The sequence below is a fragment of the Coregonus clupeaformis genome, chromosome 21 (genome assembly GCF_020615455.1).
Source record: "Coregonus clupeaformis isolate EN_2021a chromosome 21, ASM2061545v1, whole genome shotgun sequence".
NCBI classification, from domain to species: Eukaryota; Metazoa; Chordata; class Actinopteri; order Salmoniformes; family Salmonidae; genus Coregonus; species Coregonus clupeaformis.
Genome location: NC_059212.1, coordinates 11,126,146 through 11,187,093, shown reverse-complemented (window position 1 = coordinate 11,187,093; position 60,948 = coordinate 11,126,146). Strand labels below are relative to the sequence as shown.

The window sequence follows — 60,948 nt, the reverse complement described above, 5'->3', positions numbered from 1 at the left end:
GCACTATGCATTGGGGCAGGTAGCATTCTCCTGGCATCCACCAAACCCAGATTTGTCCGCCAGACTGCCAGATAGTGAAGCGGGATTCATCACTACAGAGAATGCGTTTCCATTACTCCAGAGTCCAATGGCAGCGAGCTTTACACCATTCCAGCCGACGCTTGGCATTGCGCATGGTGATCTTAGACTTGTGTGTGGCTGCTCGGCCATGGAAACCTATTTCATGAAGCTCCCGATGAACAGTTATTGTGCTGACGTTGTTTCCAGAGGCAGTTTGGAACTCAATAGTGAGTGTTGCAACCGAGGACAGATTATTTTTACGCGCTACGCACTACAGCACTCGGCGGTCCCGTTCTGTCAGCTTGTGTGACCACTTCATAGCTGAGCCGTTGTTGCTCCTAGACGTTTCCACTTTACAATAACAGCACTTACAGTTGACCGGGTCAGCTTTAGCAGGGCAGACATTTGACGAACTGACTTGTTGGAAAGGTGGCATCCTATAACGGTGCCAAGTTGAAAGTCACTGAGCTCTTCAGTAAGGCCATTCTACTGCCAATGTTTGAATATGGAGATTGCATGTCTGTGTGCTCGATTTTATACACCTTTCAGCAACGGGTGTTGCTGAAATAGCCGAATCCACTAATTTGAAGGGGTGACCACATACTTTTGTATATATAGTGTATTTTTTATTCCGGACTCTGACATTGCGCATTCTAATATTTCTTTATTTCTTAATTCCTTTTTTTTGGATTTGCGTGTATTGTTTTTGTATTGATAGGCATTACTGCACTGTTGAAGCTAGGAAGCATTTTGCTACACTCGCGATAACATTAGCAAAATATGTGTACGCGACCAATAAAATTAGTTTTGAACCGTTGTGAAGTGACAATGACAAGATTGCATTGACAACATGATACTAGACATGTCATCAACTGGGGACGTGACTGGTTGCAAATAGGCTGGCACCATTTTGATGAATGCAAGAGCAAGTTGCCAGAAACTCTTCCGTTTTAGACTTTGACCAGGGTTTTTCTTCCACCCCAAACCACGCCCCCTTTCCCAATCCCACCAACAACCGCCCTATTCCAAGCAGCCAAAATGGCATACACTCGCGCACACAAACACAAACTCAAGTCTTTTGTTGTCATAAGGGGACCTCCAGGAGCTTTTTGTGGAGGTACTGCTTCACCTCCTCTATACCATTCAGCTTCTCCAGCTCATGATAGGGCAGCTGTGGAAGACAGGAACAACAGAGGGAGAGAGGAAAAAGAGGAGCAGAGAATAGAGAAAACACAAGGAGGGATTACACTTAGTTTTTCTTTATTTGGGCAAAGTGGACCATTAGTAGACCAGTTGCCAATTCAAAAGCTTCATAGGATGATTGTAATGAAGGTAAGGGAATACTGAAATTTGGTTGAAATGTGGTTGTAAGATGGTTAAAATATGGTTTGTAAGAGGTTTACAATGTGGTTTGTAAAATGGTTAAAAATTTGGTTTTTAAGATGGTTGAAATGGTATGGGCTCACCTGCAGGATGACATATCCCAGGAGTAGCAGGTGACGGTCTCTCATGGCCCGGGAGCCCACTAGCACCTCAGAGTTGTGACAGTAGTGCCACTTGTCATTCACCGACATGATCACTCTGAAAGAAGAAAGGAAGTGGTATACAGCGATTAACAAATTATTTCTCATTTAGAAAGACGGTAGAAAGATGGCAGACCTCCAAAAAACAAAACTATCTTTCTGAAAGTTATTCTCTAGCTTGCATTGCTCCACTGATGCATTATCAAGCACTTAGTTGAGGATACAAATCTGAATGGACAGATTTGGGGATCCATCAGCACTGACCTCTTCAGCTGCCGCTGGTCCACCGCCACCCTCTTTGCGTTGGCTCGATTGGCCGGGTGAAGTTGAAGTGGCAAGGTGGGCTTCACGTCCCCGTCCGCCCCTTCAGGGTGCGCCACCCCCTCATAGAATGCAGGAAGCTCGCAGTTGAGCCCCTGACTCCCCGGCCCCACCTCCGCCCCTCCCTCCTCCTCTAGGATTTTTCCAATGGAGAATTGGAAGAGGGAATCTGGGGCAGATGTGGCAGATGCCCCTGCCCCGGAGGCCTCTGGCTGTGCCAGGCTGTCTGAGGGAGGACTGCTGAGCGTGGAGCTGTCCTGGCTCTCCAAAGAGTGCTCCTTGGCCAGGCTGGAGTAGTAATCGGCCGGCGTGTAGTAAGGGTTGTAGTCCAGAGGGCCCCCGCCATTAGGACCCGCCCTCTGGGCCGAGGCAGGGTTTGCCCCTCGCTGCATGTGGTGGGGCAGAAAGTTCACTGCATCGTCCCCCTCGACGGGTCGCTGGTCCCCCCCTACCACTAGTGGGGCGAAGGGGGAGAACTTTTGAAAGTCTGAATTGAGGGCTGTCACGGCTGCGGATCCCTCTGGGGCTTTGGGGGCCACACCTAGGGAGGTCCCTGACCCCGTCCGGATAGGGAGAACTCGGCCAAAGCCATCAATCCACAGCAGGAAGTCTACAAAGCAATGTGGATATAGAGGATTAGGGTTGCAACATTTAGGGTTGAAACTTTCCCTAATATTTCTCAAACTTGGAATTTAGGAAAACATAGGAATTTTGCAAAGGTTTCCAGAATTCTAACCCCAAAGAGAATACAGTACTACAGAATGATATACCATTGTGTTCAGTAACTGTGTGGTATCTTACAGTAGAGCCTGCATCGGGTTGGATATCTGCAAAAAAATAAGGTGGCGGGTGGGAATGAAAACATTCTTTCAACCCGCGTATCGGCTCGCAGTTCAGAACAATTATATTGCGGGTCAGAAACTTTTGAAATTAAGATATTGTTTTTACAAACCCAGGAGCTTGTTGTGTTGCATGTTGCTGCGAATTCCATTCTGAGTGGTGAGGCAGACATATACTGTAGGCTACAAGCCATGCACGCAGTGGGTCAGGGAACTGTCCATTATTCCTGTGGTGCTGAAAACATATGTTTCATCCCCCCACGTGAGAATACGTTGCCAAGTTTAGCCTACTTTTCCTGGCTAGCCTAGTTCACGTGAAAATGGCTAACGTAACCGGAGAAATAGAAAGGTTATGAAATACAACGTGGGTAAGATACCACACAGTGAGTGAAATCCCCGGTTTGGTTTGGAAGGATTTTGGAGTCATTGTGGATAAGGACAACAACCCGGTAGATGGATACACAGCCTGCAAAAATGCAAGCACTTATTTGTTTACGATAGGCTAATTCAGTTTATTATCAGTTAATTATGAAGTTAATTCAGGCTTTCGTTCATTTAGACCATATCAAGTTTATTTGCCAGCAGCATAGCACCCTGCATCCCAACTGCTGGCTTGCCTCTGAAGCTAAGCAGGGTTGGCCCTGGTCAGTCCCTGGATGGGAGACCAGATGCTGCTGGAAGTGGTACTGGAGGGCCAGTAGGTCGAAATAAATATCCCAATGCCCCAGGGCAGTGATTGGGGACGTTGCCTTGTTTAGGGTGCCATCTTTCAGATGGGAAGTTAAACGGATGTCCTGACTCTCTGTGCTCACTAAAGAGCCCATGGCACTTATCGTAAGGGTGTTAACCTCTTAAGGATCAGATCCTTCTTTTCAATTTCTGCCTAAAATGACATACCCAAATCTACCTGCCTGTAGCTCAGGACCTGAAGCAAGGATATGCATATTCTTGGTACTATTTGAAAAGGAAACACTTTGAAGTTTGTGGAAATGTGAAATTAATGTAGGAGAACAAACAATAGATCTGGTAAAAGATTAAACAAACAAAAAAACATATTATCTATTTTTATTTTATCATCTTTGACATGAAAAAGAAAAGCCATACATTCAGATAGGAAGCTGGAGGTCATTTAGATGTTGTCCACAAGAGGGCAACAGTGTATGTGCAAAGTTTCAGACTGACACCATCAAGAATGAGGGAGCTACATAACATTTAGAATGAAGTTACCCAGGTGTCCCTCACGAGTTCGCCCAAATGTACCCAAGTGGCCGAATTGGTAAATTGATACATTTTCAAGTACATAACTATAGAGAACATACAAAAATACTATGGTAATAAAAAATACAAGTTTACACATTCCCAGGAATGTCATACATGATGGATCATTAGATTCCCTACATAAAAGGTACTAACAGGAGATGCGATGAGAATGCTGATCCAACGCCTCCCAACACAGAAGTGAACTATTTAAGGTAAGGGCCAAGTTAGCAGCCAACACTGATCTAATGTCATATGTGAACACACCACAAACCACACACAAAGTGAAACAATTATAATATACATTTACACACTATTTACAATTACAGTATTTAGAACACCCTCAATCCTCTACACAAGATTGTACTGCTGATGCCAAGTCCCATAGCAGTCTCTTTCTGATGTAAAGCAGAGGGTAACAGAAAAAGTAGTGCAGGTGATAGGAGATTTCTTGTGAAGACACCTGGGTGACTTCATACTAAATGTTATGTAGCTCCCTCATTCATACACCTTATAGAACAGCAGGGACTGTGAAGCAACACAAACACAGGCACAGACACATGCATACACACACACACACACACACACACACACACACACACACAGGATAACATACGCACTATACACACACGTACACACTGTAGATATGTGGTAGTTGTGGAGTAGGGGCCTGAGGGCACACAGTGTGTTGTGAAATCAGTGAATGTATTGTAATGTTTTTAAAATTGTATAAACTGCCTTAATTTCGCTGGACCGCAGGAAGAATAGCTGCTGCCTTGGCAGCAGCTAATGGGGACCCATAATAAATACAAATACAACGGCGCCTCCCTGCTGTGCTCTTTTGGCACATTCCTGTCAGCAGTTATGTATTTTGGCAGGTGAACACCACTGGTGGCAGGAGTAGAGGGGTAGAGATGAAGGGGGCTGTACTTTCCAGTCATGGCCAGCTGAGGTCCTGTTGGTGGAAGTGGCTCCACATCATCTTCTAGCACAGAGTGCCGCTTCTGGGCTGGCCTCTTCACACCTCTAGATGGCCGGGCGGGGCTAGGTGTGGAGCCAGAGACAGCAGCAGGGGTCGGACTGAATAAATAACAAAATCAGTAAGAATACTTTTACGGATAAGCCCTGCATCAATACATCAAATAAACAACACATTTCTATAAACATAAATATTATATAGAGTAGGAGGAACACAATCACTGTGGTGAAATGTGTGTACCAAAGGTAAATAAGGCTGGTGAGGGGAGGACGGCTTGTAGTGGTGGCCGGGGAGGGAAGAGTGGAATGGTATCAAGCATTTGGGTTTGTCTGTTTTGTGTTGTTCCATTCACTCCATTCCGGCCATTGTTGTGGGCCGTCCTCCCGTCACCAGCCCCTACTGGCTTTTATTGATATATATAGACCCACAATGTATAGCCAATGTGTATTTTATGTTGAATTTGACATGCTGTGGCTGTGGTTTTCGAGTGCCTTGTTTGCTATTCATACACATGTCATTAGTACATACAGTGAGGGTAAAAAGTATTTGATCCCCTGCTGATTTTGTACGTTTGCCCACTGACAAAGAAATGATAAAGTCTATAATTGTAATGGTAGGTTTATTTGAACAGTGAGAGACAGAATAAAAAATAAAAAAATCCAGAAAAACGCATGTCAAAAATGTTATAAATTGATTTGCATTTAAATGAGGGAAATAAGTATTTGACCCCTCTGCAAAACATGACTTAGTACTTGGTGGCAAAACCCTTGTTGGCAATCACAGAGGTCAGACGTTTCTTGTAGTTGGCCACCAGGTTTGCACACATCTCAGGAGGGATTTTGTCCCACTCCTCTTTGCAGATTTTCTCCAAGTCATTAAGGTTTCGAGGCTGAAGTTTGGCAACTCGAACCTTCAGCTCCCTCCACAGATTTTCTATGGGATTAAGGTCTTGAGACTGGCTAGGCCACTCCAGGACCTTAATGTGCTTCTTCTTGAGCCACTCCTTTGTTGCCTTGGCCGTGTGTTTTTGGGTCATTGTCATGCTGGAATACCCATCTACGACCCATTTTCAATGCCCTGGCTGAGGGAAGGAGGTTCTCACCCAAGATTTGACGGTACATGGCCCCATCCATCGTCCCTTTGATGCGGTGAAGTTGTCCTGTCCCCTTAGCAGAAAAACACCCCCAAAGCATAATGTTTCCACCTCCATGTTTGATGGTGGGGATGGTGTTCTTGGGGTCATAGGCAGCATTCCTCCTCCTCCAAACACGGCAAGTTGAGTTGATACCAAAGAGCTCGATTTTGGTCTCATTTGACCACAACACTTTCACCCAGTTCTCCTCTGAATCATTCAGATGTTCATTGGCAAACTTCAGACGGGCCTGTATATGTGATTTCTTGAGCAGGGGGACCTTGCGGGCGCTGCAGGATTTCAGTCCTTCACGGCGTAGTGTGTTACCAGTTGTTTTCTTGGTGACTATGGTCCCAGCTGCCTTGAGATCATTGACAAGATCCTCCCGTGTAGTTCTGGGCTGATTCCTCACTGTTCTCATGATCATTGCAACTCCACCAGGTGAGATCTTGCATGGAGCCCCAGGCAGAGGGAGATTGACAGTTATTTTGTGTTTCTTCCATTTGCGAATAATCGCACCAACTGTTGTCACCTTCTCACCAAGCTGCTTGGCGATGGTCTTGTAGCCCATTCCAGCCTTGTGTAGGTCTACAATATTGTCCCTGACATCCTTGGAGAGCTCTTTGGTCTTGGCCATGGTGGAGAGTTTGGAATCTGATTGATTGATTGCTTCTGTGGACAGGTGTCTTTTATACAGAGCACTCCCTTTAAGAGTGTGTTCCTAATCTCCGCTCGTTACCTGTATAAAAGACACCTGGGAGCCAGAAATCTTTCTGATTGAGAGGGGGTCAAATACTTATTTCCCTCATTAAAATGCAAATCAATTTATAACATTTTTGACATGCGTTTTTCTGGATTTTTTTGTTGTTATTCTGTCTCTCACTGTTCAAATAAACCTACCATTAAAAGTATAGACTGATCATTTCTTTGTCAGTGGGCAAACTCATAAAACCAGCAGGATGAAATACTTTTTCCCCCTCACTGTATGTATGTATGCATGTGTATGTGTGTGTGTGTGTATATATATATATATATATATTATTAAAACTTGTTTTTCAACCACTCCACAAATTTCTTGTTAACAAACTATAGTTTTGGCAAGTCAGTTAGGACATCTACTTTGTGCATGACACAAGTCATTTTTCCAACAATTGTTTAAAGACAGATTATTTCACTTATAATTCACTGTATCACAATTCCAGTGGGTCAGAAATTTACATACACTAAGTTGACTGTGCCTTTAAACAGCTTGGAAAATTCTAGAAAATGATGACATGGCTTAAGAAGCTTCTGATAGGCTAAATACATTTACATTTTAGTAATTTAGTCATCTTATCCAGAGCGACTTACAGTTAGTGAGTGCATACATTTTCCATAATTACATTTGCCTTTTAAAATGATAAACTTGGATTAGCAAAAACAACGTGCCATTGGAACACAGGACTGATGGTTGCTGATGAGACTGTACGCCTATGTAGATATTCCATTAAAAATCAGCCGTTTCCAGCTACAATAGCCATTTACAACATTAACAATGTCTACACTGTATTTCTGATCGATTTGATGTTATTTTAAAAATGGACAAAACTTTCGAAAACAAGGACATTTCTAAGTGACCCCAAACTTTTGAACGGTAGTGTATTTATAGCAATCAAAGAAAAAATCTCTCAAATGAATAATATGCTACGATTCAAACAATGCATTAGCATGAGTAGAAAGAACGTATTTCACTTACCAGTCTAAAGTGGCGTCCTCTCCTTCCAAAAACATATATTCAGCTGTTGAGTCTAAACTATATTCACTAAGTCCTCATCTACTGCTTCTGTGACACTTTCCCGGTCGATTTCTGTTATAATCTCGTCCAAATCTGTATACCTGGACTTTGATTTAGCTTTTCAAGTATTAGTAGCCATATTGTACTTTCAAAATTTGCAGAAAACTTTGTATACTAAATCGAGCTGTGCGTAACGTGATGCGCCACTTCCTTGTTTAGATTTCCAATGAACACTAAACCGCATTGCGCGTGTGCTGAACCCACAGGCAAAGACCAACTCATACTCCTGTAAAGCCCAGCTCATTGGCTATCTAGCTAGCTATGTTTCAAAATGACAGGTGGTCATTGGATCAAGATACAGTCAATCAAGTGAACACCGTCCACCTCATTGGTGCGTAATCATGTCAGTTCTTGTTGGGCTCAAATAGCTTTTGTGTAGCCTATACCTCATGCAGAATGACAGAAACAAGTTTGGTTGCCTTCTTGAGTATCTGAGGATCGCAGAAAAACCGAACTTGACTGAGTGAAACAAGGAGTAGCATTTATATTATGTTGAAATATTTTGTTGCAAGTTGAAGGAGTCGGAATTCAGGCGAAATGCTTTATACAACATGGATCGTGTTAGGATATAAAAGTGGATTTTACAAACAAAACAACTCTACATTTTATCTCTGGACCCCTCAGGATGACAAATCAGAGCACGATTACTAAATGTAAGTACATTATTTACCTTCAGAGGTGAATGTATCAAACCAGTTGCCGTGATAAAAGTGTTTTGTTGTTGTGCACTATCTTCAAACAATAGCATGGTATTTTTTCGCTGTAATACCTACTGTAAATTGGACACTGCAGTTAGATTAACAATAATTTAAGCTTTCTGCCCATATAAGACATGTATATGTCCATGAAAATGTGCTTTTCTTTACAAAGTCATTGTAGTCACATTATCCGTATTGAGCAACAACTGTCCCGATTTCGGGACACACATCCAGTAGAGGTTAACCCCGGTGTCTTGGCTAATTTCCCAATCTGGCCCTCATACCATCATGGCCACCTAATCATCCCCATCTTCCAATTGGCTCATTCATCCCGCCTCCTCTCCCTTGTAACTATTCCCCAGGTCGTTGCTGCAAATGAGAATGTGTTCTCAGTCAACTTACCTGGTAAAATAAGAGTAAAATAAGTTTAAACTGGTGTGGCTCGTAAAAGTTTGAGTAAGGCTACAGCCTACTAAATAAATGTACTTTTGCAGCCTATATTCGATTCTGGGAATTATTTACTTAAGTTTAAATTAAATTATTAAATTATAATATTAAATGTAAAGGTCTTGTTTTGTTGTTGACTATAGCATTTCATTAGGTAAGAAAGCTAATTAGGACACCCTTTTTTTCAGAGCGATTCGAGTTGTCAATGTGCCGCATCTCATTGTGAAAATAAAATATATTGTTCTTAATTCATGGCATGGTTTTCTATTATCCAAATGTTGATTATACATGCAGACAAATTAATTAATGCAGGGAGGGGAATATTAACCTACTAGCCTACTCTAAAACAATTAAATAAATTGGTGTTGTTTGGCGGGTCACGGATCGGCTCTCGGAACAAATCTATTCGGGTGGGTTGGGTTGCGGAGAAAAATCTGTCCTGGTATCGGGTGGTGCTCAGAATTGATAAAGGCTCGGAATTGATAAAGGAGGCTAAAAAAAACTGACCGGTGCAGGTCTCTATTTTACAGTGGCCTTTGGGTTTAACACGCAATCTGGTGTTTGTTCAATGTACCTGTGTAATACCCAGGGGCTAGGACTTCATCTTGCTTGTAACCATGTTCTCCAACCAATTGTCTGAGGGCTTCAGCAACAAGACCCTTGTAGCTGAAAAACACACATATACACACACAAAACACTAATGTCAACCAGATACTTTTCATGCTTCACTGGAATTTGCAATGAAAAAGCAGACATAATTCAATAAAGAAAATAGATGACCATGTACCAACTAACAGTTGGTTAACCAATCACTCTAGTACTGCACAGTACCTGTATTTGCGGTTGACCTCGTCAGCGGTCAGCGCACGGTCAAACATGAGCACCTTGTGCGTGTCCTGGAGCCGTGGACCGGTGTAGTCCCGGTACTCCAGCTCAACCGCTGCGTCCAACAGAGACAAGTAGCGACGCACGATCAGAGCATAAGGACTGTCTAAAATGGCAGAACGTGAAAATGAAGCACATACAACTGACTGGGATTGAGTTGGGGTATGTGAGTGTACTATTCCGCTTCAGTGCATGTATGTGTGTGTTTATTAGTTGTTTATAAGGGGTCAGCTTGAGGTTTGTGTCTACTGAAAGTCTGTAAGTCAAAAGAAATGAAACACAGCTGTTCTTTCATGTTGCTTGTTATACGCGCGTGCGTGCCACTCACTGGTGACGTTGCTGATAAAGGTGGTGGAGAAGACCCTGTGCAGCACCAGGCTGGGAAAGTGGCCTAGCTGGAATAGGGACATAAGGATATTGACGGTGGCCAGCGGGGAGCTCAGGGCCTTGAGCTCCAGCACCACCTCCAGCTTGGAGAAGAACTGGACCTCGTTGGACGGCAGGTAGTTCATTCGGCTGAAGGGGAACACCAGCTTCTGGATCACCTGTGGGGAAAAGAGAAAAGCCATTATCGTCAAGTATCAGATGTTGCTGCGAAGAGACAGAATCATTAGATCACTTGTTATGGTAATGTCCATATGTAGCTTGTTTTTGGACACAGGTTCAGGAATGGCTGAAAAATTGCAACATTTACCTGGAGCTAACTCTGCAAATAGCACTGCTGGGTGATTTAAAAAGTCTTAGTCAATCGATCAATAATATAATAATACTTATCTTTAATTTACAATCTGAATGCAAGCAATATAAGTTGGGTCAGTCTGAACATCTCAACGTTAGTTTGTTGTTGATTGCTTAAATGGTGTAAGAGTAGTAGCGAATCCAAATACTTCCCATTCAAGCCTATGGAGCTTTAACATTTTCAATGGTTATAGTTAAAAAAGTATAAATGTTACAAAAATTCTGAATAGAAGCAATCGAAGCTGGGTCAGTTTGAACATCTCAATGTTAGTTTGGCGTTCATATCTTAAATGGTGTAGGAGGACATAGTGTATTCGGAAAGTATTCAGACCCCTTCCCCTTTTCCACTTTGTTACTTTACAGCCTTCTTCTAAAATGGATTAAATGCATTTTTTTCCTCATTCATCTACAGTGCCTTGCAAAAGTATTCATCCCCATTGGCGTTTTTCCTATTTTGTTGCATTACAACCTGTAATTTAAATGGATTTTTATTTGGATTTCATGTAATGGACATACACAAAATAGTCAAAATTGGTTAAGTGAAATGAAAAAAATAACTTGTTTCAAAAAATTCAACAAATTAAATAATGGAAAAGTGGTGCGTGCAACCAATTACCTTCAGAAGTTAAATAAAGTCCACCTGTGTGCAATCTAAGTGTCACATGATCTGTCACATGATCTCAGTATTTATACATATGTTCTGAAAGGCCCCAGAGTCTGTAACACCACTAAGCAAGGGGCACCACCAAGCAAGCGGCACCATGAAGACCAAGGAGCTCTCCAAACAGGTCAGGGACAAAGTTATGGAGAAGTACAGATCAGGGTTGGGTTATAAAAAAATATCAGAAACTTTGAACATCCACGGAGCACCATTAAATCCATTATTAAAAAATTGAAAGAATATGGCACCACAACAAACCTGCCAAGACAGGGCCGCCCACCAAAACTCACGTACCTGGCAAGGAGGGCATTAATCAGAGAGGCAACAAAGACGCCAAAGATAACCCTGAAGGAGCTAAAAAGCTCCACAGTGGAGATTGGAGTATCTGTCCATAGGACCACTTTAAACCGTACACTCCACAGAGCTGGGCTTTACGGAAGAGTGGCCAGAAAAAAGCCATTGCTTAAAGAAAAACATAAGCAAACATGTTTGGTGTTCGCCAAAAGACATGTGGGAGACTCTCCAAACATATGGAAGAAGGTACTCTGGTCAGATGAGACTAAAATTGAGCTTTTTGGTCATCAAGAAAAACGCTATGTCTGGTGCAAACCCAACCCCTCTCACCACCCCGAGAACACCATCCCCACAGTGAAGCATGGTGGTGGCAGCATCATGCTGTGGGGGATGTTTTTCCATCGGCAGGGACTGGGAAACTAGTCAGAATTGAAGGAATGATGGATGGCGCTAAATACAGGGAAATTCTTGAGGGAAACCTGTTTCAGTCTTGAGACTGGGACGGAGGTTCACCTTCCAGCAGGACTATGACCCTAAGCATACTGCTAAAGCAACACTTGGTTTAAGGGGAAACATTTAAATGTCTTGGAATGGCCTAGTCAAAGCCCAGACCTCAATCCAATTGAGAATATGTGGTATGACTTAAAGATTGCTGTACACCAGCGGAACCCATCCAACTTGAAGGAGCTGGAGCAGTTTTGCCTTGAAGAATGGGCAAAAATCCCAGTGGCTAGATGTGCCAAGCTTATAGAGACATACCCCAAGAGACTTGCAGCTGTAATTCCTGCAAAAGGTGGCTCTACAAAGTAGGGGGGGGGGGGAATAGATATGCACGCTCAAGTTCTGTTTTTTTGTCTTATATCTAGTTTTTTTTCACACACACAAATAGTTTGCATCTTCAAAGTGTAGGCATGTTGTGTAAATCAAATGATACAACCCCCCCCCAAAAACCTATTTTAATTCCAGGTTGCAAGGCAACAAAATAGGAAAAATGCCAAGGGGGTTGAATACTTTTGCAAGCCACTGTACACAATACCCCATAATGACAAAGCGAAAACAGGTTCTTAGAGATGTTAGCACATTTATTAAAAATAAAAAAAATGAAATACCTTATTTACAAAACTATTCAGATCATTTGCTTTGAGACTCAAAATTGTCCTCAGGTGCATTCTGTTCCATTGATCATCCTTGAGATGTTTGTACAACTTGATTGGAGTCCACCTGTGGTAAATTCAATTGATCGGACATGATTTGGAAAGGCACACACCTGTCTATATAAGGTCCCACAGTTGACAGTGCATGGTAGAGCAAAAACCAAGCCATGAGGTCGAAGGAATTGTCCGTAGAGCTCCGAGACAGGATTGTGTCGAGGCACAGATCTGGGAAAGGGTACCAAAACATTTCTGCAGCATTGAAGGTCCACAAGAACACAGTGGCCTCCATCCATCTTAAATGGAAGAAGTTTGGAACCACCAAGACTCTTTCTTGAGCTGGCCGCCCGGACCAGACTGAGCAATCGGGGGAGAAGGGCCTTGATCAGGGAGGTGAACAAGAACCCAATGGTCATTCTGACAGAGCTCCAGAGTTCCTCTGTGGAGAATCGAGAATTTTCCAGAAGGACAACCATCTCTGCAGCAATCCACCAATCAGGCCTTTATGGTAGAGTGACCAAGACGGAAGCCCCTCAGTAAAAGGCACATGACAGCCCACTTGGAGTTTGCCAAAAGGCATCTAAAGGAACCTCAGACCATGACAAACAAGATTGAACACTTTGGCCTGAATGCCAAGCGTCACATGTGAAGCATGGTGGTGGCAGCATCATGCTGTGGGGATGTTTTTCAGCTGCAGGGACTAGTCAGGATCGAGGGAAAGATGAACGGAGCAAAGTACAGAGAGATCCTTGATGAAAACCTGCTCCAGAGTGCTCAGGACCTCAGACTGGGGCGAAAGTTCACCTTCCAACAGGACAACGACCCTAAGCACACAGCCAAGACAACGCAGGAGTGGCTTCGGGACAAGTCTCAATGTCCTTGAGTGGCCCAGCCAGAGCCCGGACTTGAACCCAATCGAACATCTCTGTAGAGACCTGAAAATAGCTGTGCAGCGACGCTCCCCATCCAACCTGATAGAGCTTGAGAGGATCTGCAGAGAAGAATGGGAGAAACTCCCCAAATACAGGTGTGCCAAGTTTGTAGCGTCATACAAAAGAAGACTGACAAAGGTGCTTCAACAAAGTACTGAATAAAGGGTGTAATCCATTTTAGAACGTGGAAAAAGTCAAGGGGTCTAAATACTTTCTGAATGCACTGTACATGCCCAAATATATTAAAAAATCCCATATACAGGTCCTTCAGACAGTATTCATACCCCTTGACTTACTCCACATTTTGTTACTTTATTCTAAAATGGATTAAACCGTTTTTTTCCTCACCCATCTACACACAATACCGCATAAATGACAACGTTTTTGGAAATGTTTGCACATTTATTGAAAATTAAACACAGAAATCTCATTTACTTAAGTATTCAAACCCCCTGAGTCAATACTTTGTAGAAGCACCTTTACAGCTGTTAGTCTTTCTGGGTAAATCTCTAAGAGCTTTCCACACATGGATTGTGCAATATTTGCCCATTATTTTAAAAACTCTTCAAGCTCTGTCAAATTGGTTGTTGATCATTGCTAGACAACCATTTTTCAGGTTTTGCCATAGATTTTCAAGTAGATTTAAGTCAAAACTGTAACTCAGCAAAATTCAGTCTTCTTGATAAGCAACTCCAGTGTAGATTTGGACTTGTGTTTTAGGTTATTGTCCTGTATCTGGTGGAAAGCAGACTGAGCCAGGTTTTCCTCTAGGATTTTGCCTGTGCTTAGCTCCATTCCATTTCTTTTTTATCCTGAAAAACTCCCCAGTCCTTAACGATTACAAGCATACCTACAACATGATGCAGCCACTACTATGCTTGAAAATATGGAGAGTGGTACTCAGTAATGTGTTGTATTGGATTTGCCCCAAACATAACACTTTGTATTCAGGACAAAAAGTTAATTGCTTTGTCACATATGTTGCAGTATTACTTTAGTGCCTTGTTGCAAAGAGTATGCATGTTTTGGAATATTTTTTATTCTGTACAGGCTTCCTTCTTTTCCGTCAGTCAATTAGGTTAGTATTGTGGAGTAACTACAATGTTGTTGATCCATTATCAGTTTTCTCCCATCACAGCCATTAAACTCTGTAATTGTTTTTAAAAAAGTCACTATTAGCCTCATGGTGAAATCCCTGAGTGGTTTCCTTCCTCTCCGTCAACTGCATTAGGAAGGACGCCTGTATATTTGTAGCGACTGGGTGCATTGATACACCAATCCAAAGTGTAATTAATAACTTCCTCATGCTGAAAGGGATATTCAATATGTTTTTTTTTATTATTACCCATCTACCAATAGGTGCCCTTTGTGAGGCATTAGAAAATGTGGTCTTTATGTTGAATCTGTTTTAGAAATTCACTGCTCGACTGGGGGAATTTCAGATAATTGTATGTGTAGGGTACAGAGATGAGGTAGTCATTCAAAAATTCTAACTTATTGCACACAGAGTGAGTCCATGCAACTTATGATACTTTTTAAGCACATTTTTACTTATGAACTTATTAAGGCTTGCCATAACTCAAGACATTTCAGCTTTTAAATGTTTAATTAATTTGTTAAAAAAATGAAAAACACAATTCCACTTTGACATTATAGGGTATTATGTGTATTGCCAGTGCATTATGTATTATCATTATGTTATATTTTATATATATATATATATATATATATATATAATGTTCTATTATGTTGTATTAAATTATGAATTACGTATTATGTGACAGTGAAAAACTCAATTTATTCCATTTTAAATTCAGGCTGTAACACAAAATGTGGAAAAAGTCGAGGAGTGTTAATACTTTCTGAAGGCACTGTATCTTTCCGTCTGTCTAGTAGGAGTATTTCTCATCCATTTTGACCTAATGCTACTCACACATTATGTTGTTTGAAAATGTACTTTCATATCATCAAGAGTGTTCAGTAGTTGTGTGGTTGTAGTCAGTAGTTGTGGTTAGGGCTGTTGCGGTGACCGTATTACCGCCACACCGGCGGTCACGAGTCATCAAGGCAGTCAAATTCCACATAACCGTTTAGTCACGGTAATTAGGCTTCTCCAAGCTCTGATGCTGCTGATGGTCATTAGTAGCCTACCAAACTTGCTACCTGCCTGGTACTCAGCACTCTATTGTCCCTCTAATCACTCTGACATCAATGCAAATGTGTTCGAAAATCTAATCAAACAATTAATGAGAGCCAATGAGCTCATGTTGCTCATTTCAATAGGCTATGCAATTGCGCGAGAAAACAGAGTGATGGCCTCTACTGAAAAGAGGAGGATCAGCTTTCTATATGCTAGGCCTAGTATATTTATCAACTTTCCTAATATTAAGCACATTGATTATCTTTACAACAGGAGTATAGCCCACAAATCAAATTGTATTTGTCACATACACGTGTTTAGCAGATGTTATAGCGGGTGTGGCGAAATGCTTGTGCTTCTAGCTCCGACAGTGCAGTAATATCTAACAAGTAATATCTAACAATTTCACAACATATACCAAATACACACAAAACTAGTAAGGAATGGGATTTAAGAATGTATACATATATGGACAAGCAATGACAGAGCGGCATGGACTAAGATACAGTAGAATATTATAGAATAGAATGCAGTATATACATATGAGATGAGTAGTGCAAGATATGTAAACATTATTAAAGTGACTAGTGTTCCATTTCTTAAAGTGGCCAGTGATTTCAATAGGCAGCAGCAGCCTCTAATGTGCTAGTGATGGCTATTTAACAGTCTGATGGCCTTGAGATAGAAGCAGTTTTTCCATTCTCTCGGTCCCAGCTTTGATGCACCTGTACTGACCTCGCCTTCTGGATGATAGCGGAGTGAACAGGCAGTGGCTCGGGTGGTTGATGTCCTTGATGATATTTTTGGCCAGCCTGTGACATCGGGTGCTGTATGTGTCTTGGAGGGCGGGTAGTTTGACCCCGGTAATGCGTTCGGCAGAACGCAACACCCTCTGGAGAGCCCTGCGGTTGTGGGCGGTGCAGTTGCCGTACCAGGCGGTGATACAGCCCGTCAGGATGCATCTGTAAAAGGTTTGTGAGGGTTTTAGGAAGCCGAATTTCTTCAGCCTCCTGAGATTGAAGAGGCTCTGTTGCGCCTTCTTCACCACACTGTCTGCGTGGGTGGACCATTTCAGTTTGTCGGTGATGTGTACGCCAAGGAACTTGAAGCTTTCCACCTTCTCCACTGCGGTCCCGTCGATGTGGATAGGTGGGTGCACCCTCTGCTGTTTCCTGAAGTCCACGATCATCTCCTTTGTTTTGTTGACGTTGAGTGAGGTTATTTTCCTGGCACCACACTCCCAGAGCCCTCACCTCCTCCCTGTAGGCGGTCTCGTCATTGTTGGTAATCAAGCCTTTTTTTGGCGGGCGCCCTTGGTTTGTGCTGTGGTGGAGACCTCTGTGGGCTATACTCGGCCTTGTCTCAGGATTGTAAGTTGGTGGTTGGGGATATCCCTCTAGTGGTGCGGGGGCTGTGCTTTGGCGGAGTGGGTGGGGTTATATCCTTCCTGTTTGGCCCTGTCCGGGGTTTCTTCGGATGGGGCCACAGTGTCTCCGGACCGCTCCTGTCTCAGCCTCCAGTATTTATGCTGCAGTAGTTTATGTGTCGGGGGCTGGGGTTAGTTGGTTATACCTGGAGTACTTCTCCTGTCTTATCCAGTGTCCTGTGTGAATTTAAGTATGCTCTCTCTAATTCTCTCGTTCTCTCTTTCTCTCTGAGAACCTGAGCCCCTAGGACCATACGTCAGACTACCGGGCATGATGACACCTTGCTGTCCCCAGTCCGCCTGGCCTTGCTGCTATTCCAGTTTCAACTGTTCTGCCTGCGGCTACGAAACCCCCTACCTGTCCCAGACCTGCTGTTTTCAACTCTAAATGATCGGCTATGAAAAGCCAACTGAGAGACCTGAGCCCTAGGACCATACGTCGGGACTACCGGCCGTGGTGACTCCTTGCTGTCCCCAGTCCGCCTGGCCTTGCTGCTATTCCAGTTTAAACTGTTCTGCCTGCGGTTATGGAACCCCTACCTGTCCCAGACCTGCTGTTTTAAACTCTAATGATCGGCTATGAAAAGCCAACTGAGATTTATTCCTGATTATTATTTGACCATGCTTGTCACTTATGAACATTTTTGAACATCTTGGCATGGTTCTGTTATAATCTCCACCCGGCACAGCCAGAAGAGGACTGGCCACCCCTCATAGCCTGGTTCCTCTCTAGGTTTCTTCCTAGGTTTTGCCTTTCTAGGGAGTTTTTCCTAGCCACCGTGCTTCTACACCTGCATTATTAGCTGTTTGGGGTTTTAGGCTGGGTTTCTGTACAGCACTTCGAGATATTAGCTGATGTAAGAAGGGCTATATAAAATAAAATTGATTGATTGATTGATACTACTGTTGTGTCGTCTGCAATCTTGATGATTGAGTTGGAGGCGTGCTTGGCCACGCAGTCGTGGGTGAACAGGGAGTACAGGAGGGGGCTGAGCATGCACCCTTGTGGGGCCCCAGTGTTGAGGATCAGCAAAGTGGAGATGTTGTTTCCTACCTTCACCACCTGGGAGCAGCCCCAGGAAGTCCAGGACCCAGTTGCACAGGGCGGGGTTCAGACCCAGGGCCTTGAGCTTAAAGGGTACTATGGTGTTGAATGCTGACCTATAGTCAATGAACAGCATTCTTACATAGGTATTCCTCTTGTCCAAATGAGATAGGGCAGTGTGCAGTGTGATGGCGATTGCATCGTCTGTGGATCTATTGGGGCGGTAAGCAAATTGAAGTGGGTCTAGGGTGACAGGTAAGGTAGAGGTGATATGATCCTTGACTAGTCTCTCAAAGCACTTCATGATGACAGAGGTGAGTGCTACAGGGCGATAGTCATTTAGTTCAGTTACCATTCGCTATTTAAGTGCATAGATTACATTAATTTTTTCCCGCTGCCCCTGTTTCGATACAGGTGCATGATAATGGTCCATTCTAAATCAAAACAAGTTTCACACATATATTATTTAGTATATGTAAAGACAAGATTAAATCAAGAATATTCTGATGGGTGACAATATTAGCCTATCACTTGTGAATTATATATTATCACTTGTGAATGATGCCCAGCATAAGAAACTATGCCTTTTTTTTTGCGACTTTTCGAATCATAGTCAAACACCTCATGTAGCCTAGCCCATAGGCCTATATGTCTTAATAAGGTTTGTATCACAATTAAAGTGGCCAAATAACTTCTTAAAATTAAGCACATTAATCCGCTTTACAACAGGTGTAGAGCCTAACTGGCATACATAAGCAGCGCGTGAGTTTGAAGTTTGGGGAAGATCATTTTCACCATAAAAATACACCTTTATAATAAAAGCATGACATGCATAATTGCATTTGTGGTCACTTTTGATGGTGTTTTCCCGCTAATGGAACATTTGCACTTAAGACCTACTGCCGTGTACGCATTGCTGTGCTTATAATGTGAAGAAATAGCCTAATAGTTTATCACATTTTAAGCTAAACGTTCTGATCTGTTGCGTCAGCCTCATTGCTTAAAAAAGTTTTTGATGCTAGTGGATGTATTAATTTGGGATCTATCGCATCCCACAACTGTCCCAGACTATGTTTGGAATATTTATTTCTCGCACAGAATAGGTCAACTTTTGTACTATGGGGGATAGTAGATTATTATTATTAGTCCATCTGTAATGTGTGGATATAAATAAATTGTTTCCATTTCATACATTGTACAGTCATGGTCAAATGTTTTGAGAATGACAAGTATTGGTCTTCACAAAGTTTGCTGCCTCAGTGTTATGAGATATTTTTGTCAGATGTTACTATGGTATACACTGAAGTATAATTACAAGCATTCCATAAGTGTCAAAGGCTTTTATTGACAATTACATTAAGTTTATGCAAAGAGTCAATATCTGCAGTGTTGACCCTTCTTTTTCAAGACCTCTGCAATCCGCCTTGGCATGCTGTCAATTAACTTCTGGGCCACATCCTGACTGATGGCAGCCCATTCTTGCACAATCGTTGCTTGGAGTTTGTCAGCATTTGTGGGTTTTTGTTTGTCCACCCGCCTCTTGAGGATTGACCACAAGTTCTCAATGGGATTAAGGTCTGGGGAGTTTCCTGGCCATGGACCCAAAATGTTGATGTTTTGTTCCCCGAGCCACTTAGTTGTGTGGTTGTGGTCAGTAGTTGTGTGGTTGAGTAGTATGTGGTCAGTAGTTGTGGTCAGTAGTCGTGGTCATTAGCGGTCAGTAGTTGTAGTCAGTTGTTGTAGTTGTGGTCAGTAGTTGTGTGGTTGTGGTCGGTAGTTGTGTGGTTGTGGTCAGTGTCTAAACTACAGTTGTGTGTGAAAACTGAAAGTGCGATGAGAAGCAGAACGGGTAAAAGTTCTTCCAATATCTTCAATATGCACTGCGTAATTGGATAAGGATGCGCGCAGTTGCGTCCCCGATCGCGAGATCTTGGCCAACAACCTCCTTCCCTCAGTAAGAGCATTGAAGATGGGTCGTGGCTGGGTCTTCCAGCATGACAACGACCCGAAACACACAGCCAGGGCAACTAAGGAGTGGCTCCGTAAGAAGCATCTCAAGGTCCTGGAGTGGCCTAGCCAGTCTCCAGACCTGAACCCAATAGAAAATATTTGGAGGGAGCTGAAAGTCCGTATTGCCCAGCGACAGCCCCGAAACCTAAAGGATCTGGAGAAGGTCTGTATGGAGGAGTGGGCCAAAATCCCTGCTGCAGTGTGTGCAAACCTGGTCAAGACCTACAGGAAACGTATGATCTCTGTAATTGCAAACAAAGGTTTCTGTACCAAATATTAAGTTCTGCTTTTCTGATGTATCAAATACTTATGTCATGCAATAAAAAGCAAATTAATTACTTAAAAATCATACAATGTGATTTTCTGGATTTTGTTTTAGATTCCGTCTCTCACAGTTGAAGTGTACCTATGATAGAAATTACAGACCTCTACATGCTTTGTAAGTAGGAAAACCTGCAAAATCGGCAGTGTATCAAATACTTATTCTCCCCACTGTATATATATGCGAGAAAAAAAAACATGGGAGATTGGAAGTGATGCAGACAATTACATTGATGGAAGTTACAATCTGCAATATTAAAACTGATCTACCTACTAAAAAAAATAAAAAAATATACTGGCCAGTAGTTATGGTCAGTAGTTGTGTGGTCAGTAGTTGTTTGGTTGTGGTCAATAATTGTGGTCAGTAGTCAGTTGTGTGGTTTTGTTCAGTAGTTGTGGTCAGTGATTGTGGTTCAGTATTTGTGGTCAGTAGTTGTGTGGTAGTGGTCAGCAGTTGTGGTCAGTAGTTGTGTGGTTGTTGTCAGTAGTTGTGGTCTGTAGTAGTGTGGTTGTGGTCAGTAGTGGTCAGTAATTTAGTAGTTGTGGTCAGTAGTTGTGTGGTTGTGGTCCGTAGTTGTGTGGTTGTGGTCCGTAGTTGTGTGGTTGTGGTCCGTAGTTGTGTGGTTGTGGTCCGTAGTTGTGTGGCTATGGTCAGTAGTTGTATGGTTGTGCTCAGCAGTTGTGGTCAGTAGTTGTGTGGTTCAGTAGTTGTGTGGTTCAGTAGTTGTGTGGTTCAGTAGTTGTGGTAGTGGTCAGTAGTTGTGGTCAGTAGTAGTGTGGTTGTGGTCAGTAGTGGTCAGTAATTTAGTAGTTGTGGTCAGTAATTGTGTGGTTGTGGTCAGTAGTTCTGTGGTTGTGGTCTGTAGTTGTAGTCAGTAGTCATGGTCAGTAGTTATGTGGTTGTGGTCCGTAGTTGTGCAGTTGTGGTATGTAGTTGTGCGGTTGTGGTCTGTAGTTGTGGTCAGTAGTTATGGTCTGTAGTTGTGTTGTTGTGGTCAGTAGTTGTGGGGCTATGGTCAGTAGTTGTATGGTTGTGCTCAGCAGTTGTGGTCAGTAGTTGTGGTCTGTAGTTGTGTGGTTGTGGTCAGTAGTTGTGGGGCTATGGTCAGTAGTTGTATGGTTGTGCTCAGCAGTTGTGGTCAGTAGTTGTGTGGTTCAGTAGTTGTATGGTAGTGGTCAGTAGTTGTGGTCAGTAGTAGTGTAGTTGTGGTCAGTAGTGGTAAGTCATTTAGTAGTTGTGGTCAGTAATTGTGTGGTTGTGGTCAGTAGTTGTGTGGTTGAGTAGTATGTGGTCAGTAGTTGTGGTCAGTAGTCGTGGTCATTAGCGGTCAGTAGTTGTAGTCAGTAGTTGTAGTTGTGGTCAGTAGTTGTGTGGTTGTGGTCGGTAGTTGTGTGGTTGTGGTCAGTGTCTAAACTACAGTTGTGTGTGAAAACTGAAAGTGCGATGAGAAGCAGAACGGGTAAAATATGAAGCGAGTGAACGGAGACAGCTTCGCTCTATCCATTCAGAGCAGCAGGATCAACGTCCTGCCCACCCTTTTCTTTACAGACAGGCAAAATAGCCAGTTATTTAGGGCATGGGGCATGTTCTTGAGAAGGAGGACGAAGCTAGTGAAATCTTAGTACTAGCTGTTCGATTTTTGAAACAGATTCCCAAATCATGGGAATTTGTCAAGCTATGAAGAGTTTTCTCCCTCAGAGTTATGTGTTTCTAGGCAAACAGTTGCCTTGACAGGCCTGCTCACTCCATGGCTAAAACCAGTGTGAGGAACATGCTAACAAACGTTTGTGCGATGAAGCTAAATACTGCACTCTGACCCACAAAACTTATTTGCTAAATTTATGATAGTGTTGTTGGGCAAAGCAAGGAAAGTGAACTTCAAACTTGATGTGGTTCTCTTGAAATGAATCTGCTAGCTTCTGATATGACTTACTGCATCTATAAAGAAAGCAGTTGATGGGTTACTAAAGCAGCTCTATCTATATATAGTAGCTATTCCTAATCCGTTTTCAGATTTGAAAAGCAGAGAAGTAGGGGAAGATTTTTATATGCTCTACATTTTGTCTGACTTGTTGGGGGAGTGGTCAAAAACAGAGGTTGTTTGGAAAAAGTTGGTAAAATATGTGTTAATGCAGTTACTAAAACTGCTATATCGTTAGAACCGTATCAGATATTTTTGTTCCACAAACAGATTTGAAAAGCAGAGAAGTAGTCTAAGAAGCAGAGAAGTAGTCTAAGAAGTTGTCTAAGTTGTTGGCGAAGTGGTCGAAGTAGCAGATTTGTGTCAAGTTGCATAGTTGCATTTACAGTGAATGGAATGTTGGAAGTTATGTCAAAAAGGGGAGATTTAGAATGTTGAAAAAAGTCCCATGAAGGTGAATGAAGGACAAAAACTTGAGTACTTTAAAAAGTATAAAAGATATCAAAAAGTTGAATACAAGCAACTCAATCCAGACCAGTCTACATGTTTAAAGTTGGAACGGCATTTCTAGCTCAAACGGTGTAAGAGGAGTTGAATGCTGAAGAATAAGAAGTATGTAGAAGATTTAAGCGGGGACTCTTGTTTCGCGAGCCCCACAATAATAATGAGTATGTAAGAAATCTAGAGTGCATTGCTTTGCATGCATACCTAAATATCCATCCGACATTGTTACACACAAATAACATACAAATTATTAATTTAATAAAACAACTATCTTTTCAATGTAGTTTCTATGATGTGCGCCCCATAAAAAGACCGGTAGCCTTTTTAAAGAGGCTCAATGTGTAGCAAGTGGAGTGAAAGTTCACTATTGCAATGCAAGCTGGAATAAAAGTACGGAATTAAAAGTTAGCGAAATGAGAAGGAGTAGGCTACAATGAGCAACCAACAGGTAGGCTGTTGTTTTATCTGAATGGGGTTGGGGAGAAAGCGCAGCATGTGGCCTCAATTAGCCTAGATAGCTCAGCTTCTCTAGGCTACTCCAGTCAAGACAGGAACTGTTATATGAGATGATAAATAATTAGCTAGTCTTGGTTATAGTTGCCGCGGCTACTCTCTCTCTCTCTCCGTCTGCTCGCTCCCGCACACACCTGCCCATCTGCAGCGGCAGCCTCTCTCCGTCACGCAGCAGTGCTCAGGTTAAAAACGTACGTTTAAAAAAGAAACATGTATTTCGAATATCCGGATATCGGACAAAAATGTATGTTACTATTCGAATAGTGAAATTATTTCAAGCCCCCATCATTAGTAAATAACTAACATTTCAAGTGTAATAATAGCCTTTCATAGAAAACAGATACAATATGCCCATAGTCGCAACATCGGAGTTGCTCAACAGCGGTTTAAATGTATGACAGAGATTTTCTACAGATGAGTGGGCCTCCTTACCTTGCTGTCCAGGTATTCGCCCTTCTTGACCAGAAAATCAGCGATGGTGTCAAGAAGTCGAGTCTCTCTGAGCCGGTGGCGGGCAATGTATTTGGCAATGAGGGCCATGGTGAATGGGGTTATGCTGTCCACTTTTTTAGGCAGTTCCTCTATTGAGAAAAGAGCAGACGGTTATCTTGGAAATGATAGAAGTACGGAGAAACCGGCAGATTAAACAGCTGCCAGATAATGGCAGAGGAGGGGAAGTGAGGAAAGGAAAACTCACCAGCCAGGCTGCACACAAACCTCTCTTGCCTGTTCTGGTAGAAGAGGTGCGAGCTGAAGATGAGCTCTAGGCTCTTGTTGCTAGCTTCGCGTGCACACACAGCCAGCATCTCATCCAGCAGCGCCATCTCCTGGTCGCGCACACCACTTACGCTAGCCAGTGTGTGCTTGACCAGTCGCAGGATCTTCCTGTTTGTAGGTTGAGCGGAACAATGGTGGTTGTGACTAAATGGAGTATAGCTACAACCGGAAGTGACTTTTCGTAGCTGGTTAAGAGAGCATTTTAACTAGCCATAACCCTTTTCCTAACCTTAACCTAATTCTCCTAACCTGCCACGTAAATTCTCCTAAACTAATGCGAAAAAGTCACTTTCGGTCGTAGCTGTATATCACCTAGTCAAAAACGACAAATGGTGGAATTTGGTATCATGATAACGTCAATTATCGCGATAAAAGCGGTTATCACGATTTTATCAAGTATCACGATTAAAGCCATTATCGCGATATTACCAAGTATTGCGATAACTGCTTTTATCACAATAATAACTGACACTCGGGAACTCTAAGGCATGTCCAGTAAGATCACTATTATTATTTTTGAAAACATTGTCTCCATTGATTTCCTATCGAAAGCAACCCAGTTGTACTTCATAACCCTGCATTGCCTCTACTTGGATGGCTAGTCATATATTATGAATGGACCTCTTACAAACAAGAGAACCCAATATAACATGTAAAGTTGTATACATTTGTCTATATTACCCTAAACTGGTAATCAACCATCATACCAAACCTACCTGTTGGCCAGAAGCTGCTCTGGGTTGGGGTGTACGTTGGCGACGTTCCCAGCCGTCGCTGTGTCGGTGGGTTCCAGCGAGTGCAACTTGAGCCGGTAGTAGGAGAGTAGCAGAAAGAGGGTCTGCGGGTGGCGCTCCCGCTCCAGGTTCTTCTCCAAGCCTGCCAGGCAGGCCTCGGTGAGCGGGTGCTGGCTGCTGGGGTGCAGCTTCATGCTGGAGCTGAACACCATGGACACATCCTTCTGGTTGAACTGGTCCAGCCGCGACTGTGACTCCGCCTCCAGCACCTGCACCACCTGCGAGTCGCTGGGAAGGCCTAGGAGGAGGAGACAGGAAGTTCAGGGTTTATTTGGTTGACTTCATTTCTTTATAAGGAATATAGTCTGTTTTATATATCAGAATATTGCATTCACGGTTGTTATATGTACAAGAATTCCTTTCATATCCATAAAAAAAAACAAGTGAATACACGTAGTAATTAGCATTTAAAGTAGTAATTGCCATTTCCCAATGTTCATGTCTCATTCATAATATCAAATGCATAAAAACGATGCTTAACCTTTACTAGCAATACTACTTTCAAACTCTGCCGATCAACAACTGCAAAAAGTTACTATGGAAAACAGAGCTGCCTCCATGCGACCACATAGCCTCACCTAGTGCAGCCACAGCATACAGGCAGTTGACGATGCTGAAGTTGTCAAACTTGACACAGTCTCTCACAATGGCGTTGCACAGCATCTGGAAGTCCTGGTGCTCCAGGATCTGTCTGCGTTCGTCCTCAGCTCCTCCACCGGTTCCGGGAACCAGGGCTGCCTCTGAGTTACCTCCGCCCCCTCCTCCAGCCCCGGCCTGTAGTAGCTGGCCGATCTTCTGCAGGGCGATGGGGTAGTGGTTGTGTGAGATCTTGCCCGGGTTCTGCGTCACCCAGCGCAGCACCTCGTCGCCCCGCCGCGAGCGCTCAATCAGCCGCTTCATGGTGAAGAAGGTGTCGTAGCTCATCTTCTCGTGGATGAAGTTCCATGTCTTCTTCTTGTTGCCAGCGGCGCCAACAGTGGCGTGGTGGTGCAGGTGGGCGTACGGGGGGATGGGGGGAGGCGGAGGAGGAGGGGGGGCCAGGTGCGGGTGGTAGTGCTGCTGGTGGTGGTGACTGGGGGGCCCTCGGTGAGGGCCAGGGTAGAAGGGCGGGTTGCTGGGGGGTGGAGGGTGCACATGGTGGGGGTGGTGGGGTGGGGGGAGAGGGTGGTGGTGATGATGATGATGATGGGGATGAGCAATGTGGTGGTGGTGGTTCTCCAGCATGAGCACCCCTCCACCCCCCAGGCCCGGCCGGCGCCCGGGCTTTCCCCCTCCTCCTCCCCCACCTCCTGAGCTGTACAGGCGGGTAGCGTACATGCCGGCGAGGGCAAGAGCGAGGACACCAGGGCGGTGGGCGTGTCGCGGGCAGAGGAGTGAGGGATGATGCTGCCGCAGCTCAGGAGGCCTGGGCCGGAGGGCAGCCGCAGCATAGTACATGGGCTAGTCCGCTGGGGCACGGCACACTACACCTACAGGGAGAGAGGACGGAAGGGACAGACCGAGAGGAGAGAAGAGAGAAAGAATAGGCTAATTAAAACACACTCCAGTTGAGAATGTGTGAGAATCCCTGGAGGGTCACAGAGTACATGTACACATTAGGGGTGAAATTGGGATACTTAAAGGAATATTTTGGTATTTTGGGTAATTTCCTACTTAACCAGAGTCAGACCAACTCATGGATACCATTTTTATGTCTTTGTGCAGTTTGAAGGAGGTTGAAGGTAGCATATCGTTAACTTAACGCAATTTCTGGAAGTCTATGGGTATCTACTAGCCTGCTCCTCTCAAAAGCAAGGAAATAGACCAAACTAGTCCAAAGCTGGGTGGTTAGTAATTTATAGTCTTACAAAGCTATAAACACAGTGCATTCGGAAAGTATTCAGACCCTTTGACTTTTTCCACATTTTGTTACATTACAGCCTTATTCTAAAATTGATTAAATAAAAAATTGTCCTCATCAATCTACACAAAATACCCAATAACGACAAAGCAAAAACAGGTTTTTAGAAATATTTAAAACAATATTGTCACACCCTGGCTCTGGGGACTCTATATGTTGAGCCAGGGTGTGTAGATTCTATGTGTTCTAGTTCTATGTGTTATATTTCTATGTTGGCCAGATTGGTTCCCAATCAGAGGCAACGAGTGTCAGCTGTTGCTGGTTGTCTCTGATTGGGAACCATATTTAAACAGTCTGTTTTTCCCTTAGTGTTTGTGGGATCTTGTTTCCGTTTGGTTTGTTCCTTGTTGGTTGTGTTAAACCGTAGGACTGCACGTTTCGTTTGTTGTTTTGTTGTTTATATTATCACTAATGATAATAAACATTAAGTATGTTTGCAACTAACGCTGCGCATTGGTCTACTCCGTCTAACGATCGTGACAAATATAAATGTATATAATACAAAATATATACCGTGCATTCGGAAAGTATTCAGACACCTTGCCTTTTCCACATTTTGTTACGTTAGCCTTATTCTAAAATGGATCTACACACAATAACAAATAATGACAAAGCGAAAACAGGTTATGCATTTTTTGTAATTTCTTACAAATAAAAACAGAAATACCTTATTTACATAAGTATTCAGACCCTTTGCTATGAGACTCGAAATTGAGCTCAGGTGCATCCTGTTTCCATTGATCATTCTTGAGATGTTTCTACAACTTGATTGGAGTCCACCTGTGGTAAATTCAATTGATTGGACATGATTTGGAAAGGCACACACACCTGTCTATATAAAAGGTCCCACAATTGACCGTGCATGTCAGAGCAAAAATCAAGCCATGAGGTTGAAGGAATTGTCCGTAGAGCTCAGAGACAGGATTGTGTCGAGGCACAGATCTTGGGAAGGGTATCAAAAAATGTCTGCAGCATTGAAGGTCCACAAGAACACAGTGGCCTCCATCATTCTTAAATGGAAGAAGTTTGGAACCACCAACACTCATCCTAGAGCTGGCTGCCCGGCCAAACTGAGCATGGCCTTCGTCAGGGATGTGACCAAGAACCCGATGGTCACTCTGACAGCCCTCCAGAGTTCCTCTGTGGAGGTGGGAGAACCTTCCAGAAGGACAACCATCTCTGCAGCACTCCCCCAAGCAGGCCTTTACGGTAGCGTGGCCAGACGGAAGCCACTCCTTAGTAAAAAGGCACAACAGCTCACTTGGCGTTTGCCAAAAGGCACCTAAAGGACTCTCAGACCATGAAAAACAAGATTCTCTGGTCTAATGAAACCAAGATTGAACTCTTTGGCCTGAATGCCAAGTGTCACGTCTGGAGGAAACATGGCACCATCCCTATGGTGAAGCATGGTGGTGGCATCATCATGCTGTGGGGATGTTTTTTAGAGGCAGGGACTGGGAGACTAGTCAGGGTAGAGGCAAAGATGAACGGAGCAAACTACAGAGAGATCCTTGATGAAAACCTGCTCCAGAGCGCTCAGGACCTCAGACCGGGGCGAAGGTTCCCCTTCCAACAGGACAACAACCCTAAGCACACAGCCAAGACAACGCAGGAGAGCTTGAGGTGGTGGGCCGACATCCAAGCTGAGATATCTGCCAGGCACACAGAGATCTGTGTCCCCACCTGGGTGTCAGAAGACGGGAAGGAGAAAAGTAGTTGAGTGTCATCCACATAGCAATTATAGGAGAGACCATGAGGACTTCGTGTATTGAGAGAAGAGTGCCTAGAACCGAGCCCTGGGGGACACCAGTAGTGAGAGTACGTAGAGCAGACACAGATTCTCTCCACGTCACCTGGTAGGAGCAGCCTGCCAGGTAGGATGCAATCCAAGAGTGTGCAGAGCCTGAGATGCCCAGCCCTGAGAGGGTGGAGAGGAGGATCTGATGGTTCACTGTGTTGAAGGCAGCAGATAGATCTAGGAGGATGAGAATAGAGGAGAGAGAGTCAGCTTTGGCTGTGCGGAGAGCCTCCGTGACACAGAGAAGAGCAGTCACGGTTAAGTGACCCATTTTGAAGCCTGACTAGTTAGGATCGTTCTGAGAGAGATAACGAGAGGGTTGATCAGAGACAGCACGCTCAAGTGTTTTGGAAAGAAAAGAAAGAAGGGATACAGGTCAATGTTTTTCACGTCAGATGAGTTGAGTGTTGGCTTCTTGAGGAGGGGAGCGACTCGGCCCATTTTGAAGTCAGAGGGGACGCAGCCAGTGGTCAGGGATGAGTTGAGGGAAGTAAGGAGGTCTACAGAGATGGTCTGGAGAAGGGAGGAGGGGATGGGGTCGAGCAGGCAGACCTCACGAGAGGGGACAATGAGCTCAAGGTGTAGGGTAGTTCTGTGTGAGTGGGACCAGTGGACTCAATAGGCTGAGTGAATGAGAAGATATCGTCAACCTTCTTTTCAACGTGGTTGACAAAGTCGTCCGCAGAGAGGGAGGAGGGAGTGGGTGGAGGATTACGGAGGGAGGAGAAGGTGGAAAAGAGTTTCCTAGGGTTAGGGGGCAGAAGCTTTACATTTTTTGTGATAGAATGTGGCTTTAGCTGCAGATACAGAGGAAGAGAAGGTAGAGAGGAGGGAGTGAAAGGATGATAGGTCCTCCGGAAGTTTAGTTTTCCTCCATTTTTTCTCAGCTGCCTGCAGTCCTGTTCTATCAGATCGCAATGAGTCACTCAGCCACGGAGCAGTAGGGGAGGGACGAGCAAGCCAGGAGGAAAGGGGACAGTGAGTCATAGGATGCGGAAAGGGAGGAGAGTAGGGTCAAAGAGGCAGAATCAGGAGACAGAGGGAGGAGGATTTAGCAGTGGGAAGAGATGATAGGATAGAAGAGGACAGAGTAGTGGGGGAGAGAGAGAGAGCGAAGATTGCGACGGCGCATGACCATCTGGGTATGGGCCGAGTGGCCCGGGTTGGAGGAAAGGGAGAGAGAAAAGGAAACAAAGTACTGATCAGAGACCTGTATCCCTTCTTTATCTCTGAGAGAGATAACGAGAGGGTTGATCAAAGTGTTTTGGAAAGAAAATAAAGGGATACAGGTCAATTTTTTTTCACGTCAGATGAGTTGAGTGTTGGCTTCTTGAGGAGGGGAGCGACTCGGCCCATTTTGAAGTCAGAGGGGACGCAGCCAGTGGTCAGGGATGAGTTGAGGGAAGTAAGGAGGTCTACAGAGATGGTCTGGAGAAGGGAGGAGGGGATGGGGTCGAGCGGGCAGACCTCACGAGAGGGGACAATGAGCTCAAGGTGTAGGGTAGTTCTGTGTGAGTGGGACCAGTGGACTCAATAGGCTGAGTGAATGAGAAGATATCGTCAACCTTCTTTTCAACGTGGTTGACAAAGTCGTCCGCAGAGAGGGAGGAGGGAGTGGGTGGAAGATTACGGAGGGAGGAGAAGGTGGAAAAGAGTTTCCTAGGGTTAGGGGACAGAATCTTAAAAAAAAAAATTGTGATAGAATGTGGCTTTAGCTGCAGATACAGAGGAAGAGAAGGTAGAGAGGAGGGAGTGAAAGGATGATAGGTCCTCCGGAAGTTTAGTTTTCCTCCATTTTTTCTCAGCTGCCTGCAGTCCTGTTCTATCAGATCGCAATGAGTCACTCAGCCACGGAGCAGTAGGGGAGGGACGAGCAAGCCAGGAGGAAAGGGGACAGTGAGAGTCATAGGATGCGGAAAGGGAGGAGAGTAGGGTCAAAGAGGCAGAATCAGGAGACAGAGGGAGGAGGATTTAGCAGTGGGAAGAGATGATAGGATAGAAGAGGACAGAGTAGTGGGGGAGAGAGAGAGAGCGAAGATTGCGACGGCGCATGACCATCTGGGTATGGGCCGAGTGGCTCGGGTTGGAGGAAAGGGAGAGAGAAAAGGAAACAAAGTACTGATCAGAGACCTTGAGGGGGAGATGCAGTGAGATTAGTAGGCCAACAGCATCTAGTAAAGATGAGGTGAAGTGTATTGCCTGCCTTGTGAGTTGGAGGGGATTGGGAAAGGGTGAGGTCAAAAGAGGCAAGGAGGGGAAAGAGAGCTGTAAATAAATTAATCGAAGGCAGACGTCGGGAGGTTGAAGTTGCCAAGTATGAAGAGCCATCGTCAGGAAATGATCTTATCAAGGTGTCAAGCTCATTGAGGAACTCTCCAAGGGCACCTGGGGGGCGAGATGACAACAATGATAAGCTTGAGTGGACAAGTGACAGTGACAGCATGGAATTAAAATGAGCAGATGGACAGGTGAAAGAGGAAGCAAAGAGAAAATCTCCAGTTAGGAGAAATGAGTAGCCTTGTGCCACCACCGCGACGACCAGATGGTCTTGGACTATGAGAGAAAATGTAGTCAGATGAAGAGAGAGTAGCAGTGTTCTCTGGGGTGATCCATGTCTCCTTCAGGGCCAAAAAGTCAAGGGACTGAAGGGCAGTATAGGCTGCAATGAACTCTGCGTTCTTGGCCGCAGATCGGCAGTTCCAAACGCTTCCAGAAACCCGGAATTCCACATGGGTTGTGCGCGCAGGGTACACTAAACTAGAAGAGTTGCAACTAAGGGGTGGGGAGCATCTGTAAAGCCTAAAGGGAGAGAAGCGAACTGGGATAGAAAACTCATACTTGCCAAAGCTACAAGACACATTTGACAGAAGTACAGAACATAACATAAAAACTAAACTGTTTTTTTTGTGTGTGAAAAAGTAGATGTTTCGGTATATCGTGCAACACTAGACGCCAACTACCTTTAGCGCCTATTGACGAAAGTGTCTTCTGGCCGGAGGAGTTCTGTTAAGAGCCCCGAACGCTTGTTCTGAACGCTAAAAAGCATTGCTTGCGGTACGGTTTTGTAAACATAAAGAACATATCAGTGAGAAACATAATTTTCTAAAAATGTAAATTACTACACATTATTAGGGTAAGGGTTCCCACCCAGCCATATTTCCATGTTACAGTGCTTGTTTACGAATAACAGACGGAAGACAGAGGCGTACCTGTGCTAATTAGCTATCCGCATCTCTGAACACCTGTGTATAAACGAAAGACAGATGCTGGCCCATGTTGACTCCAGTGCTTCAAACGGTTGTGTCAAGTTGGCTGGATGTCCTTTGGGTGGTGGACCATTCTTGATGCAAACAGAAAACTGTTGAGTGTGAAAAACACAGCAGCGTTGCAGTTCTTGACACAAAACAGTGCACCTGGCACCTCCTACCATACTCCGTTCAAAGGCACTTAAATATTTTGTCTTGCCCATTCACCCTCTGAATGGCACACATACACAATCCATGTCTCAATTGTATCAAGGCTTAAAACTCCTTCTTTAACCCGTCTCCTCCCCTTCATCTACACTGATTGAAGTGGATTTAACAATTGGCATCAATGAGCACGGTTACGTGCACACAATAATGCGGTTATTGTGGATAGTTAGGTTATTATAATCGTTTGTTTACATTCTTTGACAGAATAACGATTTACCTAACAATCCTGTTTACATGGACACATCTGAAATCATGCTACTGATGGGCCTTTTGATAAATGCAGAAAAATCGGCAATCAAAATAAACGTTCTACCATAGTGACAATATTATTTTTGCGAAGACTATTTGATTCTGAGTTCGGACATATAACGTTTGTATGTGAAAAATGTATAAGATGCATACTTTCAGTTTTCCCGAACTCACTTCAGTCGCTTATAAGAGGGAAGCTTGCGCTACCCGGTGCTGGCACATGAGTACAGACCAAATACACAGCTGGAACGCCGATTAAGCTGTTTACATGTCCTAATAATTTGAAAGATTGCTCAGAAAACCTGGTGTTTTAATCGGAGTATGCTTACTTCGATTATGACCTTAAGGCGATTAAGATTAGCAGAGTAAGGTGTTTACGTGACTAATGCCATACTTTGCCTTCTGCCACAATCAGTTTAATATCGAATTATTAGTGTGCATGTAAACATACTCAATAAGCGAGCATAGCTTTCACCTGGATTCACCTGGTCAGTCTTTGTCATGGAAAGAGCAGGTGTTCTTAATGTTTTGTATACTCTGTGTATATTGCAAGTGTATATTTTGCATTTGTGAAATTATTTTGATGTGATATGAAATTAAAGGGCTTTATGTTTCTAGAACCGTACCACAATTGAGAATCTGCTGTTTTGGCTGCCAGAGACAATTCGCCTTTAAAACAGAACATGTAAGATCCTTGGACTAGAAGGAGTAGATTTTAGCCTCCTTCTGTCCATTATTGCGCTAGTTACAATCAAGAAACGTACACAAATGTCCTTTGTGTGCACCTTACTGGTCAACAAAAAAAACGGTCAGCTTTATATGTCAGCTTTATAATAGACAAGGCAAGGACTACTTTAATATTACTGGAGGTAGCCTAATCCAAACCGTATGTTGTTTCCAAATACAGTGTTACTAAACACGTTGACAGAGCAGTCTCTTTAGTTTATAACTAGCTAGGACTAGAGTATCAAAACAAAATCAAATGTTATTTGTCACATGCGCCAAATACAACAGGTGTAGACCTTACTGTGAAATGCTGATGAGCCCTTTCCCAGAAATGCAGAGTTAAAAAGTAAGAAAAATTAGCTAAAATAAAAAAAGGAAACAGTAACAATAAAATAACAATAACAAGGCTATATACAAGGAGTACCGGTTCAGAATAACTGAGAATATTTACATGAACACTAATAATTCGATATTAAACTGATTATGGCAGTAGGCAGAGTATGGAAATAATTACGTAATTAAAAACACCTGGTTTTCTGAGAAATTTGTAGAATTATTGGGACATTTAAACAGCTTAATTGGCGTTCCAGCAGTGTATTTGATCTGCGCATGTGCCAGCAAGTGAAGTGAGTTCGGAAAAACTTTAAAAGTATGCACCTTAGAAATATGTCCAAAATCAAAAAGGTTCTGGGGGAAAAAAAGGTCACTGTGGTAGAAGGTTTATTTTGATTGCCGATTTTCTGCATTTATCAAAAGTCCCATCAGTAGCCCAATTTCAGATGTGTCCATGTAAACAGGATTACTAGGGAAATCATTATTTTTGCTAAGCATGTAAAACTAGCCACAAGAATCGTATTATTGTGTGCATGTAACCATGCTCAATGTGCAGGGGTATGAGGTAGTTGAGGTAATATGTACATGTCGGTAGGGGTAAAAGTGACTAGGCAATCAGAATAGATAATAAATAGTAGCAGCAGCGTATGTGAAGAGTTTGAAAGAGTGTCTATGTGTCAGTGTGGCGTCAATATGCAGGTGTGTGTTTTGTGTGCTGGAGTGTCAGTGTAGTATGTGTGGGTAGAGTCCAGTGAGTGTGCAGAGTCAGTGCTCTATGCACATAGTCTGGGTAGCCATTTGATTAAGTGTTCAGCAGTCTTATTTTATTTATTTTATTTTTTATTTCACCTTTATTTAACCAGGTAAACAAGTTCTCATTTACAACTGCGACCTGGCCAAGATAAAGCATAGCAGTGCGATAAAAAACAAACACAGAGTTACATATGGGGTAAAACAAAACAAAGTCAAAAATACAACAGAAATACATATAATATACAGTGTGCAAATTTAGCAAGTTATGGAGGTAAGGCAATAAAATAGGCTATAGTGCAAAATAATTACAATTAGTATTAACACTGGAATGATAGATGTGCAAGAGATGATGTGCAAATAGAGATACTGGGGTACAAATGAGCAATATAGGGATGAGGTAGTTGGGCGGGCTAATTTCAGATGGGCTGTGTACAGGTGCAGTGATCGGTAAGGTGCTCTGACAACTGATGCTTAAAGTTAGTGAGGGAGATAAGTGTCTCCAGCTTCAGAGATTTTTGCAATTTGTTCCAGTCATTGGCAGCAGAGAACTGGAAGGAATTGCGGCCAAAGGAGGTGTTGGCTTTGGGGATGACCAGTGAGATATACCCGCTGGAGCGCAGACTACGGGTGGGTGTTGCTATGGTGACCAATGAGCTAAGATAAGGAGGGGATTTGCCTAGCAGTGATTTATAGATGGCCTGGAGCCAGTGGGTTTGGCGACGAATATGTAGTGAGGACCAGCCAACAAGAGCGTACAGGTCACAGTGGTGGGTATTATATGGGGCTTTGGAGAAAAAACTGATGGCACTGTGATAGACTACATCCAATTTGCTGAGTAGAGTGTTGGAGGCTATTTTGTAAATGACATCGCCGAAGTCAAGGATCGGTAGGATAGTCAGTTTTACGAGGGCATGTTTGGCAGCATGAGTGAAGGAGGCTTTGTTGCGAAATAGGAAACCGATTCTAGATTTAACTTTGGATTGGAGATTCTTAATGTGAGTCTGGAAGGAGAGTTTACAGTCTAACCAGACACCTAGATATTTGTAGTTGTCCACATACTCTAGGTCAGACCCGTCGAGTAGTGATTCTAGTCGGGTGGGCGGGTGCAAGCAGCGTTCGGTTGAAGAGCATGCATTTAGTTTTACTAGTGTTTAAGAGCAGTTGGAGGCTACTGAAGGAGTGTTGTATGGAATTGAAGCTCGTTTGGAGGTTTGTTAACACAGTGTCCAATGAAGGGCCAGATGTATACAAAATGGTGTCGTCTGCGTAGAGGTGGATCTGAGAGTCACCAGCAGCAAGAGCGACGTCATTGATATACACAGAGAAAAGAGTCGGCCCAAGAATTGAACCCTGTGGCACCCCCATAGAGACTGCCATAGGTCCAGACAACAGGCCCTCCGATTTGACACATTGAACTCTATCTGAGAAGTAGTTGGTGAACCAGGCGAGGCAGTCATTTGAGAAACCAAGGCTTATGGCTTGGGGGTAGAAGCTTTTCAGGAACCTTTTGGTCCCATACTTGGCGCTTCAGTACTGCTTGCCGTGTGGTAGCAGAGAGAACAGTCTATGACTTGGGTGGCTGGAGTCTGACAATTGTTAGGGCCTTCCTCTGACACTGCCTGGTATAGAGGTCCTGGATGGCAGGGAAGTCAGCCCCAGTGATGTACTGGGCCGTACGCACTACCCTCTGTAGAGCCTTGCGGTCGGATGCCAACCAGTTGCCATACCAAGCGGTGATGCAGCCAGTCAAGATGCTCTCAAATGGTACAGCTGTAAAACTTTGAGGATCTGAGGGCCCATGCCAAATCTTTTCAGCCTCCTGAGGGGGAAGAGGCGTTGTCGTGCCCTTTTCACGTCTGCGTTGGTGTGTTTGGACCATGAAAGATCCTTAGTAATGTGGACACCAAGAAACTTGAAGCTCTCGACCCGCTCCACTACAGCCCCGTCAATGTGAATGGGGGCGTGCTCGGCCCTCCGTTTCCTGTAGTCCACAATCAGCTCTTTTGTCTTGCTGACATTGAGGGCAAGGTTGTTACACCACAATGCCAGGTCTCTGGTCTCATTCCTATAGGCTGTCTCATTGTTGTCGGTAATCAGGCCTACCACTGACGATGGTGTAAAGTTGAGCACGGACAGAGTCGAGGGTGAACAGGGAGTAAGCATGCACCCGAGGGGCCCTTGTGTTGAGGGTCAGCATGGCGGATGAGTTGTTGCCTACCCTCACCACCTGGGTGCGGCCCGTCAGGAAGTCCAGGATCCAGTTGCAGAGGGAGGTGTTCAGTCCCTGGGACCTTAGCTTAGTGATGAGCTTGGAGGGCACTATGGTGTTGAAGGCTGAGCTGTAGTCAATGAACAGCATTCTCACGTAGGTGTTCCTTTTGTCCAGGTGAGAAAGAGCAGTGGGAAGTGCATGAAATTGTGTCATCTGTGGATCTGTTTGGGCAGTATGCGAATTGGAGTGGGTCCAGGGTGTCTGGGATGATGGTGTTGATGTGAGCCATGACCAGCCTTTCAAAGCATTTCATGGCTACAGATGCGAGTGCTATGGAGCGATAGTCATTTAGACAGGTTACCTTGGCGTTCTTGGCACAGGGACTTTGGTGGTCTGCTAGGTATTACAGACTGGGTCAGAGAGAGGTTGAAAATGTCAATGAAGACACATGCCAGCTGGTCAGCGCATGCTCCGAGTGCACGTCCTGGCAATCCATCTGGCCCTGCGGCCTTGTGAATGTTAACCTGTTTAAAGGTCTTACTCACATCAGCTACGGTGAGCGTGATCACACAGTCGTCCGGAACAGCTGGTGCTCTCATGCATGGTTCAATGTACCTCGAAGCAAGCATAGAAGGCATTTAGCTCGTCTGGTAGGCTCGCGTCACTGGGCAGCTCACGGCTGGGTTTTCCTTTGTAATCCGTGATAGTTTGCACGCACTGGCACATCCGACGAGTGTCAGAGCTGGTGTAATAGGATTTGATCTTAGCCCTGTATTGACGCTTTTCCTGTTTGATGGTTCGTCGGAGGGTGTGACGGGATTTCTTATAAGCGTCCGGATTTGTGTCCCGCTCCTTGAAAGCGGCAGCTCTAGCCTTTAGCTCACTGCGGATGTTGCCTGTAATCCATGGCTTCTGGTTGGGTTATGTACGTATGGTCACTGTGGGGGTGACGTTGTTGATGCACTTATTAATGAAGCCGGTGACTGATTTGGTAAACTCCTCAATGCCATTGAATGAATCCCGGGACATATTCCAGTCTGTGCTAGCGAAACAGTCCTGTAGCTTAGCATCCGCTTCATCAGACCACTTCCGTATTGATCACTGGTACTTCCTGTTTGAGTTTTTGCTTGTAAGCAGGAAACAGGACAGAGTTATGGTCCTCTGTAGCTCAGCTGGTAGAGCACGGCGCTTGTAACGCCAAGGTAGTGGGTTCGATCCCCGGGACCACCCATACACAAAAGATTTATGCACGCATGACTAAGTCGCTTTGGATAAAAGCGTCTGCTAAATGGCATATTATATTATTATTATGGTCAGATTTGCCAAATGGAGGGCGATGGAGAGCTTTACGTCTGTGTGTGGAGTATAGGTGATCTAGAGTTTTGTTTCACCTGTAGTTTCAACCACAATTCAATTGTGGTTCAATGCAACCAAAATGCAGTAGTTGAGTACACCTACTGAGTCAGTCAAAACATAACCAACCTCTCCAAATGCAGGTTTTTTTCTGTATAGAAAAGTATTGGGCGGACCCCCTAAGTGTTTTCGGGCAGCCTATGTCCAAACAGTAAAAATAAAAGAAATATTTTTGTTATTCATTTTGGGATGGAAAAACTTTTCAGTGTAAACTTAAAATGACTAAAACCAGATATAAAGTATGTAGAAAATATAATGTACCTATAAATTTTTTTATAAGATCATGAGAACTAACAATCACCAAAATAAAAGTTAGACAGTCAGGGAGAATCTAAAATTCCAAAAATTATGCATTCAGGAGTATTTTTGTAATGTTTGAGTCACTCAGATAGCATAAGCCATGGCAAAATATGTAGAATTGCAGGAAATTAGTTTAAAAGACCCCATTTTTTGGTCACTGTGGCCAACAGGAGGGACCTGAAAATGTTCAGTTGGCAACTGCACCATTGAAACGCCCCTGCCACACCCACCACCTAAACCCCATTTTTATCCAGAAAATAATTCTCAAATGTCAAGTAAATTTGAACAGGTAACCAATTTCTCCTTCAGCATATGGAAATGTTCCAACTCAACCTTTCACAATTGTCCTCCTCAACAAACCACTAATGCCATTATTAGTTAGTTAGCTTGGTAAAAGTACCTAGCTAGCCTATCCTGATGACAAACACTCTATCCAGAATTGCAAGCATAAGAAAATGTCAAGCATAATGTCTGCAAATGCATAGGATCGGATAAAGCAGGTCAAATACATTTTATTTTTGTCACATGCTTTGTAGATAACAGGAGTAGATTTACAGTGAAATGCTTACTTACGGGTCCTTTTCCAACAATGTAGAGTTACAGATAAAAATGGAAATATTGGCACAGTGAATAATGAATAAAGTGCCATCTTAGCTAATATCTAGCTAGTCATGTTTTTGCAAGCTAGCCAACTATGTATAGCTTGCTACGGCTAACTTACTGTCAAGCTGAACTGGCATAGCTAGCTATCTAAATAAGCAATCTGCAAATCTGAAGTACCGGTAGCTAGTTGCAAATTAGCACGTAGCTAATATCAGTGGAAATGTTATGTAGCACTACTAGCAGGGAAATATTCCATTGCCAAACAGTGGCTAGTACTAGGGCCACCAGTGTGTTGTGACCAACATTAGCGCGAGCAACAACAGTGGAATCAACGGTTCGCCTTAAAACTCAAAGTCCCCCATTGAAACTGATGCAAACGGATGAAAAGTGAAAACATGCCAAAATTGGACTATATAATGCTAAACAAAGTTGGAATGTTGGGTGCACAATTCATAGGTCAGGCTGTACAGTGCAATATTAATGTCCAATACACACAATAGACTGACTGGGATGGTGATTTCCCACAGTCAAAGTCCTGCAATAAGAGCTAAGACGCTAATATTTGTCTAAACTCAACATAGTTGTGTTCTGTGGGTGTCACGGAGTAGGCTGATACCCCATTTCAAGGGTGCACAATCCATAGGTCAGGCTGTACAGTGCATATAAGAATGTTCCCAACGCAATTCTGAATTAAAATACATCCACAGTGCGATTTCAACAGATGTTTACTTTTTGGGGGGCAAATTAACTAATAATTGTAATTTGTTGGATTTACATAACATTCCAACTAGGCTAGGGCGGAATACAGATTGTCATAATGGCCTTGTGCCAATCCTGGGATAGTCGGTAATACCGGCACTGAACACAAGGGGCACCGTTTCAAACACCACTGATACTCTGTAGTCAGAAGGTTAGCAATGCTAACAAGTACATGTAAAATCCCATAGAGAATGCTAACTAAATGCCAACGAGCACATTACGAACATTTTGTACAGTTGCTGACCTAAACTATACAAGTAACTCAAAAATGCTACTCACAGTTTGCTGCACCCATAAAACAAATATTATCCAGCAAGGCTCTTGATGCAGGAGGGAATTATCTGCTGTTACCAAGCGAATGCTTGATTTTGGAAGAAGCTAACAACTTACCTAGATAATAGTTATAAGATATCTAGCTGGCAAGCATTTAGTTGTGAATTACATACTGTAATTAGATCACCTGGCGCATGCTGCACAACAGTGTGACTCACAAGGCTCTGGTGTCTCGTCGCTGTGTGCTTGTAAACAAACATCACGTGACAAGTGACTGGGGACTACCGTAAGCTTCATATACTGAACAAAAATATAAAACGCAACATGTAAAGTGTTGGTCCCATGTTTCTCAAATATGAGATGAAATAAAAGAGGCCAGCTCTAAAATGTGCAGTTTTGTCACAACACAATGCCAAAGATGTCTCAAGTTTTGAGGGAGCGTGCAATTGGCATACTGACTGCAGGAATGTCCACCAGAGCTGTTGCCAGATAATTGAATGTTAATTTCTCTACCATAAGCCACCTCCAACGTCGTTTTAGTGAATTTGGCAGTACGTCCAACCAGCCTCACAACCGCTGACCACATGTAACCACACCAGCCCCAGGACCTACACATCTGTAATAATAATATTCCAATTTATTTAAAAACATAGTTACAACAGTATTGACGGTATCGAAAAAATCATCCCGTGGCTTTTTCCAAATACACCGGTATACCGCCCAAGCCTAATTCCAACCTTGTTTAGCATTAACTAGTACAACTGTGGCATGTTTTCACTATTTGTATCTGTTTGCATTGATTTCAAATGGGGGACTTTTATTTTGAAGGCGAACTACCGATTCCACTATTGGTCCTCTGTAGCTCAGCTGGTAGAGCACGGCGCTTGTAACGCCAAGGTAGTGGGTTCGATCCCCGGGACCACCCAAACACAACAAAATTGTTTATGCACGCATGACTGTAAGTCGCTTTGGATAAAAGCGTCTGCTAAATGGCATATTATTATTATTTATTAATCACTACACACACTCACTAGGGCCAGGGGCATTTTCAGCAACCTCGTGCTGTCAGAGGCCATTAGTTAGGTCGGCTACAGCTAGCTACGTTACCATCGAATGGCTTCATATAAAAAGTACTGGATAAACAAGGTATCTAGCTAGAGTAGCTGACTATTGATACAATGGCAATCACTCATTGATGAACATACTTACATGTTGGATGTCAACGCAGAAGAGGGATATCCAGATGGGTGGTGGTGTTTTATCTAGCAGGAAACAATAACAGTTAATCTGACAGTGACACTCTCAATCATTTACCACAAAGCTCAGTAGTAGCTAGATAGCTATTAACGAAGTTTTATCAAAGGGATATTTCGCTTGGTAGACCAATAAAGGCCTTGCCTTCTAGGGGACTTGAAGGGATGCTTGTTAGCTAACGTTAGCTAGCTACCTAAATTAACTAGTTAGCTAGCTAACTATCTAATCTGGTGACGAGTTAACGTTAGCAGCAGTGTTAGCTGTCAAACATAGGAGTGACAGACAGCCCGTCAATGAAAACCTTGACAATCTCTATTGACCATTTCACTTAAAAGTTAGTTAGTTAATCATGGCATAACACTCTAATTTATTGGTCGTGGCCGTCCATGCAATGACACCTTCGTTTGCAAACTAACTAGCTATGGTGCTAGGAATTCAATTGGACTCGCTCTATCCTCTGCCCAGCAGCAGCAGTGAACATGGGTTGGTGTATTGACTATTCACTTGACTTATTCACACTGACCGACGGAGTCTTTACCCTGGTAGCTTGGACGCATCTACACCAGAAAATGTTCTAAACACGACCGATGTCATTTGCCGCAAGAACGACTCGTTTCCCCGTCCTCTCATTCCTCGTTCCTAACGACGTTAGCAGCCCCGGTGTCGCCCATGTTCCCAACATGCAACTTTTTGGTCTTCCTCTGTTGATGGCTTTGCCAACATTTGGTGCATTACAGCCACCTACCGGTCTGGAGTATGATGAAGGCAGAGAGGCCTCTCAGTCAACTGGTGGGCTCAATTCACTAATAAAGTCTTGCCAACAAAGCCTCAGGACAGCACTCAGACAATCTGTCCCAACCAAATTATAACAAAAATAAAATATCACCTATTGGGAACATCGGCCTAAGGGAACATAGGGTGGACCCCGCTAGTAATAGCTAGGTAACGTTAACTAGCAAGCCAGATAACTGTAATATCTTTGTCGTATTTCAGAGTTTGCTAATAACATTGACCTTCGTTTTACAAACTAGGTAGATTTCAAATGAATTGTGTAATGGTGAATCTACCTGAAATTAAGTGAGTGCTGCAGATCCTGCTATGAATTCTGGTCTACCAAGCCTCCCTTCGGACTACAGTGGGCCAAACTCGTCGCCTTTCCTCGTTTTTAGGACATTTGAATTTTAATCTTTGAAAAAGGCATTCGTGTCGGACCACAACCAACAAACAACAGTAAGAACCGAAGTTGGTCGGATACATTTTGCTTTCTTGGTGGGAAGGGTAGCAGACCCAACAACTTTTCAGATCGGAATCATCAGGGGTTCCACAATTATTTAGAATGCACTCTTGCGTTCCATTACAACAGTTTATAGCAAAGGTATAAATATAATACAAACTGTATGTGTAGCCTATTAAAATATGTTGAAAAATTAATTTTTACAACAACCTTCTCGCGCCCCCCGGTGGTCGAGACCCCACTTTGGGAACCACTGCTCTGGACGATGGTTTATGCACTGCCAGATCAAGACTCCAGGAAACTTTTTTTGGGGAGGTCAAATACACGTTTATGTTATAATTTTCTCAGTTGGTTTAGCAAATTGTGAGAAATCAAGTCCAATGCACTCAAAAGTTGACAGAACTACCAAAACAGATATTTCAGGTGACTTTTCATAAAGGCATGGTAAACAAATACATTAAAGTATGTGAGAATAGGGTTTGCCGATACAGAATAAGGGCCGCCCATCAGGTTGGCTATGTGGTGGTATTGTAGTTTAGCATCCTGAAGGCGGCGAGAAAAGAGGAAGGCCGATCCAAAAGTAGGTAGTAACAGTCCTCAGCCTTGGTCGTAAAGCCCCAGGTCCTCCTGTCTAGTACATTTCTTTACACCCCTTGTTCATCACCAACTTGCTTCTCTGTGCTGGGGGGACCAAGGAATGCTGCTCTATACAATACGTTAACACTTGTAAAGTGGTTATCCCACTGGCTATAGGGCAAATGCACCAATTTGTGAGTCGCTCTGGATAAGAGCGTCTGCTAAATGACGTAAATGTGCCCTTGAGCAAGGCACTTAACCCTAATTGCTCCTGTAAGTCGCTCTGGTTAAGAGCGTCTGCTAAATGACCAAAATGTAAATGTAAAATGTTAACAGCCTTTGTAGGAGCTCTCGTCCATGCTTGACCACTCCTGCATCTCATCCTCCTTGGATATAATGTTATGGGCCATCTTAAAGGAAAGATTCACCAATTTTGAATGTTATATCGTTTTTGTGCATCTCTGTGCGATGTTCTATCGATTCCTGGGGTCATTTAATGTTTTCATGTGTATCTGAGCTATTGCTGTTCCGGTATGACTTAGCATTGTGATAAAGCCGCTCTCACTACACTGGAAGTTAATAGGAATCTGACTTTTAGATCGCGAAAACGTCTATCATACATGTCAGATTTCAATACTGGCTGATGTCATAACGTGGGAGGTTGTCTTCTCTCGAATGAGCCATTGATCATATTTTTGCGATATTCTTACCTCGAGAAATGTGTAACTTAACATTTCTCCTATTTGTCTTCCTCATCAGTCCAGGGTGCTATTGCATGGTGCTATTGCATGGCCATTGTGAATGTCAGACTCGATCTGAACATGGTGAGATTGTAGGCTCCTAAATTGATAGTGCAGTTTGTTTAGGCGATTTTACAGCTAACTAGCACATGCTGATAGTGACTTTGGTATTATTGTGTAGCTACGTTTGAAGAGAGCATTGATTGCATTGCGGGTTTTGTAGTCGACATAAACTGCAACAGATTTCCACAACGATTTTCAGTTGCTACCAACCTTATAACGACAAAATGAAACATTTGTTCACAAAAAAATATTGTTATTTAACACTGTAAATTAAAGGAATTAGTGGTTTTGGGTGGATTCTTCTTTTAAAGCTGCAATATGTAACTTGTTGGGCGACAGATCAAATTCACATAGAAAAGTGAGTTATAGATCTGTCATTCTCATTGAAAGTCTAAAAAGTGGTAGATTTGTTCTATGTGCGTTATTTCTATGCTTCCTGTTCTTAAGTTTCGTTTTTGAGTCTTTTACTTTCGGTTTGGTACACCAGGTTCAAACAGCTGAAAATACAATATTTTGGGTTATGGAAAATATATTTCACAGCGGTTTAGGTGGTACAATAATGATTCTCTACACTATACTTGCTTGTTTTGTCACATAAACTGAAATTGGGAAAACTATTCAAATTTCTGCATAGGGCATCTTTAAGTAGTCAATTTCTGCATCTTCTGCCAGCTGGATCATCTCCTGCTCCTCAGGGTTTATGTTCTCAGAGGTGTCTATGTTCATAGATATACACAGCGAGGTATGGCTTAACAAGACCACACCCCCGAATAGGTACAGCTGTAGGTTACTCCCGTTAATTGTCTACTTTACTCATAACCTGACAACGGCTGTATTCTTTTTTATATCATTCATTAAACATTTTGGATATGCTTGGTTGGTCATTTTTAACATACTTCCATGTTGTAGTAATCAACAAACTACATCATACCTAAAAACATTTTCATTCTAAATGTAAAAATGTTAGCATGAACATGGAATATACGTCACGATTCTCAGCCAAAGAGAAGATTCCAACAAACTTTCTTCAACTAGCTAACTAAAGCTGCTTTTAAGATGCAGAGAAGCTGTTGCGTACCGTTTTGTTTGAACAATAGTAGAAAAGACCACCAAATTAAGTTTAATCAACTGCCTAAGGACCAGGTTAGTTGAACCTCATGGTTTTAGACTACTACGCCGCGATGATGATGGAAAGCTGTGGGCTCCAGTTACTCGATACATTTCTGTGTTTCGAAGCATTTTATCAGCATCAAGTCGCTAACACTTGTTTGTATCTTAACTAGCTATGTGTATTGCACAAAGCTTGTAGGAAGGACTAGTAAGCTGTATCTGTCTAAATAACAGCTATAATATTCTTTGGATATTTATGCAAACCTGGAGATTCCACCAAGTAGGTGTAGATATCGCCATAGGCTACTTTTGGCCATTTGGTAGGGTTGTCTCCCCAGCTGGTCTCCAGCAAGCTGAAAGGACAAATAGGCAAGCCAACAAGAATCAACTTTTCAACATACCTAGACCGTTCAAGGGCAGGCAAAGACTGGAAGTAGTTACGTGACATATCTAAGACTAGCCAGCCAGCTAACCAGCGAAAAAGCTAGGGGTAAACAAACATTGATGTAAGTATAATGCGACAGCTTTACTAGTTTTACTGTCAGTGTTAGCAGGTCGGGTAACACATTTGACTGGCAGAATAAGTATCATGCAAATAATTTATTGTTGTGACAGCCAAGTATGTTAATAACAACACGTGAGGCTGCTGAAAACATTTATTGAAATTACAAAAAAGTTTCAGTTGTTCGCTTAGGATGACGCCAAAGTTAGGCTAATTACATGGGAGTAACAGGAGTACCCTACAGCTGTACCCTACTTGGGGGCATGGTCACGTTAAGACACGTCTCACCCTGTGTATCTATGTTGAGTGGCATAAAAATTCTGCACTCTGATTGGTTTGACGCTGAAAATAATGCTCTGCAATGATTGGCTTTAATCTACAACGACCCAGGGTAGCTTAAAGCGACAACTACCCTGGGTACGCGCTGACTTGACTATCTACTGTGGAGACTGGCTGCGACATTGATTTACTGCCATGCATTACTGAAGTTCCATCTGAGGCTAAACAAACAAGACATTGTTTTAGTATATGATGGGTGGTTATTCACATGCCACATGCAATGACTGTTGGTTTCAGAAAGATCCATCAAATCCAAAACGAATGTTACAGGTTCGTCAGCATCAGTAAGGTTTGCTCTAACATATATTGTCAGCACAGACCACCAGAATCGACAACTTTGCATCACTCATAAGAATATTAGTTGCAACTTTCTTCCTCATTACATCAGCAATGTGGTGGCAAATATTAGTGCAGGATTTGTCAAAGTCCTGTGCAAAGTCCGTCCCATATTTATTCCATTCATGACTTGAAGGTCAACATCGATAGGAAGGTCTGTTTATGGTCTTGAACCTGCAATTTTATATGCAGTTCTGAAGACTGTCAGTTGACAAATACTGACCTCTCTACAGTTCTTGTTCTTCCTGAACTCTGCCTCTGCTGCTGTGCCCCTTGCCCTGCTGCTTCTGTTCTTCCTACCATTGTTGCTTCTACTGCTGTCTCTTACCCTGTTGCTGCTTCTGTTCTTCCTACCATTGTTGCTTCTACTGCTGTCTCTTACCCTGTTGCTGCTTCTGTTCTTCCTACCATTGTTGCTTCTACTGCTGTCTCTTACCCTGTTGCTGCTTCTGTTCTTCCAGCTGCTCCGTGATGGGCGGGCAGATGGATGAGGGATGTTTAGGATCAGTCTTGTAGTGCCTGGCTGAGGGTACATTTGTTGAGAGCCATTAGCACATTTGAGTGGTTGCTCTTGTAGTTGTGGTAATGGGACCCACTGTGCTTGGGTGGTTGGATATTAATGTTTGCCATCTAAAGATCCTTCACAGTGAGAAAATTGGAAAAGCTCCTTGTATTTATTTGCGATGCTCTGCCTCTATGCCTCGGCACGCGGCACTGACAGGTACCTTTTAGCACTTTGTACGGTGCTTGGCATGTTTCGACCACTATGTTGGAAATGGCTTGCCGGCTGATTCTGAACATAAAAGATAGGTAGTGTAGCCAATATCATGGTGACAGTTGAAGCACGGTATTTCTAGTCATTTTCACTGCAAAATGTACAACTATGGCATTAACGTCAACATTTTTGTGAAAAGACCACCAGAACAATTACTTAAATAAAAACTGGATGATTCTGGACACTTCCAAGCCTGACTTTTCTGAACAAAGTGCGAAGTTTTGTTGCCTGGTAAGGCGTCATCTTCAATCAACAGCTGTTCTGTTACAGACGTCAACAAGTCATAGTTTGTTGTGGGGAAAGAAACAGAACATTTACTTGGATCAAAACTGAATGATTCTGGACACTTCCAAGTCTGACTTTTCTGAACAAAATGCACATTTTTGTTGCCTGGTGTCATCTTTGTCAACAGCTGTTCTGTTACTGACGTGGCTGGGTTGACTTTGGCCTTCTGGATGTAAAGTTGTCTTAGGTGGTAAATAAGACTTTTCATGTGCTCTGAATCTTATAGTTATTTGTACCTAACTCTGAGCTTTTTTTGCCTGATTTATAAGCTAGCAGCTGCTTGACAGGCAGCGCACCACATACTGTACCTTAAAAAAAAGGTAGGGGCGTGGATCAGAAAACCAGTCAGTGTCTGGTGTGACCACCATTTGCCTCATGCAGCGCGACACATCTCCTTCGCATAGAGTTGTTGATTGTGGCCTGTGGAATGTTGTCCCACTGCTCTTCAATGGCTGTGCGAAGTTGCTGGATATTGGCAGGAACTGGAAAACGCTGTCGTACACGTCGATCTGGTGAGTATGCAGGCCATGGAAGAACTGGGACATTTTCAGCTTCCAGGAATTGTGTACAGATTCTTGCAACATGGGGCCATGCATTATCATGCTGAAACATGAGGTGATGGCAGCGGATGAATGGCACAACAATGGGCCTTAGGATCTCGTCACAGTATCTCTGTGCATTCAAATCGTCATCAATAAAATACAGTTGTGTTCGTTGTCCTTAGCTTATGGGGCACTCTGTTCACAACTTTGATATAAGCAAACCGCTCGCCCACACGACGCCATACACACTGTCTGCCATCTTCCCGGTACAGTTGAAACTGGGATTAATCCGTGAAGAGCACAGTTCTCCAGCGTGCCAGTGCCATTGAAGGTGAGCATTTGCCCACTGATGTTGGTTACGACGCCGAACTGCAGTCAGGTCAAGACCCTGGTGAGGACGACGAGCACGCAGATGAGCTTCCCTGAGACCGTTTCTGACAGTTTGTGCAGAAATTCTTCGGATTATGCAAACCCACAGTTTTATCAGCTGTCCGGGTGGCTGGTCTCAGACTATCCCACAGGTGAAGACGCCGTATCTGGAGGTCCTGGGCTGGCGTGGTTACACGTAGTCTGCGGTTGTGAGGCCGGTTGGATGTACTGCCAAATCCTCTAAAACTATGTTGGAGGCGGCTTATGGTAAACAAATTAACATTAAATTCTCTGGTGGACATTCCTGCAGTCAGTATACCAATTGCACACTCCCTCAAAACTTGAGACATCTGTGGCATTGTGTTTTGTGACAAAACTGCACATTTTAGAGTGGCCTTTTATTGTCCCCAGCACAAGGTGCTGTGTAATGACCATGCTGTTTAATTAGCTGCTTGATATGCCACACCTGTCAGGTGGATGGATTATCTTGGCAAAGGAGATATGCTCACTAACAGGGATGTAAACAAATTTGTGCACAACATTTTAGAGCAATAAGCATTTTGTGCGTTTGGAACATTTCTGGGATATTTTATTTCAGCTCATGGAACATGGGACCAACACTTTACATGTTGCGTTTATATTTTTGTTCAGTGTATTATAAAATTGCTTCAAACCAAAACACAGAAAGAGCGGGAGAGTTGGTGGGTGTGGTGTGTGTGACTGACATGCTTTTTAGTGCGCAATGCTATTGTACCTTGCAATCAACAACATTTAAAATAAATTATCTGTGAGGCTCCTTCTACGCCGACTAAGTGGCATTTGATAATGTGAGAAAAGTCTCTACATCCACTGAGGTAGTGGGGAGGCACAGATGTATCGCCGCAATGTGAGTTAAGCCTGGCATCCTAGGATGTCCTGCCTCGCTGCCCACCAGTCCACTGCACTCACTTCCATAGCGTCTGCCTTGTCGATGCCCATGTATCTGTGCCACTCCTCTGCAGACATCTTACTCAAAGCAGGGATGGCATGGACATAGTCCTTAATGTCCTGTCTTGCCCCTACCACCTGTGCTGGATCTAGAACTGTTAGTGACTTGAACAGGTGAAGGCAGGGGTGCTTCTCCAGCACAGTCTGCAGCTTGATTGAGCATGCTGCCATGACAGACTGGAACAACTCAGTGCAGGAGAGCCTGTCTTTCTCTGGAAGCTTCCCCAGCAGCTCAGTTGTATGAGGGTGCCAGTCGTCAGACCCAGCTGTTCTGCCATACTCAAACTTCATCTGCAGGTCCTCCAGCTTCCTGGCGATGTTGTGGGCTGTTGGCACAGAGGTCTCCTCCAGTTTGTCAGGATAGCCACTATGTCCACACAATGCTCCACAATGAACACTGCTTGGGCCTTCAGCTGGGCCTTGTGCTCCTTCAGCAGCTTACAAAGGTCCTGGATACACTTCGCTGTTTCTGGTAAGGTGTTAGTGAAGTCGGTGAGCACATCCATGGACTCTGCCAGATACTCCACAGCACATATCCAGGAGGAGCCCCACCTGGTCTGCACAGCACCTGGCCATTTTCCAGCATGAATGCTCTCAGCTCCAGACAACACTGGGGTGCCTGACAGAACACCTTCACCAGAGCACACAGCCTGTTCACCTCCTCAAACACCTCTGGAAAAACCTCCAGCACCAGGTTCAGGAGACGGGCAAAGCAGGTGATGTGTCTGGTACACTCTTACAAAAAACTTTAAAGGGTTCTTCAGCTGTCCCCATAGGAGAACCCTTTGAATAACCCTTTTTGGTTCCAGGTAGAACCCTTTACACAGAGGGATATACGTGGAAGCCAAAAATAAAGAGTTCTACCTGGAACCAAAAATGTTTTTCTTCTTCTAAGAGTGTAGGGGTTGTGCCGAGTAATCGGACAAAACGAGAATCGTAACGGATATGGGCAATTATGATCAGAGTATTTTTTGTAATTATCCATGATTAGGAAAAAAAGTCATTTTCAGGTGCCAGCACGCATCTTTCTCATGTCACTGGGCGGATTCGATTATGCTGAGCAGGAGGGCACCGGGCATAGGCCCGTCACATCATCGGGCGAAAGTGGGGAAGGAGGCGCGCCCTTCTCAAATCGAACAGTAATCTGCGCCGCTCTGTCATTTTGTCAACAAGGCAGCATGGTGCACCGTCCAGAAACATACATCTCTTTTCCATGAAATAAATGTTTGAATTTTCTAACTAGTTTTCATTGGGAAGGCAGATAAAGTGTTTTTATCAAAAGCAATCCCTTCTGCATGGGAAAACACAGAATCCTTGTAATTACTACACTTGCTTAATTATGTCACTTTTGTTTTGAGCCGACTTCACTGTGGAGGTAGCCCGGTTCCAAATTGAATGCAATCCATTTTCAGCCGATGCAAAACACGCTGACACGGGCGCCCAGCTGGGATTAATCGAACCCCCTCAGTCAGTCATGTGCAAGGTTCTACGAGGTCTAAATAATTCAACTGGCTGTCTGTAAAGAGAAGTGCGGGCTGTACGTTGATCCACTGGCTTCATAATTTCACCAGATCACTTTTCCTTGTATGTTTTCGGTCTGATCATTTAGATTGCTGCTGCCTTCTACTATGATAAATCACATGGCGAGGAAGTTTGCTATCAAGCTATCAGCTGTAGACCACACTATTTACCAAGAGAGTTTTCATCTATATTTTTCATAGCTGTCTATTTACCACCACAAACCAATGCTGGCATTAAGATTGCACTGAATGAGCTGTATAAGGCCATAAATCAACAGGAAAACGCTCATCCAGATGCAGCGCTCCTAGTGGCCGGGGACTTTAATGCAGGGAAACTTAAATCTGTTCTACCTAATTTCTACCAGCATGTTAAATGTGCAACCAGAGGGAAAAAAACTCTAGACCACCTTTACTCCACACACAGAGACGCATACAAAGCTCTCCCTCGCCCTCCATTTGGCAAATCTGACCATAACTCTATCCTCCTGATTCCTGCTTATAAGCAAAAACTAAAGCAGGAAGCACCAGTGACTCTGTTAATAAAAAAGTGGTCAGATGACGCAGATGCTAAGCTACAGGACTGTTTTGCTAGCACAGACTGGAACATGTTCCGGGATTCTTCAGATAGCATTGAGGAGTACACCACATCAGTCACTGGCTTCATCAATAAGTGCATTGATGATGTCGTCCCCACAGTGACCGTACGTACATACCCCAACCAGAAGCCATGGATTACAGGAAATATCCGCACTGAGCTAAAGGGTAGAGCTGCCGCTTTCAAGGAGTGGGACTCTAACCCGGACGCTTATAAGAAATCCCGCTATGCCCTCCGATGAACCATCAAACAGGCAAAGAGTCAATACAGGACTAAGATTGAATCGTACTACACTGGCTCTGACGCTCGTGGATGTGGCAGGGCTTGAAAACTATTACAGACTACAAAGGGAAGCACAGCCGCGAGCTGCCCAGTGACACAAGACTTCCAGACGAGCTAAACCACTTCTATGCTCGCTTCGAGCTAAGCAACACTGAAGCATGCATGAGAGCACCAGCTGTTCCGGATGACTGTGATCACGCTCTCTCCGTAGCCGATGTGAGTAAGACTTTTAAGCAGGTCAACATTCACAAGGTCGCAGGGCCAGACGGATTACCAGGACGTGTACTCCGAGCATGTGCTGACCAACTGGCAAGTGTCTTCACTGACATTTTCAGCCTGTCCCTGACCGAGTTTGTAACACCTACGTTTCAAGCAGACCACCATAGTCCCTGTGCCCAAGAAAACCAAGGTAACCTGCCTAAATGACTACCGACCCGTAGCACTCACGTCTGTAGCCATGAAGTGCTTTGAAAGGCTGGTCATGGCTCGTATTAACACCAACATCCCAGAAACCCTAGGCCCACTCCAATTCGCATACCGCCCCAACAGATCCACATATGACGCAATCTCTATTGCACTTCACAGTGCCCTTTCCCACCTGGACAAAAGGAACACCTACGTGAAAATGCTGTTAATTGACTACAGCTCAGTGTTCAACACCATAGTGCCCGCAAAGCTCATCACTAAGCTAAGGACCCTGGGACTAAACACCTCCCTCTGCAACTGGATCCTGGACTTCCTGATGTGCCGCCACCAGGTGGTAAGGGTAGGCAACAACACATTTTCCACGCTGATCCTCAACACGGAGGCCCCTCAGGGGTGCGTGCTTAGTCCCCTCCTGTACTCCCTGTTCACCCATGACTGAGTGGCCAAGCACGACTCCAACACCATCATTAAGTTTGCCGACAACACAACGGTGGCAGGCCTGATCACCGAAAACGATGAGACAGCCTATAGGGAGGAGGTCAGAGACCTGGCCTGGTGCCAGGACAACAACCTCTCCCTCAACGTGATTAAGACAAAGGATATGATCGTGGACTACAGGAAAAGCAGGGTGAGAGCTTCAAGTTCCTTGGTGTCCACATCACCAACAAACTATCATGGTCCAAACACACCAAGATAGTCGTGAAGAGGGCGCAATTGTTTGACTGTCTGCTGGGTGGGGCGTTTTACGTTCCTTCATTCATTGGATTCCTATCTCCTTTCTATAATATCTCTGGCAACGGCACCATGCAATGCACCCTGGGCTAAAGAGGCAGACAAATAGGAAACATGTGCTAGACCCTCAGTTAAATTACAAATCTCGAGGTAGGAATATTGCAAAAATATGATCAATGGCTCATTCGAGAGAAGACATCCTCCCGAGTTATGACATCGGCCAGTAATGAAATTTGACATGTATGATAGACGTTTTCAAGATCTAAATGTCATATTCCTATTAACTTCCAGTGTAGTGAGAGTGACATTATCACGGTGCTACGTCATACCGGCTGGATTTCTGCCTGCTTGAACGCCAATAACTGAGATACACATGAAAACACGAAATGACCCAGGAACTCGATAGAACATCCCTCAGAGATGCACAAAAACAATTAACATTCAAAATGGGTGAACCTTTCATTTAACTTCTGAATGTATTGCCATTCAGGACTTCGCTGCTGTTGCTTCCCTGTCTCACTCTCTGCCATTTTCCCAACTGTTAACGACGATGACGTGCGGAGTGCTTTATATCCGTAGCAAATAACTAGAAAGATACTTATCTCCTCCTACTAACGTTACAGCATTGTTGCATTAGGTATTTGTTTAATCTATCTTTTTCCCTTTATGATGATGATCTGGACCTGTTAGTGGTAGTTTTGTGATAACTCCACTGTGATAAAAATGTTGAGGAGAAGAAAAGAAAATAATCTCGGTTCGTTTTTTTTCTTAAAGTTAACAATCCCAATTTCATTTATGTTCACACCCCTAGTACAGTATAATGTTCTGTATTGTGCTGTACTGTACCCCACTGTACTTTACTCTACTGAACTAAACTCTACGGCACTGCACTGTAATCTACTGTGCTCTACTGTACTGAACTGTGCTGTCCATATTTATGAAACAGACGTCTCTGATTGGTTCGGATTTGGTCCGGTCCGACCAAATTTGTTCTTTTTTGGGTGCGGATCTCATTAGAATAATAAATACCCAGCTTGCTTTGCAAGTGTTCATTTTTACATTTACATTTTGTGATTTAGCAGACACTCTTATCCAGAGCAACTTACAGTCAGTGCATTCAACCTAGGTAGCTAATGTAATGACGCTCCAGGAGAGTGAGGATCCATTTGCAGTTTTATTACAATCTGGGTCGTACAAACAGGGTCAATCGCCAGCAGACACAACAGTAGGGATAAGGCAACTCGTAATCCAGGTACAGGCATAAGGTCAGGGCAGGCAGCAAGCTTACCAAAATCAGTCCAGTAAAGAATATAGTCCAGGGCAGGCAGCAAAGAATCAAGGAGGGAAAAACAGTCCAGAGTAAATCCACGGGCAGACAGACACAGGCGAAAACGCACAGAAATGATCACCAGGGTAAACAAGACTTCGCAAGGGGAGAGAGTTGGGAGCACCTAAATAGTCTACTGATGGGAGTCAGGTGCAACGGTAATCAGAGCCAGGTATGTGGGAAATGTAGTTCAGGGGTTTAATACTCAGGAGAGGGTTCCCTCTGGTGGTGAGCAGGAGGAACAGCGGGAGTCTCGTTTGTGACAGCTAAACAATCACATATCACAGTCATAGCAAGAAAAATGTTTCTGTAACCGTTACTGAGAATGTTATTGTTGTTGAGGTGTTCAGTCATCGCTGACAGGTTAAAGCTTTTGAATAATAAATGTTCCACGTTACAATCTTCAGTTGGCTCCATTTTCCTTTTTTAATTAGAGTATTTTTTTGTGGATGTGATATAATGCCTTTTTTCAGAGTAATTTTGCTCACTGGGTAGCCCTGATTGTAAAATTCTAAATAATATGGGGGGCCCCTCGAATGTTTGTTGCCTGTGGCGAATACCCAAGCTCTGCGCCTGCAGGCCTATGTATCAAAACCATACAATAATAGCTTACACTGATTAGAAACTATAATGCATTAACAATATATTGTATGCTTGGTCACCTATTCAAATACTGTAGGTGATCAAACAGAAAAGAGTATAAGTACATGAGCTACAAGTTTACTTTATACAGAGCACATCTGAACAAAGGTAAGACTGGTCACCGTTTGGTTCCACTTCTCTTGATATCACTGAGACAGAATCAAAATCCACACAGGCTAAATGATTACTGCAAGTCAAAATATTTATGAACTACTTCAGACTGATTAGCCTATTGTTAACAGTACATGAGACATGCTGATATATTTAGTCATTCAGTAGACTGGTGGATCATATCTTATCATAACTGATAGAGGTAATGATAAAACTGTATACATTCTGGAGTGTATACAGGATACATTCACATATAATTAAGACAAGATGTCAATCAAAAAAGCAACCTTGTATCTTATGTCAGGTTCTGATGTTGTCACTCAATTCATCATTGTTGCTAAAGTATTTAAAGTGACTGTAGAGGGTTAACAACTAGTTACTGTAGAGGGTCAACGACCAGCACGCCCAGGGTGTTATTGAAGATAACCCTTCCGTCTACCTCTTTACTACAGTCTGGGTGTCTCAGCAGCTCCAGAGCACTAGCCTTCAGCTCTGCAGGAGCCGTGCTGCTGAAGTTCAACACCTCAGTCAGGAAGTCCAGCAGTAGCTCTCCTCTCTGGTCCCCCTCAGTGAAACACTCTGTGATATCCATCTGAGAAGGCAGCTCGTAGCTCTGGTAACTCACTGCCTTAGAGTCCAGGTAGGTTTTAATATCACCCGTGGTGACACACTGACTGCTCTCTGTGCTACACAGCTGGGTCCTGAAGGTCCTCCACAGCTTCCCCCAGCCACTCTCACCTACAGAAAAAGTATAACAGTATAACAGTTCATACAGTATTTTAGATGTTTGTGTATTATGTGTATGCCAGGGATCCCTGTATTGTTGCCAGACACATTTCCCTATTAGACAAGTAGGTATTCAAATCAATAAGTATAACATATAACTGTCACGATCGTCATATTGAACAGACCAAGGCGCAGCGTGATGAACGAACATACTTTAATTAGTTAAAGTGTAAACACGATACAAAAACAAGAAACGACTCGTGAAGTCCACGGTAACAATGACCGAACACGGAACAAGAACCCACAAACACAAAGGGAAAATAGACAGTATAAATATGGCTCCCAATCAGAGACAACCAACGACAGCTGACACTCGTTGCCTCTGATTGGGAGTCACTCTAGCCAACATAGAAATAAACACACCAGAATTACCAACATAGAAATAAACACAAAGAATGAACACACCCTGGCTCAACATATAGAGTCCCAGAGCCAGGGTGTGACAATAACAGAGCTCTGGCAGGCATGGGTTCTGATAAACCCATTTGACTCACCAGACACCAGAATGATGAGTAGTTTTCCTTTCTTGTCCAGGAGGCTCTGGTAGAATGAGACTGTAGCACAAGGATCCTTCACGTAATACAACATCTGGATGGAACCCAGAGGAACTATCCGATTATTCTCATAAAAAGACTGAATGTGATCTTAATAATGCAATACAAATAAATAGCAATAGCTATGTATGGTACATACAGTGCATTCGGAAAGTATTCAGACCCCTTGACTTTTTCCACATTCTGTTACGTTACAGCCTTATTCTAAATTGATTAAATTATATTTTTTCCTCATCAATCTACACACAATACCCCATAATGAAAAAGCGAAAACAGGTTTTTAGAAATTTTAGCTAATTTATTAAACAGAAAAACCAGAAAAACCTTATTTAAATAAGTATTCAGACCCTTTGCTATGAGACTCGAAATTGAGCTCAGGTGCATCCTGTTTCCATTGATCATCCTTGAGATGTTTATACAACTTGATTGGAGTCCTCCTGTGGTAAATTCAATTGATTGGACATGATTTGGAAAGGCACACACCTGTCTATATAATGTCCCACAGTTGACAGTGCATGTCAGAGCAAAAACCAAGCCATGAGGTTGAAGGAATTGTCCGTAGAGCTCAGAGACAGGATTGTGTCGAGGCACAGATCTGGGGAAGGGTACCAACAATTGTCTGCAGCATGGAAGGTCCCCAAGAACACAGTGGTCTCCATCATTCTTAAATGGAAGAAGTTTGGAACGACCAAGACTCTTCGTAGAGCTGGCCGCCCGGTCAAACTGAGCAATCGGGGGAGAAGGGCCTTGGTCAGGGAGGTGACCAGGAACCCAATGATCACTCTGACAGTGCTCCAGAGTACTTCTGTGGAGATGAGAGAACCTTCCAGAAGGACAACCATCTCTGCAGCACTCCACCAATCAGGCCTTTATGGTAGAGTGGCCAGACGGAATCCATTCCTCAGAAAAAGGCATATGACAGCCCGCTTGGAGTTTGGCAAAAGGCACCTAAAGGACCCAGACCATGAGAAACAAGATTCTCTGGTCTGATGAAACCAAGATTGAACTCTTTGGCCTGAATGCCAAGCGTCACGTCTGGAGGAAACCTGCAGGGACTGGGAGACTAGTCAGGATCGAGGGAAAGATGAACGGAGCAAAGTACAGAGAGATCCTTAATGAAAACCTGCTCCAGAGCGCTCAGGACCTCAGACTAGGGCGAAGGTTCACCTTCCAACAGGACAACGACCCTAAGCACACAGCCAAGACAAAGCAGGAGTGGCTTCGGGACAAGTCTCTGAATGTCCTTGAGTGGCCCAGCCAGAGCCTGGACTTGAAACCGATCGAACATCTCTGGAGATACCTGAAAATAGCTGTGCAGCAACGCTCCCCATGAAACCTGACAGAACTTGAGAGGATCTGCAGAGAAGAATTAGAGAAACTCCCTAAATATAGGTGTGCCAAGCTTGTAGCGTCATACCCAAGAAGTCTCGAGGCTGTAATCGCTGCCAAAGGAGCTTCAACAAAGTACTGAGTAAAGGGTTTGAATACTTATGTAAATGTAATATTTAAGTTTTTTATTTGTAATACATTTGCTAAAATTGATAGAAACCAGTTTTTGCTTTGTATTATGGAGTATTGATGAGGGGAAAAAACTATTTCATCAATTTTAGAATAAGTCTGTAAAGTAACAAAATGTGGAAAAGGTCAAGGGGTCTGAATACCTTCCAAATGTACTGTACTGCAGCACACACACCAGGCATCCACTATACAAAGCCATGTGGGTTAGTTCTAACCTGTATCATGTGTATGAAGTCCATCTTCTTGGTATAGTTCTTCTCTCGCCAGTCCTTCTCAAACTCAGTGGCAGTCATCTTATTCCAGGTGAATTTAATGTAATCTAGATTTGGTTTCTGGGACACCAACACTACACAAGATAAAGATATACACTGAGTGTACAAAACATTAAGAACACCTTCCTAATATTGAGTTGCAGCTTTTGCCCTAAGAACAGCATCAATTTGTCGGGGCATGGACTCTAAGAGTTGTCAAAAGCATTCCACAGGGATGCTGGCCCATGTTGCCTCCAATGCTTCCCACATTTTTGTCAAGTTGGCTGGATGTCCTTTGGGTGGTGGACCATTCTTGATACAAATGGGAAACTGTTGAGCGTGAAAAACTCAGCAGTGTTGCAGTTCTTCACACAACCTGGTGCGCCTGGTACCTACTACCATACCCTGTTCAAAGGCACTTCAATATTCACCCTCTGAATGGCATACATACACAATCCATGTCTCAAGGTGTAAAAATCATGATTTAACCTGCCTCCTCCCCTTCATCTACAGGGGAGGAGGAAGATTTTGTACACTCAGTGTATGAAGTCAATCCACACAAAAAGTGACTGTAAGATTAGGTTATTAGGATATGCCATTGAATTAATCATTTATTACACAATCATACTGAAATTAAAAATATACCCTTATAGTTGTCTTAAACCTTTCCATTGGAGTCTGCAGTCCCGTAACTGTAATAACGTTATACCCTTTTAATTGTGGTACTGGTAAACCTTTCCATTACATTCTACTTTACCCCTATAGTTGTATTGTCCTACAGTCTAACCGTACCCTTATAAAGGTGTAACTGCTGGGCACTGGGCTCCACCACCTGGTTGTCCACGGTTATGGCAAGATGCTTCAGACGCAGCTCAGAGAACATCTTCAGGTCAACCTCACCTGTTAATGTGGGAACATCAGAAACAGACAACCTATGAAGAGCTGGAACCAGACCCTAAAGCAGGGATACTCAACTCTTACCCTACGAGATCCAGAGCCTGCTGGTTTTCTGTTCTACCTGATAGTTAATTGCACACACCTGGTGTCCCAGGTCTAAAATCAATCCCTGATTAGAGGGGAACAATGAAAAAATGCAGTGGAACTGGCTTGGAGGTCCCTAAAGGAAGGCTTTTCTACTAGAGTCAAACAGAAAGAGTAAGAACCGGAGGACATAACAAAGTAATGTCATTTTATAAGTAATGTTAGCTGCCAAATAAGTGACGTACATTGTGCGAACCAAAAATAAATTGTCCTCAGTTATGATTAGCAGAACTTGGTGGACGTAATATGCCTATAATAAAACAGGTAAATTACTTTACTTGGTATGCTCTTAGGTAAATCAATGTCGTTAAACAAACAGTAAATATTTGAATTGTTTATCTATAGTATTGTAATCCCTTGTAACAGCTTGTATCTCACCTGCTCCACTTCCGACTCCCATCACATTAATATTGGCTTTTCCCTCTCCAATGCTGGGGAAGACAAAGGCAGGATATTGTGCTATCAGGACAGGTAGCTACTAGCATAAAACACCCCAGAGTCTTAGCTACATCTTTGTTACCTGGTTAGTATGTCAGGCAGGATGGCGTGGATGAAGTCCTGCATGCACTGATGTTCAGAGGAGCACTCCAGGAACAACTGGAAGGACTGCAGGTATCTGTTATCATCCTCCACCAGACTCCTCAAAGCATAGGACATTGTTAAATGGTCTGTCAAAACAATCACAACTTACACTCCTTTCAGATGAGAATGACAGAACACATTCAATGTATTTATATGAATGCAATAAGGCACCAGTGTCACAGAAGAAACATAACCCCTCCCACTGTACTTCTTTCTTTGTGAAGGCTGATCCTTTTAAAGCTGTATTGCTCTTTAATTCCCATGGTGACAATTTGACAATGTGAGGATGCACCAGCTAATCAGGGGACTTGATGATTGGTGGAATCAAGGTGTGTTAGTGCTGGGCTGGAACAAAAGCCTGCACATCCTGTGGGTTGCCAGTCAATCTACCTCCTCATTCATTTTCGGAACATCTCCTTAATATTCATTACGTTCTTCCTTTGCACTCAAATCAGTCAAACCACATTAAATGCTATTAAAGTGATGTGTGTCGCGGTAACTACGGTAATGAGGTGATGCCTGGGACTAAAACAGACTGAACCAGATGAATTAGACCTAACAAGAAGCCGTGTCCAGGGCTGCTCATCTGGCTGGCCCTGACACTACCACCCTAATTCACTTCAGCATTAAAAAGAAGTGACACTCTTAACTAAATGAACTGGATTAAACAAAATATTTTAACTCCATTTCCCCCATCCCCTGAATAGATTGAGATTAACTGAGAGGCTGTCTGTCAATCTATGCAACGCTTATCAGGCTGTTTCCATCAGGAGGATCTGGCCAATCATCTTGGATCAGTCATTACTATTCAGATCCAGACATAAAGCACTATAGAAGCTCTGTAAATCACACCACTACTTAGGAAGAGGAGTTTCTCTCAGACATCCTGGTTCAACCCAGAAAATGTACCTGTTTTGTTACAGATAAATCTGATGAAACTTCCCACTGGGCACACACTGGTTAAATCAACGTTGTTTCCACCAATGTGGAATAAATGTTGAATTGACGTCTGTGCCCAGTGGGTTCAATTTCTCCAGGTACAGTGAGTGTTTGGGATAGAGTGTGTATCCATGGTGCATAAATCTGAAAGGGAAACCACTTGTTCATAACATCATCAACAACACCATCAACAACTCAAACTATTTTATCAAGCACTCAGCAGGTCAACCGATCACCTATACTCTGAGGTTCATTTTCTTGCTTTTCACACACAAACAACAAAAAATAGAAAAACTAAAGTAAAACCAAATGATCAAATTAATGAAACTGGACAGCCACTTCAGTTGATGTTCCTCTCTGCTGTTTAGTAAGGAAGAACAACATTATCTCCACAATTATTATCACAAGAGACAACAGAGGCAAAAAGAAACCACACAGATCAGTGCCATATTCAAGATCAGACTTCACTCCGTCTCCTCTGATCAACTTATAAACTGATACAGCAGATTGCTGAACTGGTATACTGTGTACTGCA

At 43.5% G+C, this 60,948-nt stretch overlaps 2 protein-coding genes and 1 long non-coding RNA gene across 3 annotated transcripts; all 3 read right to left on the bottom strand.

Annotated features, from left to right (window-relative positions):
- Positions 1-675: 675 nt before the first annotated feature.
- On the bottom strand, positions 676-26,211 carry LOC121534771 (fas-activated serine/threonine kinase-like). The gene is made up of 10 exons (XM_045206208.1): positions 25,782-26,211; positions 25,126-25,441; positions 24,330-24,517; positions 24,065-24,213; positions 10,304-10,520; positions 9,922-10,030; positions 9,665-9,756; positions 1,848-2,514; positions 1,527-1,641; positions 676-1,231 (listed from the first exon to the last, which is right to left on the bottom strand). Exons 1-10 carry the CDS (start codon positions 26,125-26,127, stop codon positions 1,145-1,147), a joined length of 2,286 nt encoding a protein of 761 aa, XP_045062143.1. The 5' UTR covers positions 26,128-26,211; the 3' UTR covers positions 676-1,144.
- A 226-nt stretch (positions 26,212-26,437) lies between these two features.
- On the bottom strand, positions 26,438-41,920 carry LOC121534915. Its single transcript, XR_005994695.2, has 3 exons — positions 41,788-41,920; positions 41,205-41,257; positions 26,438-26,672 (listed from the first exon to the last, which is right to left on the bottom strand). It is a non-coding gene; the product is annotated as an uncharacterized LOC121534915 (long non-coding RNA).
- Positions 41,921-54,247: 12,327 nt separating this feature from the next.
- Positions 54,248-59,570, bottom strand: LOC121534555 (histamine N-methyltransferase-like). Its single transcript, XM_041841130.2, has 6 exons — positions 59,413-59,570; positions 59,271-59,323; positions 58,644-58,751; positions 57,816-57,946; positions 56,023-56,116; positions 54,248-55,480 (listed from the first exon to the last, which is right to left on the bottom strand). The coding sequence occupies exons 1-6, from the start codon at positions 59,547-59,549 to the stop codon at positions 55,119-55,121; spliced, it is 885 nt and encodes a 294-aa protein (XP_041697064.1). The 5' UTR covers positions 59,550-59,570; the 3' UTR covers positions 54,248-55,118.
- Between the last annotated feature and the right edge of the window lie 1,378 nt (positions 59,571-60,948).

Excerpts from the sequence above, each read along its gene's own strand:
- LOC121534771 (XM_045206208.1), bottom strand. The coding sequence starts at position 26,127 with ATGAGCTACGACACCTTCTTCACCATGAAGCGGCTGATTGAGCGCTCG. Across the intron at positions 24,518-25,125 it reads GAGCAGCTTCTGGCCAACAG|GAAGATCCTGCGACTGGTCA; the intron begins GTAGGTTTGGTA and ends ACCTACAAACAG. Across the intron at positions 10,521-24,064 it reads GCGAATACCTGGACAGCAAG|GTGATCCAGAAGCTGGTGTT; the intron begins GTAAGGAGGCCC and ends TTTTCCCCACAG.
- LOC121534555 (XM_041841130.2), bottom strand. The coding sequence starts at position 59,549 with ATGTCCTATGCTTTGAGGAGTCTGGTGGAGGATGATAACAGATACCTG. Across the intron at positions 59,324-59,412 it reads CTGCCTGACATACTAACCAG|CATTGGAGAGGGAAAAGCCA; the intron begins GTAACAAAGATG and ends TGTCTTCCCCAG. Across the intron at positions 55,481-56,022 it reads ACTCATCATTCTGGTGTCTG|GTGAGAGTGGCTGGGGGAAG; the intron begins GTGAGTCAAATG and ends CTTTTTCTGTAG.